The 72089-nt window shown below is 33.0% G+C and overlaps 3 protein-coding genes across 4 annotated transcripts in view; 1 reads left to right on the top strand and 2 right to left on the bottom strand.

Moving 5' to 3' along the window:
• LOC147075896 (cytochrome P450 9e2-like) overlaps positions 1–4340 on the bottom strand; it is a 14672-nt gene extending 10332 nt beyond the window's left edge. Inside the window, exons 1-4 of the mRNA XM_085942387.1 lie at positions 4267–4340; positions 2602–2765; positions 1335–1478; positions 906–1111 (exon numbers count right to left, since the gene is read on the bottom strand). Coding sequence (XP_085798513.1) covers positions 906–1111; positions 1335–1478; positions 2602–2765; positions 4267–4340 — 588 coding nt within the window. The remainder of the gene's footprint in view (positions 1–905; positions 1112–1334; positions 1479–2601; positions 2766–4266) is intronic.
• Positions 4341–16297: 11957 nt separating this feature from the next.
• On the bottom strand, positions 16298–42057 carry LOC147075897 (cytochrome P450 9e2-like). 2 transcript variants are annotated; one of them, XM_085942223.1, is made up of 11 exons: positions 41940–42057; positions 41487–41618; positions 37493–37704; positions 34576–34739; positions 31282–31425; positions 25769–25977; positions 24154–24388; positions 22644–22865; positions 21425–21522; positions 18616–18784; positions 16298–16539 (listed from the first exon to the last, which is right to left on the bottom strand). In XM_085942223.1, exons 2-11 carry the CDS (start codon positions 41496–41498, stop codon positions 16355–16357), a joined length of 1650 nt encoding a protein of 549 aa, XP_085798349.1. In that variant the 5' UTR covers positions 41499–41618; positions 41940–42057; the 3' UTR covers positions 16298–16354. The 2 variants fall into 2 exon arrangements, with proteins under 2 accessions (XP_085798349.1, XP_085798350.1); XM_085942224.1 differs by lacking the exon at positions 41487–41618 and having other exon boundaries at positions 16304–16539; positions 41940–42053.
• A 10162-nt stretch (positions 42058–52219) lies between these two features.
• On the top strand, positions 52220–54196 carry LOC147075898 (galactoside 2-alpha-L-fucosyltransferase Sec1-like). The gene has a single exon (XM_085941897.1). It carries the CDS (start codon positions 52605–52607, stop codon positions 53622–53624), a length of 1020 nt encoding a protein of 339 aa, XP_085798023.1. The 5' UTR covers positions 52220–52604; the 3' UTR covers positions 53625–54196.
• The last annotated feature ends 17893 nt before the right edge of the window (positions 54197–72089 follow it).

Consider the following 72089-nt stretch of genomic DNA (forward strand, 5'->3'; position numbering starts at 1 on the left):
TGTGGACTATTTATGTCGGATCTTAACAACCGACCTCCACTCTTCGCCAATTCCATATATTTTGTATATTTTGGGCATGTTTAATTAACATTTTTACCACGTTTTTATTAGCTCGTATTCTTGTTTGTCCAGTACAAATTTTGTCTTGTTTGTCCAAATCTTGCAATCGATTTTTAACTAACTTCCCGACTAGATAGACATTTGAAACTTTTATAATATGTCAGAACACGATGCCAATGCATTCTTTTAATACTTTTAGCCATCTTTAAGGGGGGACATGCTCAGCGTAGGTCAAAATGGAGCTTTTATTCTATTTTCAAAGCATGATCCTGGACATTCCTTAAACGTTGTAGATAATATATTTATATAATTTTGAAGCCTTATTATATTTATTTTAAATATTTGATGACTGCATAAAGTATTTTTATTACATAAAATAGTATTCTTTTAAACCTCTCGCTCTAATGTTTTAGAATATAGTCATATGTAATCCATAATGTAAATCCGTAATCCAATCCACTAGTATTGGTCGATAAGGGGGTGGTCCTAGCAACTAAATTATTAATATATACGTGCGTTACTATGGAAATCGAAATGACATTTCAGTATTCCATATTTGTTTGTTTGTTGCGAAATAGCAAAAAAATAATTTGTTGACAATTGCCTTATTTGTCCAAAATTATTAATACATGGAATTGTCAAGTTTATATGATTCAACAGAAAATTCAAAAACGTGGTGTATAAAAAGTTCTTTTTATCTTGTAATTATTTAATAATAATAATCTAACATTCTTTACATCAAATGAAAAAACAATAATTTAACAAAATTTATTCGATTATGTTGGTTTCAGCCGGTTGAGATATCGACTTCATTATTGTTTGACCACAATGAAAGAATGTCTTACCTTTGTTAGTCCTGGTGACAAGAAGAACAGTAAAATTTTTAACATTTTCGTCCCAGTAAAATTCGCTGACTCTTTGGCCATTCTGTAGAAGTAGTTTTCTCTGTCTGTATGTGAGTCAATCCTGATTCCAAAAGCGGTAGATGCAATAACGTCATTGGTATATCTTGAAAAGGCATCCTTCATATCGACAGGGATGTAACCGAGAACTGAGGAATTAATAATACGAAATATGTATATTCTTTTTATCACTATAACAGGCCTTATCCCAATGACAGCTGTAGTACAGTGAAGTGAAACACAAACTAAAGCGCTAAATATAATAGTATTATGATGCACGTCGCGTACTATCACGTGACGTCACGTAAGCTGCCGCTACGGGAAAGAAGTGAAAAAATCTTAGTATGAGATAATGGAAAAAATCGGATTTACTTTTGTTCTCCGGTTTCTCCATTTGCTTTTCGTAAAACTCCGCAATATGTTCTCCACAATCAGCCACCAATTGAAACATATTCTTCACTTTGCAGCTGGTGAAAGCTGGACTTAGAGTAGCTCGCATGTCTCGCCATTTCTGTCCTAGAAATTATTAAAAATAATTAATTATTTGTGATAGTAGTTATTCTTCCTTCCACATCCTAATAATGTAGTATAGAGCAAATAAAAGACTTTTCCATTTCTCTTGGTCATTGTCGCTTATACTAGCATTAAAAAGGAGAGATAAAATATAGTAATTGGAAAACTTGTGTTTGACCAACTTTTTGTAACACCCCTTTCAAATAATTTGAAATCATGCCCTTCTAATCAGTGGCGACGGGTGGAGGTAGGCTGTTAAGATCTAACATTAATAATGCACATTAAATTTTGTCAGTCATTCGTATTTGTTTTTATTGAACTAAGACTACAATTTACACTATTATTGATGGTAATGGTTAGTTTTTAAAATTCAATTAAACTTTGCCTAAACCAAACTATAATAATTTTGGTATATTATGGGCGATTCGACAAAAAAGTGCACACTTTTTCATTCATACTTAGGTATTTGTTTTCGTTGAATTAAAAATACATAATTTATAAAACATGTTGTTGGATAATTTTTTAAATTCATTAAGCCTTGCGTAAAGCATAGTCGATAAAAATATTATTGTATCCATAATATATAAAAAATTATGCATGGTTTAATGGCATAATTTTATACATTTTATAGATAGGTGATTATTTTTGACTATTATCTATTATGGCTTGGTTTCACAGTGTTTTACTGAATTTTGAAAAACTATCTAACACCATCGGTAAATTATAAACTTAGTTCAATAAAAACAAATACGTATGACTGGCAAAGCTTATTCTGTACTATTTATGTCAGATGATAACAGCCTACATCCACCATTCGCTACTGCCATCTATTTATATTTTGGGCATGTTTAATTAAGTGCCGATCTGACAATAAAACCAACAACTATAACCCAACTATAACAACTATAAAGTGACCGCGCGCACCTATACAGATCGTGCGATCCAACACCACAGAGTGCCCACATGATTTCGGAACTAATAGTGTGAAACCTCCTCCTCACCATCATCTTACGGTTAGTGCCCGGAGTTTCCAAGTCTACCCTACCCACCCGAACAACCTACCACAAATTGCAGTCCACTTAAATTATCACCATTTTTTTTTAAATTTCAAAGTATATTTTCATACCCTTCAATGACAGCAAATTACTTCCGAAAAGTGGATCAATTTTCTCTTCGATGGCTCCAACTTTATCGGTGAAGTGGTCGAAATCCTTTATTGTGACTTGCCTGATTAGGTCTATGTCGGTAATCATTAACATCCGACTGGTGAATTGGTACATTCCGAAGTATCTATTGAAAAAAATACATTGTAAGAAATTTATTATTATTTGTTCAGTTACAGAACTGAATTAAGGTAAAAAGAAATGGTGCAGCTAGGAATTGCAATGCCTAATGAAAATACCAATGCCGGTACTTCGGTATTTCCTATTGAAAACCGGTATTCGTAAAATAATTGAGAGATAAAACAGAAGTATCTACCAATAAAATATAATATAATATGTAGGAATCTATTTAAAATATTAATATGTTATCGCGTGTGTCATTGCTGGTCACCAAGGACGAAGAAGTGCTGTGGAAGTAAACAAAACATCGCGTAACCCGACAAAAAATACAAACCTTTTATGTTAATAATTGATTCATTTTGTTTCCACTTTCAAAACCGAATACATCGGCATGGTTTGATTTTTGAAACCGGTATTTTGAACGAAAAATACTGGGATACTGGTTTTGAATTATCGGTATTGCAATCCCTAGGTGCAGCCACTTGCCGTGATCTAATAAACAAAAATGTTGACTATCACTTTAACGATGTTAACCGTCAATTTCTTGGTGGAAAGACAATAATGTTATATTAGTAATTGAAATAAAATACAATAAAATATATTTTAGAATAATTTGTACCTACATAATAACATTATGTTTGCTTTTCATTTTGACAAGAAAGTTTTGACTCTAAACATACAGCCTCTCTTCACAAGAAGAAGCGAATAAGCTTCTAATAAGTTTGTGTATTATTCATTGAATAAAACTTTAAGCGTAAGGTTTATTACCTAACTAATTATAAAAAATGCAATACCACTGTACCTACGTATTTAATATTAAATATACATAATTTAAACATCCCTAATCTAAAAACTCACGCCCACGATGCCCCATGCGGTTTAAGCATCGGCCTATAACATCGTGGATCCCAAGTACGAATCCTGGGTCTGGCAAATACACATATTATTTTCAATTTGTGTATAAGTCAGAGTGTGTACCTAATAGGTTGAGCAAATGGCTAACATCAATTTCTCGTAAAAACTAAAATCTGTTAATACAAACCTCTACCCAAAAAAAATCGAAAAAATCAGGGCGGGACTCAAACCCGCATACTTTGGATCCCAACCAAATGAGCCAGCTGCGTCTTTTCTAATTACGATGAAATAAACTAGTATTCATACAACTGAAGTACTTCTCAAATTGTGTTAATATTGACAATCAGCATTTTGTGGTTTAAATCAATGTACCAACAATGTGTACTTATCTAGACTACTATCACACGTCAATATATCTCTAAATTTGAGTCTTGAGATACTTGCACTTGCAAATAATTAAAAAAAATAAAAAACATCATAATATTTTTTCAGCGAATAATTCAGTTAATTTTGTCTAATGGGTATGAATTTTTCTGAGGAGTTTTCAAAGTACATATAAGAATAAAGAACATTACACTCTCAAATCTTGTGAATTTTTATTTGAATAAAAAAAATGGTTTATTAAGATGAAATTAAAAATTAGAAACAATTACTTATCAGTGATTTTCTCATATGAGTCTTTCATTAATTCATAGGCATCCTTCTTCTGCAATATTGTCGACAACATATTGCCAACAAACGGCAATGCCGGCAAGCTTTTGACTCCATTCCGTCTGAAATGTCCATTTAAGTATGTCCCGTACAAGAACAGCGCCATAAACAACACCACAAAGGCCAATAGATAATAATATATTGGACCCATATCCTGCAATGAAGTAAATAAATGATTTTTTTTTAAATGGGTGTATAACTGTTATGTGTCCGGAAACTTGTACGTATGCAGTTCGCCGTAACACTATTCACAGTGAAATGTTTTATCGGAAATATATGGCCGTATATTAAAGTTTATAGCTACTAATTATGATGCAATGGCTTTCATTGAGTCTATCTTAAATTAAAATTTTATTTTTGTGAAATTATCTTCGTGTTTGAGAAAACGAAATAAATTGTATTGGTCGAATTTACTATAAAACAGTAGGCAATTGATAACGAGCATCATTCTTAATAGTAAAATTTAACACGATAAACAATCTGAAAAAACCGCTAGATTTCAATTATTATTAATAATTTTGGCCTTAAATTCTATTTCACAAAAAAGCAAAACAGATGTTAAAAATGTAAACTATTGAGGAAAAAGTTTTTTGCAATTCTTGGAACACCAATTAAGTCAACTTTGGAATGAATATTTTCATTACAATAGTGTTTTAATACTGTTTATTTTTTTCATTATTGTTAAACAGCATTAATAGAATAGAAGGACAATATCAATGTTATTTATTTTCTCAAGGTGGAGAATGTATTATCCTTTTATTGGTAATGTCAATATTGTGAAAAGTGTTCAAGGAAAACATTTTGGGTATTTATAAATATTCCACATGCCAGAGGTTGAATTTAGGTGTCGTTGTAAGATTATATTTTCCAATTTTCCCAATTTTTCAATGTATTTCTTGTAAATTTCAAGATTTTATTTATATATGAATTTTGTTTTACTTAAATATACGTATATAATACTATAATCTTTTCTGTGCAATATTTTATTTACATATTGTAAACATCAGTGGCGAATGGTAGGGGTAGGCTGTTAAGATCCGACATAAAAAGTGCGCATTAAACTTTGTCAGTCATTCGTATTTGTTTTTATTGAAATAAGACTACAATTTACAGATGATGTTGGTTAATTTTTTTTAAAAATCAATAAACTCTGCCTAAACCAAACGATGATAGTTTAGATATGCTATGGGCGATCCAACAAAAATAGTGCACACTTTTTCAGTAATACTTATTAGTTTTAGTTGAATTAAGAATAGGCACATATTACAGATGGTATTGGTTAGGTTAGTGACATGATCCGGCTCACGGCTAGCTCAATAATGCTACCGGGCCGTCACTGAGGAGACTAGTGATGAACTAGGAGGGTGGATCTCCTTTGTAGTATCACAACTTTTGAATTCCCAAATAAAACTCTCAGCTGGTGTGGTACCGAATTTATTCAGGTTCTAGAGTTCACGGTTTCACAATAAAGTTAACTGTCATTGTTCCCGTAATTAAATCTCATTAAAGTATCAGTAAACCATTTATTTGTTCACTATAGGATCTCTGTGAAATCTTTCACAAGTTTCCAAAAAGTCACACCTAACTCGGAGAATGTATACGCAGATATTCTTTGAATATTTTTATTTCATGAAATATTTTCTCGTAAGAAAAAATATAATTTGTTCTTTAGTCACATAGTATTGGGTTTATAAAAAAGAATAAAATTTATTTTATTGTTGCATATAAAATTTATTTATGTTCACAGTATGTTTACAAATATTTATTTGTGTTTACAAACTTGTTTACAAAAGGTTTGTTAATGTTTACAATTTTATTTACTAAAATTTATTTTTATAATTATGTTTACTTAATAAAGTTTCAAAATTTTATTTTATAATTCCGAAAAGATTTGTAAAATTTATTATTACAAACTGAGTTTATTAATTTGTTTTTATAAAACAATCCGATCACGTAATTTATCCCGATTACGTCACCTCGTATGATGCGTAATAAAAAATAAAGTTACTCCGCGACGTGCGTCACTACCGGCAGATACGTGGTATTCGCGCTACGTTTTGCCCGCCGAAGGGGACTTACTGGTACGTATGTATCGCGAATGTACTGAGAACCGTGTCTCGCAACTTTGCAGTGAGGACTGCTGCTTGCTGAAGATCGCCGGTGAAGAGTGTAGAAACTAATGAATTTACGGAAAAAGATGTCACCTTTTATACCCTCTGGATAGAGGTTTAACAGGAAACAGTCCGTAAGGGATAGCAGATCTATATCTCTCTCTCACGGGATAAATTTACGTATATCTCCCGTTCCTGACAACTTTCTAATAGAGATATCTTCTACTTTAGTCGGGTTAAATTTACTCTACCTTATTTTCACAAAATAAAGTTTCAATAGGGATGTTTTAAACACCCTCTAAAACAAGTTTCTCAAATGCGTCGTTACGATGACGTAAGCAAAATAGTTGATTTTATATGATTTTTCGTGTTCGAACGAAGAGGAAAGTTTTTAGCTTTCCAACGAGGTATCGGAATAGGTATTCGTGTACTAGATAAGGGGATGGCAGTCTTTAAATTTAAAACGTCAAAACGAAAGGTTGACACCCACGTGCTGGTCCTTTCCACCACTCTTGGCCTTTTTAGGCCAATAGAATTTTACTAAGTTTTAATAAAACTGTTTGGTCCCGCAGAAACTTTCTCATTCGATATTTACTTTTCGGACGAGCATTATTACGTGAAAATACTATAATATTATACTTAACATTTCCACTTAAGTATATAAATGCTTAATTCTAACAAGATGTTAACCATGAGCAGTTACTAACTTATTTAATCTTGCATGGTAACTTTTACATAGTAATTTGAATGTAACCTTGAATCTATTTTTACCTCGCGAGTCAACACAGCTGGACCGTGTTTTTAATCGAAAAGGATTCTCTCTAAAGTTCAAGGTCGTGTGATAATTCGTATTTTTAGTTACGATATTTGATTCTTTTATTACTTAGGGCGCGATTAAGATTTATTATTGTTTATGAATAGAAACCCATTTATACTAAAATTTTAAGTTTTTCCAATTGTTACTTTTACAATATTCATTATAGTCAGCGAGTTATAGCATTAACAAAATCTATAATTATAATTACGCGTCTATAGATATAGGTACGCGTTTACAGTATTTTTATAACGATAGTTATCTTTTATTTGGTATCGATAAAATTAGTATCAAAATTCTTTATTCACAATTATACAGTATATAAATTTATAAATATTAAATTTTCTTTTTCAATTTTCATACATTTCCATTATTTCTATAAAAGTTATTCAAGCATGTACTTGCTAAATTTTACGTAACCAATCTCTCCCATAACTTATTTTCTAAGTTTAATGGAGATTTCTCGGAAATTTATATCAAAATAGATCGCGTTGAAATTTCACGACGTGACATTTCGAGGGCTGTGGTCACAGTGTTCCAATTACACTTCAGCAGTCTCGATTTTCTGAGGCGAGATTTTTACGTAAAATTTTTATTACATTTACAAAGAAAAGGTTAACAACGTACATTTTACTTCCTATTACTAAACGATTACGCTACTGGTTACCTGTTCATGGTCTTTTTCGACCATTTCATTCTTACTCCTTCCATAGTTTAGAACCATGGGACTTATATATCCTGTTTATACCTTGTCGTGAGGTTGTCGCACGGCTATTGAGAAGTAGAATTGACTACAAGGCTAGATTTGTATAGTTATGTCGTTAAACCATACTCTGCCACAAACACTAACTGAAGGTCGGCGTTTCTGTTCGTGTCATTAGGTTCGCGATACATACGTACCAGTAAGTCCCCTTCGGCGGGCAAAACGTAGCGCGAATACCACGTATCTGTCGGTAGTGACGTATGCCGCTAAACGTAGCGCGAATACCACGTATCTGCCGGTAGTGACGCACGTCGCGGAGTAACTTTATTTTTTATTACGCATCATACGAGGTGACGTAATCGGGATAAATTACGTGGTCGGATTTGTTTTATAAAAACAAATTAATAAACTCAGTTTGTAATAATAAATTTTACAAATCTTTTCGGAATTATAAAATAAAATTTTGAAACTTTATTAAGTAAACATAATTATAAAAATAAATTTTAGTAAATAAAATTGTAAACATTAACAAACCTTTTGTAAACAAGTTTGTAAACACAAATAAATATTTGTAAACATACTGTGAACATAAATAAATTTTATAAGCAACAATAAAATAAATTTTATTCTTTTATAAACCCAATACTATGTGACTAAAGAACAATTTATATTTTTTCTTACGAGAAAATATTTCATGAAATAAAAATATTCAAAGAATATCTGCGTATACATTCTCCGAGTTAGGTGTGACTTTTTGGAAACTTGTGAAAGATTTCACAGGGATCCTATAGTGAACAAATAAATGGTTTACTGATACTTTAATGAAGTTTAATTACGGGAACAATGACAGTTAACTTTATTGTGAAACCGTGAACTCTAGAACCTGAATAAATTCGGTACCACACCAGCTGAGAGTTTTATTTGGGAATTCAAAAGTTGTGATACTACAAAGGAGATCCACCCTCCTAGTTCATCACTAGTCTCCTCAGTGACGGCCCGGTAGCGTTATTGAGCTAGCCGTGAGCCGGGTCATGTCATTAGGTTATATGAAACTATAATCGATAAAAAATATTTTTCTATCCATTAAATAACTAATATATATATAGTTTCATGGTATAATTATTTTAGATCTTATGATAAACGAACATTTTTTGACTATTAATTATCTACTATGGTTTATATTAGGCATGGTTTAATTGAACTTTAAAAACGAACAAACACTATCTACACATTGTTGTATTAGTTCAATGAAAACAAATATGTTTCCCTGGCAAATTTTAGTGTGCACTATTTATGTCAGATCTTGATGGCCTACCTCCCCTTTTCGCTACTGGTAAACATCGTAAACTTGTTATATTCACTTCGTTTCAATAAATAAATTTAAAATAAGCAAAACGCTCAGTTTATGCCACATTCTTACGAGGCGATTTTTGTAGCTCAAATATATTATATTGAATGACAGTTTAAAATAAATTGATAAGTGGGAACCAAATTTCTAATCCTTACTACTTTTAACCGATGCAAGACCTAGGGAATCATCATTCGTGTCAACTGGATGCCTATCAAGTTGCCTAGAGTAACCATGGTAATAACAACTTTCAATGGTACGTCAATTTCATTTATTTCACGCAAACCATCATGATTGCAACTATTGGTTCAACATACATAGATATTATGCGTACCCTCCTTTCGATTTCCTATTCAACATTCAACAGATAGTTGAACGATAAAAATCACTACGTGTGAATGCGACATTAATGTATTTAATTAAATGGCATATTTAGTTATCTTTTCTTTCAACATTATTTCATTAAACTACCAATACTTATTATTCGGTAAACTTTATCTTTCTCAAGCAGATTCCTGCACACTATCTCGTTTTTCAGTTTAACACTTCTATCTCTTTCAAGTATCTCCATGGTCTTTCTATACTCCATAAGGTTACATGTAAATTGTACGTATTACACTTCACCGTAGCACAGTTCGCTTTCTTATCCGAAAGAGATGACCGTATGATGAATAATTACAAGATAAAAAGAACTTTTTATATACAACGTTTTTAAATTTTCTGTTGAATTATTTATTATGGCCAATATGCTCAAACTTGTACTTGATATGAAGTAAATAAAAAACAAACAAATACAGAATACTGAAATGTCATTTTGGTTTCCATAGTAACGCACGTATATATTTATAATTTAGTTGCTAGGACGCCAGACCCCTAGCAACCAATAATAGTGGATTGGAATACGGATATCTTCCAAAATAACTTTTCATACAAAACAGAATTAACAGAAAATGAATTCAATTCTACAGATGGCTAAAAGTATTTAAATTTAAATGTATTGGTATCGTGTTCTGATAAATTCTAAGTTTCAAATGTCTAGCTAGTCGGGAAGTTAGTTAAAAATCGATTGCAAGATTTGTACTGGATAAACAACCACCGGACAAACAAGAATACGAACTAATAAAAACGTGGTAAAAAATACGCGTTGTTCGTGGAGCATTACAGACAATAATGTTCCAATTTTATTAGATTCAATATGAACATTAATTATTTGATATTGATTGGTTTCAAATATCTGATAATAACGCTATCACTATTTGTATTCAAGAATACAATCCTTACCTAACCTAAGCTAACCTAGCTTAATCTAACCTAATCTAACAAATAATCCAGTATATCGGCTATTTTCAAAATTTATTTTCCGCTGGCTTCCTGTAAACCGACAAGAATCATGTTTTATTTAGATATGATTTTATCTCAGTAGTATACGACCTAAAGAGGTCGGACGGTATTTAATATACAAACATATATTTCGGATACGACATTTCACGGTGAAGTGTGATACGGCGAACTGCATACGTACATTTCCGGACACGACTCCGTAAGGTGCTGGCCCTTCATCCAGGGGTTCCGTGTTCGATCCCGTTGAGGTCACAATATATTTTATGTAAGCCTGGGTGTATGTGATTCGTTCACTTATATTACTATATTAATGTTTCACTACACTACTGCCATTCATCCTCATGACTTGTAGTGCTTAATAGAATATACATGTATGTATTTTAACTATGGAATGCATATATTATGTTATATATTTGTATCATTATAATCAGTAGGTACGTGTCCCAATATATTATATTGATTTATGGTATTTAAATGATAATATAAATACTTTTTTAATCCAGCACATCTATTCTATACACAAGGCTGCTATCGGCGGCCATCGGCGGCTATCGAGGGTAGTTTATCATATTTATATATTGAGGCAGTTAATTGTTGCAATAAGTTAACCGTTTGATCTGTCAAAAGTGCTATGTTTTAACAGCACCTTTCTTGGCTGTGTTAACTTTTAGAGCGAGATAGACAGTTTTGACTAACTTTTGATAAACTTATTGTAACAATTATAACACCCAAGGTGGTCGCGCGGCTTAAGCGTTGGACTATCACGCCGTGGGTCCCAGGTTCGAATCCTGGGTCTGCCAAGTACACATATTGTTTTTCGATTTGTGTGTGAGTCAGGGTATGGACCTATTAGATTCAGCAAGTGGCTAAGATCCATTTCTCGTAAAAACAAAATCTGTTAATACAAACCTCTACTCTGTGGAGGCCCATATGGTCCTATTAGGATCGAACATAGTCGAAAAAAGAAAAGAAAAGTAAAACCGATTTTTTCATAATTTAAAAACCTCAAACATCCCATCAACCATAACTGTTAGAACCTAGAATATATTAAAATATTAATATTTTAAAGAGATTTCTACATTTATATTATATTTTATTGGTAGGGTATGGATCTAATAGGTTGAGCAAGTAGCTGACATCCAAACAATTATAATACTTCAATACATAAATATGATAAACTACCCTTGATAGCTCCCGATAGCAGCATTGCTCATAGAATATATGCACAGAACTAAATTAAATTAAATTAAAAATGAATAACTGTAAATATAACATATTCTAACAGATTAAAATGAATTTTCGTATCCTGAAAGTGAATCGTACCTACTGTAAAAATGACTTTTTTTTACTTTGTATTTGATTGTAACATCAAAATATTTATCCATTAATTTTAAATTTTAAATCAATAATATTCTTTAAGTATGTAAACACTTCTTACCGATAAACAATTTTTACTTTCGTTCGGTTAAGATAATATTACGTCAAAACAAACATGAGAAACTGTTTCACACATTTTATTTCGTTGACCATGTTCCCCAAGATTTGGGACACCACTGAGCCAAACAGCTGGTTGTCATATATTACCAAATTGGCGATAAAAATTATATAAACAATATTTTTCAGATCTATTAAACCTATGATATAATGTTCATGTGCATGAGCGAAATGCCCGAGAGATGCAGGTTCGATTCCTGCGCGGTTTTTTTCAAAAAGATTTTTTCTATTGGTTATAAAATATTTTCTCGGAAGTGTTTTCAAAATTATGTATACTTATGTTACATTGTTAAATTTTGTGAATTATTCGTTGAATAAAAAACATAGTTATGTAACTAAAAAAATATTAGCAAGTTTAAGTAAGTTATAATAAAAAATCTTGGAGTGATCCGTGACATCGGTTAGCAAATAATTAAAGCAATACCTACTTTAATTTAAAATACAAAAGCCGATCGCCAATAGTAGCTCAATTTGAAAAGCGCTTCAGGGAATGTTATAAACCATTAGTTAAAATTTGCCGCAATAAAGTATGACGCCTTTAGCATAATGGCCTACGTGCATGGGCGCGATACCCGAGAGATACAGGGTCGATCCTGCGGAGTGTCTTACTTTTTCAAAAAGTAGAGCAGTTTCAAAAAGTAGTAATAGTAAAAGATTTTTTCTATTATTTGTTATAATATATTTTCTGAGAAGTGTTTCCAAAATTATGTATGTAAGATATTATAATGGTTTCAAAAAAATCTTTTATGAACAAAATAATTCCCTTAATTAACTAAATTATTATCAATATTTACATTGCATTAAAGTCACTTTATACATAGCCTCGGTGAACCAATCCTCGACATCATATTGATTAAAGTTTCAAATTGATAGGATCTTTAAAAAAAAAACTAATATGGATACCACATGTATGGTGTAGGGACCTTCCCCAAATTTCTGCATACTAGAGTAAAATAAATAGCATCTGTGCATGCTCAAGATTAACTTCAAAGTTCCACTATAATAGTATGTGCCACGGTGTCTTTTTATGTATTTGAGAATTATATTTTTCATCAGTGTCTTTTCAAACTTTTAAATTTTAATAAAACCTTATTTAAAACACCTGTCGAAGCCATCAAATTGGTGATAATTGGTAAAAATTAGCACGATGCATACAGAGATTCTTCAAAAATATACATGCGCCCATGAATGTATATGTGAATAAAATCACATGCAATAACTGCCTATTCGGTTAATATAAATGGTTATTTTTATATGGTCATATTGACACATATTACAGACATATTGATATTATGCCGCATTTTGTCGCGAGAGGTCATTTGTCTATTCAATTTCAGTTTCAATAATTACAAGACAAAAAGAACTTTTTATATTTTACAGCGTTTTTAAATTTTCTGTTGAATCATATAAACTTGACTTGACTAGCTTAAACGATAAAAAAAATTGTACTTGATAGAAATAATACTGAAATGTCATTTTGACATATCATACTGATTTCCATAGTAACGCTCGTATATATTAATAATTTAGTTGCTAGGACCCCTGCCAACCAACAATGGTGTCGAAATAACTTTTCATACAAAATAGAATTAACTGAAAATGAATTCAATTCTACTTAAAGATGGCTAAAACTATTTAAAAAATGCATTGGCATCGTGTTCTGATATATTCTAAAAGTTTCAAATGTCTAGCTAGTCGGGAAGTTAGTTAAAAATCGATCGCAAGATTTGTACCGGACAAATAAGAATACGAGCTAAGAAAAACGTTGTAAAAATGGGTACATTTTTGAATATACACAACTTGAAAACACCTCAGATATTATACCTACTATAAAAATCATATTTGAAAAAAATACGATGCCCGACGGGATTTGAACCCGCATAACCACTAGTATCGCGCCAACTGTGCATTAACCAATTAAACTACAAGCCTCCTATTTAATTACGACAATTTAAACTAGTAAGTCGTACATGAAATGCATATCAAATTTCGTTTTTATTGACTATCGACTTTTGTGTATTAAATGAAGGAATATTAATTACCTTAATAATTACTAACCGACGCCCGGCTCTCGCCAAATATTTTAGTTATAACGGTTATACTTGAACATGCTAAAAAAATTTAATAAACCATTTTTTTATTCATCGAATACTTCACAAGATTTTGAGAATGTAACATTCCTTATATTGAACATTTATTATATAACTTGAAAATACCTCAGATAGGTATTATAGGTATACCCACTAGAGAAAATCATATTTTTGTTTAGGTACCTCACTGTGATAACGGCAATCGATACAAAATAAAATATGTATATCTATTCATTGTCACTAAGACCCGGTGTGGGTATTAATTAGTCTTTATTTACGATCAATAATTTTATTTTGTTACTTAATTTCTTGCTATCTTCAATTTTGTAATTAGCTGTAAAAACAACAGTTATTTCATTGCTGTCATATTTCCTGACCATCACACCAGTCAATTTTTGACAGGCCATGGTGGGTTCTCTGCCAAGCTCTTTGAGCTTTGTCTTGTTACCCGTTCAACATGTCCATATGGCGGATAAATACAGGATGCAAACGACATCCTGTGAGAATATCCTAAAATGTGTACGGAAAGGGAAGAGCTGCTCAAGTCATTTCAACTAGCTGTGGGCCCATCGGGCCGTCCGATCTGGTCGCCACAAAGGCCAATTATATTGCATTTTAAAAATTTGCGGCGTCTTATTGCGGACGTGAAAATCTGTTCATATAGTTTTGTTTGTCCTTAGCTTTGTTTTTTGTATCTTATATATCATTACATTCATTCTACGAGCCTTTCTCTCCCATGGCACTGTTTATTAAATTACATCTTTCAGTAAACCAAGACTGGGGCATCTGCCATCCTGGGACATTCCCAGGCGTAAAAAACTGCTGATGCTCTACATCCAAACCTAGGGCCTCGTAATACGCTCAACTAAGACCGAGTGTGGTGCGGGGCGGGATGGTTTGGAGGGTTCTATGTGTGTGTTTTTGACATGTTTACTTCAATATTTTATGAAATGAGACAGTAAAATATTACAATATAAAATTTTCTTCGTAAAATATGTTTGTTAACGATCTTTGATAGTCTAAGAATAAGGCTTCAGTGGCTGTATTTTGTGGAGCGGGGCGTGCGGTATGCATGTTAAACAAGTGTACACAAAATTCATACTGCACGCTCTGCAGTCTGCATTACAAAAGCTACTACTGAAGCCTTACGATTATACCGGGCTTATAACCGCAAATGCCATAGGTACGATAAGACTTGCATAATAGTAAATTCTTTATGACATAGTGACTAAATACTTTCCATATTTTATTATAAGCCTAGTCGCACATTGAAAATCGTCTCGACTGAGATAATAGTCATAAATCAAAACTGAGCACAACATGCAACTTTCCTATGTGCGTATAGGCAAGGCCATTCGAGGACAGTGACACACACGGAAAACCAAAATGAATGATGAAGTACGACATTTCGGGATTATACCTGCTCTGCATGTCGAGTGAAAATAGTTGCATGCGACTACAGCTGTTTTTTTTTCAAACTAAAATGACGCATTCCATCAATGTGTAGAGATCCATTTTGCAACGTGTGTTTTGTGAATAACGATGATGTTACATCGATGTATTAGACACCTTACAGACGAAACTAGATTAGATGTGCGAGCCGGCTAATACTTACCATTATTTGTTGATCGAAAATACTTACCATGTCGTCAAAAAACACATACCAATTTATAAAAATAGAAGCCTCTATTCATGCGCTTCTAATAAAGTAAATATTGTACTAAACGACTTTAGCAAATTCGTTGTGTATAACCATTCGATTTGCTAATAATTTTAATTTTTTTATATTCCTCGTGTTACTGCAAAAAGTTGGTTAGTCTCAAAATCTTGTTATGGAGTAATTGCATTTGGAAAGTTTGACATGCCATATAAAATCAGGCATAATTCTAATTTCATTGTACTTTATGTGCATGTTCTATATATCGGATGGCCTTGATTTTTTTTAACATAGATAGATACATATTTTTATATAGACACATGATCTATTGTTAACTCTAAATACCTAAATTATCGACTTACCAACGTTTGGCAGTAACCCCACAGGTTTTTTTGATGTATTAATAATACGACATAAATAAAACAGTGCAAATTTTGCTTTATTATATAACAAAATAAATACATGTAAGGTTTCATTGTATACTGTCTGAGTGAACTCTCGGCTTAAGTCCAATCCTAAAACCTTTTTCTCCATCCATACCAAGTGTATTTTTGGCTAGCTTTAGCGGGACTTGAGTTTCAGATATAACTGTGAACTCAAAGTTAAGCAGAAGATGGAACATTACAGCTTTTGTTTCCATCAGGGCAAGTCGGGAACCTTAAACAAAATAATATGAAATAAAATAAAATAATGAAGGGGTAAAAAATGTTTCTTGAAGTTAAATGTAATAATTTCGTGTGCCACTTAGTGAAATATTAAGAAGACGTGAAAACTAATGCTATATAATCAATTACTGACAAGTTACCATAAAGGCCTTCTCCTCACGAGAATACTCAAAAAAGACGAGACTGAAACTAAAATTCCAGCCAGTATCTAGCTAATGTATTTCAACGGCGGCTCGCTCACGGCAAGACTAGAATATTTCAGTTTCAAAACGTTCGCTACTCAACTTTACTGAAGAGACGCAACATGCTAGTCTCTCAGTTTCCAGTCCCCCATGAAACAGTGGTGCCATTATCAGTAGATTCGTTGAAAAATCATATTTTATTACCAAAATTGGTAGCACTTAACTGAACTGAACAAGCAATAACAATTCAAGACGTCAAAAGTTAATAATGGGCTAACCGATTTTTAATTTAAAATTTGTGGCAGAAGTTGAGAAATATTCCTGCTTGTATAATTACAGGCTGCCAGAATATTCCCGTAAAAGCTTGGAATGATGTAAAAAAGACAATGTGTTCGACAGTTTGAAGTTATGATATTATTATTTCAAGTGGGTTTCAGTAGCGCCGTGTCCGAAGCAACAGTCATTGGCCAGTTTATGAGTTCCATCAGCAACCAGTTCGTCGGATTTTAATTTCTGCGTGAGCGAAAGGCCTAATATTTTTTTTAATCTATAAACTATAAAATGAAAAATAAATGCAATGAATGTAAGAATTTACGCATCCATTATGATGTTTCAAATCATTTTTGGCATATTAAAATCTAAATTAATAGTATTTTTTATCATCATGCTGGTACAATTATTCACTGCAACTATTTAGTTTTTGACTGTAATCATAGAATTCTTTTTGAATTTTGATTGAAATTTGAAATTTGGAAAAAAATGGAAACTATTTCATTTTACTGAAGGTGTAATTTAATTAGAAATTAAATTATGTAAAGTTAATACCACATTTAAATAACACGTTAATTATATCGAATGGCCAACTGCTCCAAGCCGCGCTAGTCGCGGTGTTAGCACTAAATGAGTTAACAGATTTTTTTTCTTAAAACGTATGTCAGCCACTTGCTCGACCTATTAGGTACATACTCTGACTTATACACAAATTGAAAAACAATATGTGCACTTGCCAGACACAGGATTTGGACCAGGAACCCACGACGCTATAGGCCATGCGGTCATCGTGGGTCATCATTTTCACGTATGAAAAAATTTGCCATATTTCAATTAATAATTATATTTAAATTTAAGAAGAAAATGAATAAAAAAATAGTTCAATTTTATTTTATTTTGAAAGAGTGAGTACCTACTAAAAATAGATGATTAGTGCTTTATTTCTTCAATATTTAACATGCTTTTAAAAAATCTCTGAATATTTGATAATTAACCAAATATTGAACAAATATTTAGTTTTTATTCACATAAGTATAAATAATTACAAGATAAAAAGAACTTTTTATATACAACGTTTTTAAATTTTCTGTTGAATCATATAAACTTGACTTGATTAGCTTAAACGATCAAAAAAAAATTTACTTGATAGAAATAATACTGAAATGTCATATTCATTTCCATAGTAACGTACGTATATATTAATAATTTAGTTGCTAGGACCCCAGACCCTAGCAACCAATAATGCTGTCGAAATTACTTTTCATACAAAATAGAATTAACTGAAAATGAATTCAATTCTACTTAAAGATGGCTAAAAGTATTAAAAATGCATTGGCATCGTGTTCTGATATATTCTAAAAGTTTCAAATGTCTAGCTAGTCGGGAAGTTAATTAAAAATCGATTGCAAAATTTGTACCGGACAAATAAGAATACGAGCTAAGAAAAACGTTGCAAAAAGTAATATGTTGTTTAATTCATTTGCCATGTGAAATATACGTGTCTTTTTTGCATTTCGCTGACATATTCATGGAATGATTAGTATTATTGAAACTAGAAAAAATACTGTGAAGTATTATAAACGAAATGTTAGACTAATAAATATTAGTAATCTCACCAATGCAATTTCTAGGTCCAATCCCAAACGGCATATATGTAAACGGTTGAATATACCCTTTGTTTTCTTCAGAAAATCGTTCAGGGTCGAACTTGTGAGGGTAGGGGAAGTATTTAGCGTCGCGGTGGATAGCCATCACAGGAATCAAAAATCCTTCGCCTACATTTATCTATAAAAAATGACAATTTGATCATTACATTTTTATGTAGAGATTTATCTCTATTAAACCGTCATATGCACAGTCGTTGCAAACCGGTGCGAGTCATGGACGCTAAATATGAAAGCAGCTGAAATGGTGGACTAATTTGAGAGAAAGATCCTGATGCGGATATACGGACCCATGAATGATGGTGGGGAGTACATGGTGTGTAAAATTCCCACCTCCGCTCCCGTTATGTATATGCAGCCACGTCATACGCGGCCGGCTAACATAACCCTTACGTGTGCCAGATCAAAGAATTTAAGCCCTCATTTTGTCTCGAGCAGAGCCGCACGGGACTGGTGATGCAACCTTGCACCGAAGTGCGAATGCATGATGTTAATTTATATGGTAACTATCAGAGTGACTTTAGTTTGAAGAGTCGCAAGGGGAGTCGAGAGTGTCCCGCCCCCCGTACGCTCTGGCGAATTTAGTAAAGGCCGCAAAATTGGCCTCGGTTGCCACCACGTCCGCGTGTCCTATTGGGCCGGAATGGGGTCGGACCCGGGCAAACAACTCCGCTCGTTCGGGGCCCATAAGTGGACAGTCCCACAGTACGTGCTCTGCGTCCTGCTGGTCGTGTCCACATGAGCAACCCGACCCATGTCCTGCCAAACCAAACCCCTGCAGTTTGGCCGCAGATGGTGGGGAGTAGAGGATTGGGTACAACACGGAACTATACCGCTTATACCAAGATTCAAAACTCTCCACCTTCATAAAACTCCAGAGGCTAAACTGGGCCATGTCCAGCGCATGCCTGAGTCAGGGATACCGAAAAAGATCCTCGAAAAAAACCCAGGGGGAAAAGGCCAGTGGGAAAGCCACGCACACGATGGGGTGATAACATTACAAAAGACTGCTAAAAATCAGGAACTGGAAAATACGTGCGGAGGACCGTTTCGGCTGGAGGACGGCGGTGGAGGACGGCGGTGGAGGACGGCGGTGGAGGAGGCCAGGGCTTGACTTGAGCTGTAGCGCCATCGAAGGAGAAGAAGAACGTAGATACTTAACTAGTATACAATTAATTCAAAGGGTGCCTCTAATGACGAAAAAAAAATTATGACTCTGTGGATCCAGAAAATGGTCATAAAGTAGTGTACATAAGTTAAAAATATAAATCACAGAACATTACATAACAATTTAGGTAGTTATGAATTATGTGTCAACTATCGACCCACACAGAAATGCGTGATTAAATAATGTAGTGCATTAATAGCTTAATTGTTAAGTTATAGTGATAAGCATGACCCCCACAAGGGGGGGGGCTGACCTAGGGGCTCGGCTTTAGAAGGAGCCCGGCGTAGTGGGTCGCGTATCCGGAAATTTATACATAAACAGTTCACCGCAGGACACTTATTCGTGCACCGCAGTACGTGAAACATGATTTCGTGTAACACTTAATCAAATGACGAGTTCGTCGGTGAACATTTCACCGTGGAGTATATTTGTACGTATGCTACAATATGTGGCGAATTTTGATGTCTTTACTAGGTTAGGTTTGGTTAGGGTTAATCTAATTGGAACACTACAATTTGCAAACTATCGAAATGTACTCCACGGTGAAATGTTCAACGAAGAACTCGTCATTTGATAAAATGTTATACGAACTCATGTTTCACGTACTGCGGCACACGAATAAGTGTCCCACGATGAACTGCATACGTACAACTTACATGTAACCAGCGGGTCGAGCAGTTTAGTGATATAAACACACACCACAAATTTGGTCTAATAGTAAAAAAAAAAGTCGCTAGCGGCGCTATTATACTTGACAAATATGTGGCTATGCAATGCAATTTGATGTGATATGATGATTAATATAATTAAATAGTAATGCATGTATAGAATTGTATTAAATTTAATTATTGCTTTGTGTGTGTTTCCTGACTAATATAAAATAAATGCTATTTATTCAATATGGCGAAGGGTCGCGATCAGTACTCCAGAATATGAACGAAGTGGATTTAAATAAAAATACACGGAATATCCGTAATTTTAAATCACGGAACTCTGGGGTTCCAAGGAATACAATTTGAGGAACACTACTGTAGAACATCATACTACCCTTAAGCTTAGGGATATGACGGGGGCCCGCCAAACATCTTGGCCTGGGGGCCCGACTTAGGATGTGGGAGCCATGGTGCTAGGAACAGGATAGTTGTTGGTGCAAGTCTATTTGGTGCAAATATATATATTTTTTTAAATATAAGGAAAGTGTTTAATGTGTGACGATATTGATGTATATTTAATTCAATTTAAACCCATTAGAATTTAAATTCAAATTCCTTCAAGTACCTTCGGTCGATGGTGTTAATGTTAATTCAATTTATTTATCCACATTACTACTTCAAAATATTATTCACAACTTGACTTAGTATAGTGTTTTTGTGTTATTTTGTTGTTTCATAGCATAGCACCGAAAGTTCATTGCTCCTGTTCTAGTATTGGGCAGTCGTTAGCACCCTTCCAACCGTTAATACTAATAATAAATAACTTCTGCTCCTTGGGAGAACAAACGAATTATACTCTAGATATCTTATTAATATAGTTATCAGGTACATTGGGAGAACTGCAGTTATTATTTAAATCGAACAAAATACAAATATTTACCTGGTATTCCTTGCCGCCATTACTAGAAGGAGGCATCATGTAGGGCTTGACACAAATTCTGTCCAATACATTCACAGGCGGCCAATACCTCAGCGTCTCTAAAATATTATTATTCAACTATAAATAAATCTTATTTAATTAAAACATACGGTTGGGCCAATTATGGTGGCCGTCATTCCCTATTTCCCCACCTACCTCACATCCTTATCTATCATTGTCACAAAACCAGGAAACTAGCAATTACGGGTCATCATTCGATCGTGATTGAATAACATTCAGTTAGCTCGAGTGACATCAAGAAATCGGACGTGTGCAGGTTTGTTATAGCTTAGCCGTCGCTAACTGTCACTTGTGAATTGTTCGTAAACCGCTGTGTGTATAGAGTGATTCGTACATCGAGTACCCTTTTGTAGTTAACTCGAGTAACATCAAGAAATTGGACGCGTGCAGGCTTGTTATACCTTAGCCATCGTTAACCACAGAGTTACTCGAAACGCATCTATTTGACCTTGGTTGCGCTAAATCTGATACGGTTTGAGCGATCGTCGCATCTATCATCCATCCTGAACTTGTCATCATCATTCGTCCCAAAATCCACGAAAAACCGTGAGAGTGACATTCCGAACCGTCCGTTTACCAGTGCGTGTGTGCGTGAACACCGAACCGTCTCCAGCGCGCACCACCCCTCTCAACAAAAAAGGTCAGTGTCTGGTATCCTAGTTAAACCACCCCCCCCCCTAGATCCGTAATCTATCCACCTGCATCTTCAAATTACAGTCCACTGCAAAAGCGCCACCGACATATTTATCAGCAATGACATTATTAATGGACGACGCACTCAATACAGTAGCTAGCAAGTAAATTCGCATGTATATGTAGACGTCACGCAATTTCCATTATGCGATATCACGCATCGGGAATTTATAGCAATATTACCTTTATTGTAATAGCGTTAGAGCAGTGTTTCTAATGTCAATGTTCATTTAAGCGAACCCGTTTGAACCGAACCATTCGGCAGACCCAACAAAAAGCATCAGGAATTTATAGCAATATCACCTTTATTGTAACGGCGTTAGAACAGATTATGCCATTCGGCAGACCCGACAATAAAGTGAGTGTCATTTTCTTTTCCAGATGATTCGTCCATATTAATGTCATTGTTTATCAGGCACTTGTACTTGGCATTTCTGTAATATAGCAGTTTAGCTAACTAACTAACCTGAAACAACCATGTCCATATAAGTCATATTCTGTAGGTCAGCATAGTTTATTTTTCCTCCATTTTGTGAAGCTACTTCACTAATTTCTTCGAAGAGTCTATCTTGGATATCTGGATGAACAGCCAGCTCGTGAGCCATGAAGCAGAGAAGAGTTGAAGCTGTTTCAAAACCAGCTAACAAGAATAAAACGGCTTGTGCAGTTAATTCGTCCTCTGTCCAATCTGAAAATAATAAATTATGCATTTCACAAATCTTCACAAAACATTGATTTTTTCAACATGGTTAAGGTTTTCTTAGCAGACTATTATAGATTATGAGAAATGGTCATTAGCCATTCGCCTAACCAACTGTAGAATAAAACACAGACGACTAGTGAATTTTAAAAACGATGGGTTCTCTCCTGGAACTTGATCTGCTTTAGACATGGATGATTTATCAAGTGACCCTGAAATTATAAATTAGAATATTTTATGGAATCCACATCATGAAAAAATCTCAATTATTCAACAAACTAGCCGCTGTTGTCAGAGAAAAAATAATATTTCGCAAAATTCGAGTAAGCAAATTGAAATTAAATCATGACTATTTATTTTACCAATCTTTGTTTTTTAATTTTCGATTCAATTGTTATACACGTTTGACATTTTTATGATTATTCATCTAAATATCTGCACATATTCTGTTGAATCCGTCAATTCGCCAAATACGTGAATAATTATAATTTAACCGCGTATCGTCATATTAAACCATCTTTAAAAGATAGTTTTTTTATTTCTATTCTGACATTTAAAGTTAAAACAACATGGATAAGGCAACTTCATGAACATTGAGTACAAAGATAATAATATTTTTTGTAATTGACTGTTACGGTAAATCTAAGGCGCAATGCACACTGGAATCTGACTCGACATCAGTATAGCCATAAATGACAACTGCCAGTTTCTGCCAGCAATGTTGCATGTCTCGGGGACAATAACGTGACGCAACGCACTGTCAAAACGGATAAACGCTATTGAATATCCGACAAAGAAACAGTGATTTTTATTGTCGAAAATATTGGGTAAGTACATTATTTTTCAGTTGGAAATATACACTGTTCCAGATGTTTGAAGGATATTATATCATTAGGATAACCGCCATTAATTTCCATTCTTGCTTTCAAGTGGATTATAGCTTGAAAAGTGACACGCACCCTATATTTGGTAGCGGCGAAACTTGTAACTATACACAAGCGACATTCATGATACGTGCTCGGAAAAAATATATTGCATGCAATAACATAATAATTATGTTCTTTAAAACCAAAAATGTTTCATTCACAGATTGTATGTGCGACCCGGCTAAAATTGTCTAGAAATGTTGGCAGTTTTTGACAGCATATGCGCAAAAACTCAAGTTTGGTGAAAATGAATTTGCTTTGCGAAACAAATTGCTGCAAATTTAAACAATATGTCATGAGTTGGCCAATTTATACTACTCTTTTAATTTATGTGTGTAAAACGTACTTACTTTTTTTGTGTGATGATTTACCAGTAATTACAGATTCTTCAACAGTAGCAAATCCAGCTTCTTTCACGTCAGTTTCTTGCTGTTCGTGCTTCAGAGACCCTCGCTTGGCTTCCATGAGGAGTTGAATCAAGTCTGGTCGGTAAATTGTACCATCTTCTCTTGACTTTATTCCGCCGTTTACCAATGTTTTGAGGCTGTGTGCTAGTCTATTGTCAATTATTTTGATACCCAGAAGCTGCAAATTGAAATTTGGTAATCATTAATGTTCTTGATTCTTCATTTTTACTAGATACCTACGATACAATGAAACAATGAATGATACATGAAAAATACATGGCGTGGAAACAATAAATTATTATAGTTCTAAATCAACATTCTTCTCTTTAAATCGTAAAATTCTAATTTTTATTTGGATCCACGGGCGTAGCAAAAATATTTGACCCCCAAAAATATCATGCAAGACACCTTACCCGTCCGTATTTTTTAAAATATGCATGCTTGAAAATTTTACGACTAAAATTATCTATATGTAGGTATATATAAAAGTGAATGTTTGTTTGTCTGTCCCGTATGCGTTCCTATACCATTCATCCGATTGCGATGAAACTTTGGTGAGTTATTGTGTGCACACCTGCTAAAGTTTCTGAATTAGAAAAACCATATTCTTTTCCTTCATCCTATCTTCTTTTATTCGTATGCGTTCCTATACCATTCATCCGATTGCAATGAAACTTTGGTGAGTTGTTTTGCGCACGCCTGCAAAGATTTCTGAATTAGTACAACCATCTTCTTCTTCTTCTATTCGTATTCGTTCCTATACCATTCATCCGATAGCAATGAAACTTTGGTGTGTTGTTGTGCGCACGCCCGCGAAGGTTTCTGAATTAGTACAACCAACTTCTTTTTCTATTCGTATGCGTTTCTATAACATTCATCCGATAGCATTGAAACTTTGGTGAGTTGTTGTGCGTATGCCCGTGAAGGTTTCTGAACTAGTACAACCATCTTTTTCTTATTCTATTCTATCTTTTTCTATTCGTATGCGTTCCTATACCAAATTTGGAAAATCCGTGCTTCTCACATGGACAGCTGTATGTGGCCTACTCAAGCGTTGGAAAATCTTCTGATTTATTCGTGTATACGCCAGACGGAAAAACAAAACATACTGTGTATCCATAAGCACTTCAATAAACATAATTAAAACAGAAACATTTTCTTTCTTTGCGTGACATTGCAACACATGCCGGATACTCACTAGTAAACTATAAAAGTCTCTACTATTGTTCGACAACAAAAAATCGGCGATAACAGAAAGTCGATTTAGATTAAATTTACTCTACTTGTTTCTGAAATTTTTATGATTTCTTAAAATTATATAGGTATTTTAAATAATCATAATTACAAGATAAAAAGATTTTTTTATATACAACGTTTTTAAATTTTCTGTTGAATCATATAAACTTGACTTGACTAGCTTAAACGATCAAAAAAAATGTACTTGACATGTCATATTGATTTCCATAGTAACGCACGTATATATTAATAATTTAGTTGATAGGACCCCAGACTCCTCCAGAGTGAAAAAAATGCAATTTAAATTAATCTGTGATCTTGCCTTTGACAGTCTCGGAGCCATGAAGCACATTAATATTCTCAAAAGCTTCCATCCAGAAAATAAATTCGCAGTCTCTTTGGCCATTACGTAGAAGCTGTTATCTCTGTCTGTATGTGAGTCAACCGCGATTCCAAAAGCGGTAGATGCAATAACGTCATTGGTATATCGTGTGAAGGCATCCTTCATTTCGACAGGAATGTGACCGAGACCTGAGGAGTTAATAATACGAAATATTTGAATGGTCTCTTCTTCTACTCTCTGTTAAATGCAAAAAAAATGCAGTTCTTCGTATCACAATTCATCGTGAGCTGTTATATCGGAAACAGATGGCCATATTATTGCATTGAGATCAAACTCATGTCTCAATAGAACACTTTACGCGGGAAAGATAGAAGAAAATAGGTAGGTATTTAAATTACAAATACAATCATATCATATTAATATATTATGAAGGGTGGATTACAAAAACAACATAATATGTCTGTTTTTTTTTCATATTTGAGATTTATATGTCATTTTGTTTTTTAAAACGTTTTATTACAGCTTCTAATTAAAAGAAAAATTTATTTATTTTACATACGAGGGTGGGTCAATAAGTCCTTAGAAAAGCCGACAGGTGGCGCGACTAGTACTGTAAGCGGTTTGTTTTCATGCAGCGGCACTACCGATTCAGTATGCTGCGAAGTTTCAATCAGATTGGTCGGGTTGTTGTGTGTTTCTCGTACATTTTAAAAAAAATTTGCTTGTGGAAAATGGAAAAATGGAAAATGGAGAAAATTGAGTTTAGAGCTGTTATTAAACATTTTAATATAAAAGGGTTAACAGCAAAGGAAATAAAAAATGAGTTGGATTTAGTTCACGGCATATCTGCTCCTTCACTTGCAACTATTTATAACTGGTTAAATGAATTTAAACGTGGTCGTACATAAACAAAGGATGAACCACGCTCAGGACGTCCTGTAGAGGTGACTACACCAGAAATGATCAATAAAATCCACGATATGGTGTTAAGTGACCGAAGATTAAAGTTGAGTGAGATAATTGAGGTTACAGGGATCTCAAAAGGTAGCGTCATTTCTATTTTACATGACAAATTGGGCATGAAAAATATTTCTGCAAGATGGGTGCCGCGTTTGCTCACAGTCGACAATAAACGCAATAGGGTGGTGGCCTCTAAAGCCCTGTTGTCGCTCATGCAACGCAATCCGGATGATTTTTTTCGTCGCTTTGTGACTGTAGATGAAACATGGATACACCACTATACTCCCGAGACGAAAAAACAGTCAAAGCAGTGGATTGCGAAGGCAAACCATGTCCAAAGAAGGCGAAAACCGTGAAATCAGCTGGTAAGGTTATGGCTACTGTATTTTGGGATGCACGTGAAATTATTTTCGTTGACTATTTGTAAAAAGGAAAAACAATAACAGGGGATTATTATGCATCTTTATTGGACCAGCTAAAAAACAAAATTGAAGAAAAACGGCCTCATTTAAACAGGAAAAAAATCCTCTTTCATCAGTACAATGCCCGTGTTCACACATGTTTACGATCAATGGCTAAAATTGAAGAATTGAAGTTCGAATTGGTCGACCACCCACCGTATTCGCCAGATTTAGCCCCCCAGTGACTTTTTCCTATTCCCAAACTTTAAAAAATGGCTAAGTGGACAACGTTTTTTTTCAAATGAAGAAGTCATCGATCGGACAAATGCTTATTTTGAGGACCTTCCGAAAACTTATTTTTCTGACGGTTTAAAAAAAATTAAGAAACGTCTTACCAAGTGTATTGAGCTCCAAGGAGATTATGTTGAGAAATAAAAAAAAATACAAAAATAAAAACTGTTTTAATGCTTTTTTCTAAGGAATTATTGACCCACCCTCGTATAATGAACATAACAAATTTTTAATTCAAAGCGTTCACGACATGACATAAAATAAGTGTTAATAATTTTTAAAAATAAAAATACAGAGAATAAGTAATAAAATAAGAAAATAAATAAAATAAGTAACAAAATAAAAGTAGATGGAAGCACACAGAGTGAACTTTGATAGACCCTATCTTAAGAACTTATAAAACAACGTCCACCTAAATTCACCCTCACGTAAGTGGAATATATCAATATCCAAAGCGACTTCATTAAACATGGTTATTGCCCTCCCAATTGGCATTACTAATGGCAGGTTTGTTCTGCACCGTGGGAGAACAAACAACGGATGCCCTCGATTCCTAAGGTAATTATCAGAGACACACAAGCCAACACCACCAAGAATGGCAGAGTTCACATTTACGCCGCGTATGAGTTTGAAAAAATATGTAGCTAAATAAAGATCCTAAAAGATTCTAAATTTTAAGCTACAATATGTAAGCATCCCTAAGAGAAAATCAGTCGGATAGAGTTGTCTATATCAGTGTTCTTCAACCGGTGGTTCGCGGACCGGCGCCGGTCCGCATGAATTTATTACCGGTCCGCGAAATCTTTCACCGTGCTATCAACCGACTATATCGCTACACGATTCGGGGAATTCGCAGTAGATGAAATGCTGGAAGAATTTTTGAATGCTGCTGATATCAACCAGAAAGTCATATTCAACATCATATAAGCCAACGTTTAAAACCGTTAGCTTAAACCTTTAATAAATATTTCTCTAAAAATTAAGAACTACGTAAAGACTGACCTCAAACCTCTGGATTAATAATGCATTTTTGGCGCACTTGATTCTCGTGAGAGAGAAAATCCGATCAAGCTATCTTCTGATGTCATTCTGGTATCCAGACATAAAATGCAATCATTGTCTCAATTTTGGATATCCCTTGATAAAGAATATCCATCTCGGAATTATAACGATCAGATTATTGTTTTTTTTTTTTGATTTCCTATTTATGTGAAAAAACTTTTTCATCTATGTCAGTAATAAAAACCAAACAGAGAAATCTAATGGATGTTAATGCTTCATCTCGCAGAAATAATGCTGCAACCACGTATATCAAATATGATTACAAAGAAGCAGCAACAGATGTGGCACTAACCAAAAGTTGTAATTTTAAAACATAAGATTTAATAAATAAAATTCTATCTATACTTAATGGTTATTATTTCTGGCTAATACCGGTCCGCGAAATATTTTTCCTATGTTTACCGGGCCGCGTATGTTAAAAGGTTGAAGAACACTGTCTTTCAAAAACAGTACATAACACGAGTTAAAAGGTGTTAAAGTTTTTTTAATCCAGAAAAAAAATCATTTGACAAAAGATTCTACAAATACATCATAATAATTAAGTCAAATGACATCTGTCTATTGCAGATTTTGCTGATAGGCACTTCAAAAGTTCTAATGATTATTATTTCTCATTGAAAAATAAGCACACATTGTATAGTATCACATCAAAAGAAAAAGAAATCAAAATTCACAAGAAAGAGATTCTATTAAGTTTTTTTGCTCTCCTGTAAAATTGTTCAGCTCTGACATTTATTATGTTGTTTTTTTAATAGACCTATCATTTTTCTAAATGATTCAAACGTACGAGTATGTTAGATTGGGTAACGTTAGGTTTAAAGATTGTAACACTGAATGAAAATACCAATACCGGTGTTTTGCTATTTGCTATTGAATAAGTAAAATAATTGGAAACAAACATAAGTATCTACGAGGGTGGTCCCAGAAGTACCCGACCTAACAAAGAAAACACAAAAAATTTGGGATTTTTTTTATTTCTCTACGTAGTCTCTTTTTAGGTCGATACACTTTTTCCAGCGATGTTCAATAGCTTTGATACCCTGTTTATAGTGAGAATCATCGAGCTCCTCAAAATAGCCATCAACCGCCGACTCCACCTCTTCATTGTTGGCAAACTTTTTACCACCGAGCCATTTTTTCAAGTATGGAAACAGAAAACAATCCGAGGGGGCTAAATCTGGCGAATAGGGTGCATGAGGAGGCAATTCGAACTTTAACTCTTTGATTTTGGCCATCGCGATAACGGATGTGTGAACTGATGAAACAAAAATATCTTTTTCGCCAAATGCGGTTGTTTTTTCTTGATTTCATCGCTCAAACGCTGCAATAAGTTGCATAATACACGCCGCTGATTGATTTTCCTTTCTAAAGATAAACAATGAAAATTACCCCACGCGCATCCCAAAAAACTGACGCCATGACCTTGCCTGCAGATGGAACAGTCTTCGCCTTCTTTGGAGCCAATTCTTCCCTTTCAGTCGATTGTTTCGACTGTTCTTTCATCTCGGGTATAAAGTGATAGACCCATGTTTCATCTATGGTTATGAATAGATGCAAAAACTTTGCTTTATTGCTGTGAAACTTCGCCAAACACTCGATTGAAACATCCTCACGATGCTGTTTTTGTTCCATTGTGAGTAATCGCGGCACCCACCTTACGCACAGCTTTCTCATGTCCAAATTTTCAGTCTATATGTGATGTACAGCACTTTTTGAAATGCCTACCATGTCTGCTAGCTCGCACAATTTCAGTCGACGTTCATCCAATACCATTTTGTGGATTATCGTCACGATTTCTGGCGTGGTCACCTCATTTGGTCAACCACTGCGATGTTCGTCTTGGCAGCTCATCCGAGCTCGTTTAAACTCAGCCACCCAATATATTACAGTTGTAAACAAAGGAGCAGACACCCCCAGAGTAGAATCTAGCGCCGCTTTGATATTGGTAGAACTGAAGCCTTTCAAATGAAAGTATTGTATCACATAAATATGACCAATTTTTTCCATGTTTACAAATTCACTGAGAGCGTTCACTGTTAATGGCTGATAAATAATTACTGAACAACGTATCGTTGTCAAACTTCAAACTTAGGCTTTATAAGGTTGGTACTTTCTACCATGGTCACTATTTTTAAACAACAACTGCTATATATACGTCAGGTCGGGTACTTCTGGAACTACCGGTACCAATAAATAAAATATAGGTATTATGTATAAAAAAAAACTCTTTAAAATATTATTTCGTATAGCATTTGTCAATACTGTAGTACGGTGTAGCTAGAGATTGCAATACAATAATACAACGAATGAAAATACCAATACCGGTTTTCGGTATTTCTAATTGAATATCTACCGGTATTCGTAAAATAATTGGAAAAAAACAGAAGTATCTACCAATAAAATATAATATAAATGTAGAAATCTCTTTAAAATATTAATATTTTAATATATTCTAGGTTCTAACAGTTATGGTTGATGGGATGTTTGAGGTTTTTAAATTATGAAAAAATCGGTTTTACTTTTCTTTTCTTTTTTCGACTATGTCCGATCCTAATAGGACCATATGGGCCTCCACAGAGTAGAGGTTTGTATTAACAGATTTTGTTTTTACGAGAAATGGATCTTAGCCACTTGCTGAATCTAATAGGTCCATACCCTGACTCACACACAAATTGAAAAACAATATGTGTACTTGCCAGACCCAGGATTAGACCCTGGGACCCACGGCGTGATAGTCCAACGCTTAAGCCGCGCGGCCAGCGTGGGCGTACAACTTACTTTTATTCTCAGGTTTTTCCATTTGCATTTTATAAAACTCCGCAATGTGCTCTCCGCAATCAGCCACCAGTTGGAACATATTCCTCATTTTGGAGCTGGTGAAAGCTGGACTTAGAGTAGATCGCATATCTCGCCACTTCTGCCCTAGAAATAAAAGTTTTAATTAATTGACTGAGTATAAAACTGTCATTTTTCCAGGTGCCATGTCACCTAATGCATCTATTTTATTTTACCACGTTTTTATCAGCTCGTTTTCTTGTTTGTCCAGTACAAATCTTGCAATCGATTTTTAACTAACTTCCCGACTAGCTAGACATTTGAAACTTTTATAATATATCGGAACACGATGACAATGCATTCTTTTAATACGTTTAGCCATCTTTAAACAGAATTGAATTCATTTTCAGTTAATGACGATTTTGAAAAAAGAATTAACTCGCTTTCTTGTTTTTTGTTTGTTTTTTACTTCATATCAAGTACAAGTTTTAATAATCTTATATATTTTTTAATTAACTATTTCTTTTATTCAAACGAATAATTCACAAGATTTAAGAATATATCATTCTGATTATTGAACATTATATTATTTAGAAGAACACTAACTGAGAGAGTATATCACAACCAATAGAAAAAACTTTCTTTGAAAAAAGTAAGCCAACCGGTCGGGAATCGAACCCGGCATCTCCAACGGGTAAACGCCCCAAACTAGTCGCATTCAGCCATTATGCTACGGAAGACATACTAATGACGACAAATATTTAAGCTATTGGCTATTAAATACCTACCACTCAGCGCTCTTCGAAATCATGTTACTTCGGCAATCGATTTTTGTTTATTAAATCAAAGTAGGTAGTTATTTTACTATTACAACGATTACTAACCGACGTCTAGGAATTTCTCCAATATTTTTTAAGCAACTTCTTGTACTTGCTAATAATTTTTAATTAACTATTTCTTTTATTCAAACGAATAATTCACAAGATTTAAGAATATATCATTCTGATTATTGAACATTATATTATGATTTCGAAGAGCGCTGAGTGGTAGGTATTTAATAGCCAATAGCTTAAATATTTGTCGTCATTAGTATGTCTTCCGTAGCATAATGGCTGAATGCGACTAGTTTGGGGCGTTTACCCGTTGGAGATGCCGGGTTCGATTCCCGACCGGTTGGCTTACTTTTTTCAAAGAAAGTTTTTTCTATTGGTTGTGATATACTCTCTCAGTTAGTGTTCTTCTAAATAATATAATGTTCAATCTTATATATGTTATTCAATTAATAAATGTTTGAAAATTTCTAATAATTGCTCTCTTCATTACGCATTTGATCGTTTTCTTTCAAGTTGATGGAAAACTCATCAAAAAAATTTAAAAAAAACGTATTTATTAATACAAAGACTTGTCAAATTTATATGATTCAACTATGGACGAAGCATCTGGGGAAAAAAATTACACTCACTTTTTTGTCGGGTCTGCCGAATGGTATAATCTGTTATAACGCCATTACAATAAAGCTGATATTGCTATAAATTCCCGATACTTTTTGTCGGGTCTGCCGAATGGTTCGGTTCGAACGGATTCGATCAAATGAACATTGACACTAGAAACACTGTTCTAACGCCATTACAATAAAGGTCATATTGCTTTAAATTTCCGATGCGTGATATCGCATAATGGAAATTGCGTGACGTCTACCTATAGATGTGCGAATGTCGCTAGCGCGAATTTACTTGCTAGCTAATGACGTATTGAGTACGTTGTCCATTAACAATGTCATTGGATTCAACAAAATTTAAAAACGTGGTATATAAAAAGTTCTTTTTATCTTGTAATTTTACGTATATCCTACGATGCGATCACTCTTATACCAGTAACCCAGGTTGATCGCGAGGAATACGTTTTGGACACGGTCGCGATAAGCTGTAATTCGCGATCAATGGATGATTTTAAAAACAAAACAATGTCAAATGTGACAACACTTTATTAATAAACTAAACAATATAGACGTCATACGCATCTACATAAACAACAAACTCGAGAAAAATATTTTAAGAATCTACATAATTTGCCCAGTTTAGTCTGTCTGCACTTATCAGTGACGTCACTAGACAAAATTCCGCCCCTAGGCAGCGCCAAAATGCGGTCACATTTTTTTATACAGTACTTTTTATCATCCTTTCATGACTCAAATATCTAAGAAATGTGTTGTGTATACATTACTAACAAGATAATATGTATACCACTAAATATATTTGTAACGCCATCTCTGCTTCAATAACCAACGGTTTAAGATAGGTACCTGCATTTAAAAATACACCTGACAACTTCCAAAACTCGCGAGTGACTGGCAAACATATTTGGATAAATTTTAAATTTGGTATGAACATGTCATTGCTGTTCACCAAGAACGTGACGTCCAAGGACAACGGAAGTAAACTAGACATCACAAACCCGGAAAAAAATAAAGTCCTGTTAAAACTGTTATAGTACCTAATTTATATATTTTGTTTCCAACCAGTGAGCTGTATTTTTTAATGAAAAGATATTATTATATTATGCAGATTTCTATATATACCTAAGGATTCTCTTCGATTTGCCGCCCTTTGGGTAACTGCCGCCCCCAAGCGACGCTCAATCTGCCTACCCCCACGGACGTCACTGGCACTTATTATGTAAAATTTGTCGATAACTACTGGCAAATAATTCTGTATCTTAGAGCTGAATTGCGGAAGTCACATTTTTATCATTTTTGAGTTAAGTATGTAGATTTTAAAAAAAAATGTGTATTCACGTTCTCTTAATGCTGAAAATTTGGGAGTCCAGTGTCACATAGGTTTCAAAATATTTACTTCTAAAACGACGGTAGTCCAATTATTATAATTTAGAGCTGATAGAGTGGATGTCCAATATAAGTCATTTTTGCTTCAATCTGGTAGCATAAAGATTAATTATTACAAAAGTGCGGAAGTCCAGCATACGGAATTTTAGTCCGAACGCGAGTGAGTATTTTAACTAGATTAGATTAACTATTTTAAAACTCTTCTCCTGCAAAATATTGAATACGTATGTGACTCTCAGACTTCTCTCTTCATCTCTAAGGTACAGAATTTATTGCACGCGCGTGATTGATACACTCATCGTAACGATTCCTAGCAGGTGGCACACGTAAAAAAAGTACACGACAAAACATAATATTATTACAAAAAATCGTTCTCGCCGGGGTTGCGATTAACAAGGGTTACCTGTACAATCAATAATAAGTAGAGTTACAAATTCCACAGTATAATTGCATACCTTTCATTGCTAGTAAAACACTTCCGAAAAGTGGATCAATTTCGTCGTCCATGATTACAGCTGTATCGGTGAAATGGTCGAAATCTTTTACAGTGACTTTCTTGATTAGCTCTAAATTGGTAATAATTAACATTCGCAGAGTGAATTGGTACATTCCAAAGTATCTAGTAAAAAAAATACATTCAAATAAATATTGTTTTTGTTCAGACAAGTACAGAATCTTGTGTATAACTTGAAATCCTTTTTAGTTATATGAAATCTTATTTAGGTATGGTCCCAATATTGAAGCTCGATTTGATATAAATAAAAAGGATTTCAAGTTATACACATGTATATATTTATAAAAATCGATGTATTTTAAAATAAATACAAAAAATATTTAAACTATGAATTAGTCAAAAATCTTTACGAAAAACATAGAAAACTTAATAAACTAAATTATAATAATAAAAATGACCATAAACTATAAATGTAATAATAAGATGGGGTCCTTTGACAAATTCACATTTTATAACATTTTTTTACAATAATTGTAAGTTTATCATTGACTTAAAATAAAAAATTCTTTTTGGTTTAATGTTTTCAGATACATATTTATTAATTAATACAGTTTACATTGTATATTATCAAAAAAAATACTCAAATTGCAAGCTTCGAATTTTTTCGCTATGTACCTCTGGTAGGTAGAGTTATCGCCTTAAGGGCGGTTAGATGATGATTTTCAAAGTGTTCTACTATTAATTGTCAATACCCTTAACAAAACGCAAACAAACCTTGTACGGCTACAAAGAAATCGTGAAAGTGAAGGTTGTGCTCATTCAATTGATATGTAATATGATGTATTAGAGTATATTATGCTTTATAACCTTGCACTCCTGCTCTAGGATGAAAATGATGTAATATTCTAAAAACATTTTTTTTTGCAATATAAATTTATTTATTACTACATATTATAATAATACAAGTGAATATCATTTGATCTAATTGTATGCGAGGTAATCAGGCCTAGAGGCGTATCCCTATCAGTATAGTAAAGAGTGCAAAAAAGTGCAAAGTTATAAAACGTAGGTAAGTATACTCTACTGACAATCTCGATATAATTTAAATCAAGAAATGATACTTTTAAATTTAAATTTAAAAAATAAATCAACTCCTTACACTTAATACACCTCTTCTTCAGATCTTCGTCGCTAATAAATTCTACCACTTAAATTTCGTTGGAAAAATGTCAATTCTGTGGCTTTGGGGAAAAATTACTTAAGTCAGTTTGGTTGCAGCTGAGATAGTCGGTTTTCAAAATACTCTTGCTTAGAAGTTAATTGGTGTATCTTTTTTTTATTTCTCTTACATTATTTATGTATAATTAAGTTTTTGATATTGTGTTAAGTATATCATTGCCGGCTCAAGTAGAAAGCCGATACATTTAGGGATTGCAATACCGAACGAAAATGTCAATACCGGTTTTTCGGTATTTCTTATTGAATACCGGTATTAATACCGGTATTTCTTAAACAGAAGTAGGTGCTGATCAATAAATATAGCTATTAAAATCTTTTTAAAATATTATTTAATAGCAAAAACCTACATACCTACATTTGTTATGTTGATATTTAAAAATATTTATTGATCACAATTGTCGGACTAGTGATTTTTTACAAATAATTTCAATACATTATAATTAAAAGCCCTCAAAAGTTCATCAAGTGAAAATAATTATAGAATAATTTATCATTTTTGTCACGGGTGTTTTATATTTCGAAATAATACTCGTATTATGATAATTCAACGCGACAATTGCATATATAAATATATTTGATGAAATTAGTTTCATTGTTTTTTCACCTCTGTTGGATTCACTCAATATATTTACATTTTAGCAGCACATAACTTATATTTCATTTTCAAAAACGTATATAAGTGTGCTTTCTTAATACCGAAAATTCCGGTATTTTGGATTTTTAAAGCGGTATTTCGGTATTGATAAATGCTAGAATACTGGTTTATAAATACCGGTATTGCAATACCTAGATACATTCACAACGACTGGTCTTACTTTTTCCGCCCCTCCCGTTGTTGTCTATGGATTACCTGTCATTGCCTGTCATTGTTCTATATAGTGCTCATACTGACACGTCTGTCATATTCACACAGGGAATGGTTTGATTTGGATAGATGAGTTACATGATAATTAATACACTAGCATTAACACACCTTCTACAAATCTAATGCATGCTTCATATTTTTTGAAAATCGATATTACTACCGGTTTTTGTATGAAGGACTAGTCTGACTTTGACAGCTGATGAATAACATGAATGTATATTATTTATAAATAACACTGATAGTTAATATATTTGATCTGAGAATTTTTTATAATTCAATTTGAAACGAGAAAGGGCGAATCAATATTATGTCAAGCAATCTGGGGTCTGATTTTGACAGCTGAATAGTGGACCACTTGTTGCTTATGCAAAAAAATATGCTCAGGCTTTATTAATCTAAGGATGGCGCTGGTTATAATGTTTTGAATAAGTAGTTTTTCTTTGAGTTACAAATGATTATCTCAATTTAAGCTATTTCTACAAATTAATTTGCTTACATGTGACAAAATCTGTAATACACAAAAAATAACACAATTCTTCTTTACACACTTTGGCATTAAAATCTTAATTTCGTAAAAATGCGACTTAAGAACTTAACACAACCTTAGAGTTTTTGATGGTAATAAGTATGTATTAGGTACTTACATATTGTAATATTGGCTGACTATGCAATTATTTCTGATAACTACCTTTACCGTTTTGACACGAGACTTCTTTCTAATACGCTTGTTTCTAAAGTGTTATCCAATAACGACGTATTATTGATTATTTTTTAAATCACATTATATGAAAAATAGACAATTAAAAATAATTACTTGTCAGAAATCTTCTCGCATGAATCTGTCAAGAATTCAGAGACATGCTTCTGTCGCAATATGGTTGACAACATATTGCCGACCAACGGCCATGCTGGCAAGCTTTTGACTCCATTGCGTCTAAAATGTCCATTTAAGTATGTCCCGTACAAAAACAGCGCCAGCAACAACACCACAAAGCCCAATAGGTAACAATATATTGAATCCATATCCTGCAATAAAATAAATAAAGTATATAAAAAAAATTCTTTCCATTTTCATAATTTTCGACATCGTCGTCTACAATGTAATTATAATAAATTTGTACGGAATTCTCGTTATCATTGTAAGTGTAAATTTGTTTCTTCATTTCCACTAAAGTTCTTCACTTTTTCATGTACAAGACGTGTTCACTATTATTATTTACCTGACCTAAATAAGTAACGTCTTTAGGTAATGTGCCGCCCTTGAGCGCCGGCTAGACGCTCATTCTTTACCACAAGCTTACCTGCGCAAACCGGTTTGTAGCGGGAAGCCCGTGTGTATGGACGGGAAAACTGTAGCAAACCGAAAGGCGCTATAAAAGTGTTTTTTTGCACAAACTTTGCAAGTCGTTACCGTCTAACCAGCGCATTGAGCAGACTTTAAATGTCATCTCCTTTCATTGTTGTTACAAATTTTCTGCAAATTGGTTATGTTCCTACTTACATACCTATTTTACAACGTTTTTCTTAGCTCGTATTCTTATTTGTCCGGTACAAATCTTTCAATCGATTCTTAACTAACTTCCCGACTAGCTAGACAATTGAAACTTTTATAATATACAGAACACAATGCCAATGCATTCTTTTAATACGTTTAGCCATCTTTAAGTAGAATTGAATTCATTTTCAGATAATTCTGTTTTCAATGAAAAGTTATTTCGGACGAAATCCGTAAAAAGTACAACTATTATTGGTTGCTAAGTGGGTCCTAGCAATTAAATTATTAATATTAATATATACGTGCGTTACTATGGAAATCAATATGAGTGTCAAAATGACATTTCAGTATTATTTCTATCAAATACGAATTTTTTGATCGTTTAAGCTAGTCAAGTCAAGTTTATATGATTCAACATAAAATTTAAAAACGTTGTATATAAAAAGTTCTTTTTATCTTGTAATTATTATTATTTATTAATGGCTATCTTAAATAAACAAATACATCGTAAATCTTTAAATTGATATATACACTATCTACTAAGAATTATAACATTTCTACAAAACCTTCTCACGTAGTAATGGTTTTAGGTAGGTACGTGGAGGTCTATGTTACTGATAGAATTGGATGCACCCTTTTTCATGTGCAATAAACCGCTATTATATTATGTATTACAATGGGAATGGGTATTTCAATACAACAATAGTTATGCTGTCAATATGTTTTATATTTTTTAAACTAATAAAGGCCCACCCACATTGAGCTGCATGTCGCAGACTATCACGTGAACTCACGGCGATAAAAATGTCTATGGTTTTATCATTTTTCAAAATATTTTGACTCAATTAAAACCTTAAAAACTCACAATATAAATAGGTATAAGGAAAGTGGCATATATGAAAATATTGGGCACCTATTGACACCTAGGAACCTAGTTCACATAGAACCCAAATGAGTTGCGAACCAGTATCGAGCTGCTTTATAGCATATACCTAACCAAAGTTGGCTGATAAATTAGTACCTATAAAAAATATAAATTTTATATAAATTTTTATAAAATGTTAAAAGTGTAATTCTCTGAACCTAAATTTATTATAAATTAGAGTTAGATTCTTCATTTAAGATATCTGTAAAATAATTTGTTAGGATATGTTTCATTATATTAAATACAAATACTGTAATAATATCATTGCACAGTTGTTTGTGATGACTGGAGCCATCAATCCTTACAACATCCTCATCATGGATCTTCATATATGACCGAATTACCAAGAGCCACGTGGTTCTTTTTCCTTGGAGTATCACTATACAAAACTGAATAAACTCATTCATGAGCGTGCCAATACAATCAATGCCGTAGGGCGTAGAGTATCATGTAACTCAAAACATTGGATTTTTTTTCAGTTTTCCGTTGATTAACAATGTTTTCTAGTTATGATAGGAAAACTTTTTTACTTTTGATAAAAACTACATATTATCAATAAATGCACTTTTATTATCAATAATAATTGATAGTTATAGCAGATACTATATTATTATTTACAACGATAGTAAAATTATTATCATTGTATATTATGTAACTTAGCTTATCTTATATTTTCTATATATCAAAAATAGTCTATTTCTACATAGGTAAGTATATACTGATTTTAAAACTACCTAACAATGGCTAAGGGTGGAGGTAGGCTGTTAAGATCCGACATAAGTACACTAAACTTTGACAGTAAAATGTATTTGTTTTCATTTAACTAATACTACAATGTATAGCTGCAGATAGTGTTTGTTAGTTTTTAAATTTCAAATAAAGCCTACATAATCCATAATCCACAATAAAATAAAACCATAGTATATAATGTTCAAAAAATATTCGTTTATCTATAAAATATTAAAAATTATACCATTAAATTAAACCATACATAATTTTAGGTATTTTATAGATAGAAGAACATTTTTTATCGATTATGATTTGGTTACGCAGGGATTAATGAATTAAAAAACTAACGTACAACGTGTGTAATACGTATTCTTAATTCAACGAAAATGAGTATGTATGAAAAAGTGTCCACAATTTTGTCGGATTGCTCACAGCATACCTAAACTATTATCGTTCGGTTTAGGCAGGGTTTAATTGATTTTAAAAAAAAATAACCAACACCATCTGTAAATAGATTGTAGTCTTAGTTCAATAAAAACAATGACGTATGACAACAAAATGTAGTGTGCACTATTATTTATGTCGGGTCTTAACAGCCTACACCCACCCTTCGCCACTACAACCTAATAGTACTGTTTATTTAATTATCAATCCTGAGTGAGGAATAATATTATTGTATGTATTATATAAACAAATTTATGTAATTCAATTCATTGGAATCGATTAATCAAATTTAGTCAAGTACTTATATATTTACTAGTGGCTACAATATTTATGATAACATCATATTGGTTCGTGTATCAGGTAGATACATATCGTTTATAATACTAAATTATTATCTTAAATGAAATTGAATTATATTGTTGTGAAATTATTTCAAGATGGAGAAAATTACAGTTTATCATAGTGAGTCACTCCAACCTCGTATACATCATATTCTATACACAAGCCGGCTATTGGCGGTAGTTTATCATATTTATGTATTGAGACGATTATATTGTTTCAATAAGTTAACCGTCTAAACTCTGTCTGACTGTCAAAAAGTGCTATGTTTTAACAGCCCCTCTCTTGGCTGTGTTAACTTTTAGAGCGAGATAGACGTTGAAGTTAATTGCCTCACCAAACCATACCTGGTCTTAATCAGGCGTATCACGGAACCCTACGTTTGGTGTGAAGCATCATGTTTTTGTCTGGAAATGTCTCAGGAGCAGTTACCCAAGACTAAGGTCGCCATGCACTCAAATGTACTTTGACTGAATTTACTTCACGTTGGAAAGTTTTGACAGTTTATACGGCGAACTTATTGTGACTGTAATTATAATACCCCAATACATAAAAATGATAAACTACCGTTGATAGCCACCGATAGCCACCTTGTGTATATAATAAACCCACAAAACACATTTATGACAAAAAAACTAATGGCGCCAATGAAACTTACATTACTTAGATATACAATACCTACTACATAATAAACACAATATTTAAAAAAATATATAGATACATATTAATCACTATATTATATATTTTTTTAAATTTATACTTAATAACCATGTATTAACGAAGTTTTAAATATTTCATACATTATTAAATTTATAATGAAACGAGTGAAAAAAATATTTAACAAAAAGTACGACAATTTAATTAGTGGGATATTACCTTTGGATTCATTCAATCAATTTTCCGTAGATAGGAATGCATGTGGATATTTTTATTCCGGATAAAAATATTTTTTCTTAAATAGGTTCGTTATTTGTCCATCTTGAAAAAAATACTGTCAAGCCGAAAAATCTGGTGAAACACGACATTCGAGCATGTTAAATACTATTTGTATCATTGTAATAATAAGTACACTATTTTATTATAAATATTAATAAACATTATAATATTGTTTTATAGTACCTATTTAAATATTTTTTTTTTAATCCAGTACTGGATTAAATTTAAATCATTCACTACAAAAATAATACAATATTTAAACAGAACGTATTGGTTATTAAAATATTTTCTCGCGCCAAAACAGTGAATCGAATAATAATTGTAAAAAATATACTTTTCAAAATGGTTCCATTCAATTAAAATTTTAAATCAATAATAAATGTACACACTTACCAATAAACTAATTATACTTTCGTTTGGTTTAAACAACAGGATTATGTCAAAAACATTACACACGTAGTATTATAAGGAACTGTTTCCACGTTCCACGAGATTTGGAACACCACTGAACCAAACAGCTGGTTATCGCATGTTATCAAATTGATGTAAATAACATGTTTCAGGTATATCTAACTTTAATTTTTTTTTTTTTTTTTTTTTTTTTTTTTTCGACCATGTCCGATCCTGATAGGATCATATGGACCTCCACAGAGTGGAAGTTTGTTTTGACAGATTTTGTTTTTTATGAGAAATGGATGTCAGCCTCTTGCTCAACCTATTAGGTCCATACTCTGACACACACAAATTGAAAAACAATATGTGTACTTGCCAGACCCAGGATTCGAACCTGGGACCCACGGCTTTATAGTCCAACGCTTATGCCGCGCGGCCACCGTGGGCGTCTTTAACTTTAAATACTATTATGATATCACTAAAACAAAAAATAGCGATTATAACAACAACCAAAAATCAGAATGAAGCGATAATGTTTACTGTATAAAAAAAAAACACTTTAAATGTAGGTACCTAATCATTATTACATTTCTATAGTAGGTGACTCATTTTGATCATTAATAAAATAAATGTATTTTGATTGACTGAACTTGGCCGGGTTCTGGTGGTTAATTATGTAATTATATGTACTAGAGCGTGTATTAAAATTTATTTTATATTTATGTACAAATTTAATAACATCCCTTTAAGAATAGTTAACTATAACCAAATACCTGCTCAATCGAATGTTAGTGTACCAAAATTCTACGAAGGTCAAACGGCACCTCAGCTAGTGACGGCTTTGTTGCTTTAATCAGTCCTGCATCCTGGAAATCATTGAAAACATCACATTTTTAAATGATTTCACTATAAACATACCACAATAGCGTGAGGTTTGATAGTTTTGTCATTGTGTATCAACATAGTCAGACGGGCGCCAAGCGAAATAAAGCAATGCAATATTGTTGATATAGACACAGTCCATGATAGTCACGTAATCATAATCACACTTAACCTGCCCAATTTCTGCGCACTATAAGAAATCGTATCTGCGCATATTCTAGTTTAAATTGTTCCACAATACTACGTGCCACGTTATGTGTTGAAATATTACTATGCTTATCACCAGTATGTGTCATTTCATGTGTTTTAAGTGGTTATACCCAGTGACGTCCCCAGACAAAATGCCGCCCCTAGGCAGTTTTAAAACACTGGCACATTTTTTTTATACAGTACTTTTTATCATCTTTCATGACTCCAATATCTAAGAAATGTGTTGTATGGATACATTACCAACTAAATCTAATTAAAATGCCATCTCTGCTTCAATAGATAATATTGCGAGTCTACGGTTTCAGATAGATAGACCTGACAACTTCCAAAACTCGCGAGTGACTGGCAAACATATTTGGATAAATTTTAAATTATCTTAGTATGTACCTATCTATAATTCAAATATAATTCGCAAATCTCCACGTGTCATTGCTGCTCACCAAGAATGTGATGTCCAAGAACAACGGAAGTAAACTAGACATCGCGTACCCGACAAAAAATAAAGTCCTGTTAAAACTTTTATAGTAGGTAAGTACCTAATTAATACATCTTGTTTCCAACCACTGAGATGACTTTTTTAATGGAAAGATATTTCCGTTATTACTAAGTTTAGGTAGCTATTCCTATATATACCTAATGATTCTCCTCGATTTGCCGCCCTTTGGGAACTGCCGCCCCCAAGCGACTCTCAATCTGCTATCCCCAAGGGACGTCACTGGTTATACCTTCTGTTTGTACAATATCAGACGAAGGGAACTCAGAAATAATTGGAACTGAAATACCTAACGGGTAAGGAGAAGCAGGTAACCGATCTCGAGTAAGAATCCGTGATAAACTTGAACACGAGTCAAGAATACGTCATACGTCTAATAACTGACAACTGCTCTCGCCTTATGCATTGATGCTTATTTAATATTGGTGTATTACACACACTATTGCACGTGCATACTGCGTGTTTTGTTTTCGTGGGACACTCACACATTCAAAACCCTGCAGCGAAATGCAGCATATTGAATACAGCTTTTGTGTTTTGGGAACAGATAGCTAGTTATTAATTTTAATTTAATTTATTATTTTGAGCGACCTCTTGGAGGATGGTGGAGATTGATAAAATATTATTATTATAATCCTACTACGATCAGCTGGGAGAGGTAGTTTTTTTACAAGTCTTAAAATTATATTAAATTTTGTTTAAAACGCCTGATAAAGGTCATTAAATTATTGACAATTGATTACAATTAATACATTGACACTACAAATACAAAGATTACATTCTGCCAAAATACACATGTTGTACTTATGGATAAATTAATAAGATAACGCCTAATAGCTAAATTGGTACTCACTCATTATTTCGTGGCTTCTTTTATATTGTCATAATATTGACACATGTTACATTATTATGGTGCAATATTACAATATCTCTGCCTGTAACACATGAGCAAAAACACGCGTAAATTCGTAGGAAAAATCGAGACAGGGAGAAGACCAATTAAAAGGATTAATGTGAGAAAAAACAATGAAAACATACACGTGAACGACAATTATTCTAAATTTGAAAAATAAACTGATAAATAAAGGAATCGTTTATTTTGATCGAGTCATGAAATAAAACAAATGATGTTATGATACCTGCTCTAATAATAGTTTGACGACACAAACATGGACCCTCCAAACCAACCCGCCCCGTACCACACTCGGTCTTAATCGAGCGTGTCACGAGGTATCAGCGGTTATTTACGCCTGGAAATTTCCCAGGAGCAGATACCCAAGTCGTGGTCAAGCCACGCTCTCAAATGAGCAATAATCAATAACTAGCATTATTACCGTAATTCGCAATTCAGTGTCATGGTTTGAATAGAGTTGGGCTTGGTCTAATATCGGGCTAACAGCTGAATACGCCATGCTATACGATTAAGACTCTAATATAAGATGCTTTATTTAATATGTACTGACTAAAATTAATACTATATTATAAAACTTACCATTTATTGATAAAATACTTACCCTCCTAGTCAAAATACTTTCCAAATAATAAAAAATAAGCACACAATCGTGCGCTCAGAGTAAAATGTGTTTTACTAAACGTCTTCACTAAATCCGTTTTGTATAAACACAGAAAACCGAATTCTCCCTAAAGCTGCGGTCTTACTTTACCATTTTAATGGAGAAAGTGTGTTCTTCTTGTGAACCTATTAAAATAGGTGTGTGTTTGAGTTTATGAAGTACGTAAAACTTATATTACAATATTGCGTAAGTATATAGCTGTTTTCACCTTCTTAAATGTGATGCCTTACTTAGGTACACTAACATATAGTTTAAATTTACTTAAAGGAACCTTGTAGAAATCCCTCTATACAATTGTAATTCTAAGAAAACTAAAGAACTTTTAACACTTTTCAATTATGTAAATATTTGGTTCTGCCAAATGTAAATATTTGACAGAAAACTGTCGTATTCAAAAAATTTGGACCATACAAAGAAGGAGCCTTATAGGTAGGGATTGCAATACCGAATGAATATATCAATACCGGTATGAATACCAGTATTCATCAAAATATTATAGAAGCAAGGTACTTATCAATACCTAAATATAACTGTTAAAATCTATTTCAAACGCTATTTTATAGCAACCTGAAGTACCCACCTACATTTTTATTCTGTTGAAAGTTGTAAATATGTATAATCATAATATTTTAGAACTGCTAATTTTTACAAAGGTCCGGGTACAGAAAATTTTTTCAATAAGTTATAGAATAATTGGAAATATTTGCCATGAATGTTTTCTTTTTCTAAATATGCTAATTCACGATAATTCTATCTAAATAATATATAAGTATATATTTTGAGGGATTTTGATTTAATTTTATTTAATTTATGTTGATTTCAGTCGATATATTTTGAGTTTTGGCTGCATAAAACTTATAAACTAAATTTAATTTACAATGTAGCAATAACTAACAAAAAAAAACATTAAATTCATTTTTGAAAAATGTATACGTGTATGCTTTCTTAATATCAAAAATACCGGTATTTTTCATTTTTGAAACCGATATTTCGGTATCAATAAATAATTTAATACCGGTTTTGAAATACCGCTATTGCAATCCCTACTTATAGGTTACTTCCGTTATGACATTTTAAATTAGTTATCAAACGCAATTCGTTATCCTAGTTCTATAGGAAAACAACTCAAAATTTCAAGGTTTTGGGTTAATAATGCCTTAAAAGCTTCTGGTGTTAACAGGTTTGGAGACCACTTTGTAAAAAAATTTCCTGTGTAATAAACTGACAAGACTAATTACCTATTGGCCGCCTGAATAATGTCTTCAAAAGTGACCTCCCACTGTGCCTAAAGCGAAAAGTGTTCAACCAGTGTGTGCTTCCATATGCGTGTGAAACATGGACACTAAATACAAGAGAGATCCAGAAACTAGTAGCACAAAGTGGTATGGATAGGTGTATGCTGGGCATAACGCGAAAGGACAAAAAGATTAATGAGTTGATAAGGAAACAGACAAGGGTTTGCAATGTAATAGAGTTCCCCAAAAACCTCAAATGGAAATGGGCTAGACATAGCTTGAAGAAGGAACAATCGTTGGACAAAAATCTAGTCATCCAGTGGTAACCAAGAGGTACAAAACGTCCGCAAGGTAGACCTAGAGGCCGCTGGATCGATGAAATGATAAAGTTCTGCGGAAGTACGTGGCAACGCAACGCACATGACCGAGAGAAGTGGAATCAGCTTGGAGAGGCCTTCATTCAGCAGTGGAAAGATTCAGGATGATGATGATGATGACTTTTTACAGTGTGTATTTCAATAGAATAATAGTTATGTTGCCAGAATTTTTTCTGCTTCAATTATTCTTTAAACAATTATGTCGATACTTTCTGACCAAGCGACCGTATTTCCTTCTTCATGGAAAATCGCCACGGTTCTCAATAGTATTTGTATCCATTCCTTTGTTCGCCGCTCCTTATAATGTGCCATCCTTATGCAACGCATGACCTGCCTACCTTTACGGAACGTCAATGTACACATATGGATGTCAGGGGCGTTATTATAATACAATGGTTTAATGGATTGCAAAAAAATCGTCCCTCACTTTCCAAAATGCCGGGCGTAGTACAGTATGTACAAGTGTTGATTTCTGGTATTTTATATTACTGGACACTAGCACAGTGCATATAATAAAGTCTCAAACAGATAATATACGAACAGATCCATTTTCTTAATGTCTAAACAGTTAAATATTTTTGTATCTTAATAAAATTTGGTTACCCGCCAGTGGAGAAGAATTGAGGTAGGCTGTTAAGATTCGACATAAATGGTGTACACTAAACTCTGTCAAACCTACTTATTTGTTTTCATTGAACTAATAATATAATTTGCAAATGGTGCTGGTTAGTTTTTAAAATGCAATTAAACCCTGCCTAAACCAAACCATAATAGTTTAGGTATGCTATGGGTGACACAACAAAAATAGTGCACACTTTTTCAGTCATATTTATTTGTTTTCGTTGAATTAAGAATACATATTACAGATGGTGTTGGTTAGAAATATTGATAAAAAATATTCTTCTATCTATACACTATTATCTAAAATTATGTAATTTTAGATATTTTATAGATAAATGAATATTTTTGATTATTATCTAATATGGCGTGAATTATGCTGGGTTTAGTTAAATTTTAAAAACTGACAAACACTAACTATACATTGTAGTCTTAGGTCAGTGAAAGCAAATAGGTTTGACTTACCAAGTTTAATGTTCACTATTTACGTCAGATCTTAACAGTCTACCTCCACCCTTCGCAATGTTGCCCGGTGCTATTAAACTTTGACTGTTATTAGTGGTAGGACAAGTATTGCATTTAAAGTAAACCACTATTATGCTCTAAACTCTTCAAACATGGCGCTGATGTCTGCGAGGCTCGATAACCGGCTAAGTACGTTCCTCCACCACAAACCACGTCAGCTTACCTCAGAACCAATAACATATTATAATTTACATCTAAGCTTTTCTCGCTGGTTGTAATAATATGGAAATTGAGGAGGCAAATATATTTAGATTCAATATTTTCTCAAAGTTCACCGCCATATGCAAATTATTATGATAGAATATGTACATACGTGCAAAATGCTTTGAAGACGTAGTAAATGTTTACTGCTCATGTCGTTTAATATTTATAATAACATTTTTATATATACCTACAACCTTAAATCGAGAAGTTATAACCAGAGGGTTGAAGCGGAGCGGGCCCTATTACTTGCACCAACTCCCCTCCGGATAAAAAGTTTTAATACGTATTATATATATACAAATGTTAAAAAATAAATAGTTTTAAAGTAAGGTTTATCATTCCTCATTGTCATTTCTTCATTACTGAAGTGTCTCCAAAGTGTCAAATTAACAATGATAATGTGTTACAAATCCAAAGTAATACATAGCCTATTTAATGGTTCAACTGAAACGTGATATTGGCTTTTGTGATGAAACATAATAAAAATTGTTAATTGACATGGGATATGCGACAAATATTATCCTAAACTGTAAAAATATGTATTTTTGTGTGTGGAGCGTCTAAATATTGTAAATTTACAACACACCATTGTTTGAATTATTTACCAATTCAACATTCACAAAATTTATTTATTTATTGATATATAATTTTACTCATAAATAATAATTACATAAATATAGCCTCAAATCTTAATGAATAATCATAATAAAAATGTGAGGTAATTTATCACACGGCAATAATTCCAGTGTTTCAAAGAGTCAAATAAATATATTTTTATTGGATTTTAAGATTATAATAATAAAAAAAAACATTTAGAGCAGTGGAGCACTACAAATTTTTCGGTGCTCCGGCTCCGCTTCTGCTAAGGGTAAAACCACATTGCTCCACTGCTCCGTGATCCCGCTCCGAGCTCCGCTCCAACGCTCTGTTTATAACGATATTAGGTAAAGCACGCATTTTCGGTTTTCGGTAAACGGATTTACCTGTAAATATAGCTATATTTCATTACTTTACCTACCATTACCTACAATTTTACGGAGGTATTGATTCTCAATGCTCAAAAGTTGAAACTTTTGGTCCATGGTAAGTAATAATTATATCTCACGACCACAGGTAGTGAGCTCGCATTGAACAGGATAACATTTTAATTAAACGATATTGTTCGATCCTAAAAAGATCATATTGGACTCCACAGAGTATAGGTTGTATTAACAGTTGTTTTCCGAGAAATGGATGTTAGCCACTTACTCAAACTAATAGATCCATACTCTGGGTCTAAACACACGTTGAAAAAGAACATGTGATTTTTTGTTGCACAGTTTACAGGCACACACGTTATCAGCTCGGCTAAATTGTGGACATTAAGTCCTCACGCAATCTAACGTTGATCTTTAAGACCCTAAATTGACTAAATGAGGCCCGTCATAACCATGCGTATTCCAAGTTCACCAGAAAGACAGTGTCAGCCGTGGTATCTAAATATTAAAACATGGTCACTTGACAGGCAGATTGGAAAATCGCATAGGAGTGTCGACACTGCACATTGATGTGATCTTCGCGGCATTTAGATCAAAAAATGTTCAATGGTTAAAAAACCTTATCCGTTATCAAAAATGTATTATTTATTGAGCATGATCCTGATTCGTATGTCCACTAAACCAGTGTTTCTCAAACTTTTTCATACCACGACCCCCAAAATCAGAAAAAATCCAAGGCTGCCCCCCAAAAATTGTAATCTTTAGTAACCAACAGTACATTATTTACCATTAATTATTATTATATGTACATTTTTATTAAAAATAATACATTTCATTTACTTGCATGTAAAGCAAAAATTTAAAAAAAAATACTTAACTTCAAATTTATTACATTTATTATTTATCCAGTGATGACGTTTTAATGATTTTTTTTTCATATACTAAAATATTTCCCTGTCAGGAGCTCCAGGGCTCCCTAGGGGGGCCCGCCTCCCAGTTTGAGAAGTACTGCACTAAACAGACGATAAATTTACACTTTTCTCGTTTATTTTAAAGCCAACTCTTTTATTCATTCTTCATTACTAAGGAATCGATCGAATCTTTCGAATAGTTCTTCTACCGACATGTTCAATAACTTTTATCGGGAACTTAATCACTACAGTAAATGAACTTTTTACGTGTATGTGCTCCCAACTTGTGTTTCATAATATTGTATACTGATTGTATACATCACATAACGGGAGATGGCATTTTGCAGAGAGAGCTCGCTATCCGAATGTGAATGGCTGGAGCAACATTCAATTCGATTCGGAATGTCTGGAACACACGATTGTACTTGGTCATAACCAAATTCCGCCTATTCGACGTTTGCATTCTGACGGTGCTGCTGTACGGTAGCGAATCATGGCACCTTACGAAGACTCAGAGCAACCGTATACTGAGCTTCGAAAACAGATGTCTGCAACGGATACTGGGTGTGGTATGACTTTAGGGGCAACGAGGCGATAAGAAAACGCACAAGCAGCCTCTCATCACGCTGAGAGTGAAGAGGCGACGTTAGACCTGGCTCAGCCACGTGCTGCGGATGCCAAAAGAGAACCTCAACCCAATGACATTAATATGGACGAAGCATCTAGAAAATAAAATGACACTCACTTTGTGTCGGGTCTGCCGGATGGCGAAATTCATTCAAAATTTATGACCGTCAGGTTTCGACTCTACCGTTATTATTGTGTTACAAAATGCCAATGTGCCTAGTTAAAAATTGAAAAAAAAATCTACTTAACACTCCAAGAAAGATGGGATATCACTTTTCATGTGTTAGTATTATTTATTATTTATAAAATGCCATTTTAAGATAATGTTTATTCAATGCAATTGAATGACAGAAACCATTGGACAGTCGCCTGTGATGCGCTGGCTCACTTGCGTCTAATATCCGAGAAGTCGTAAGTAACCGAGAATCTGTTTCTAACGCAATGAGTCATGACACTAATACGCCATTACAATAAAGGTTATATTACTATAAATTCTCGAAGCTTGTATCGCATAATGGAAATGGATACGTCATATGGTCACGTGACATCTACCTATACATCTTTGAATGATTTTCATGCACAATTTCTCGTGCGCGCCGGTATGAAGTGAGTTGTCCATTTAATATGTCATTGCCTCAACCTAGCTTGCCTCTTCTTCAAGCCAACCGGATTGCGGCATCCTGAAAGGCCACTAAATACCATCTATAGAGTGTATACGGCGGAGCTACAGTATGCTGGTTTAACCTGGAACGAAGCAAGAAGACTGGCGAGCGGCAGGAATTATTGGAGACGCCGCGTGGTGTCCATATGCTCCAACTAAGGGGCAGATATGGCCAACGAAGAAGGAGATTTTATTGTACTTTTTCTTTGATTTCTATTTTAATGAAAATTTTTATTTTTTATTTATTATAATATTTTACCTGACCTAATTTCATTGTTATTATCTTTGTGCTCTGTTTTATAGTTTTTTTTTTGCTTAGGTGCATGCGGCATTTATAAATAAATAAATACCTCTAAATCTGCGAACGATACTATAATATAGTATCTAAAAAAAATCGAGAATATCAATTCTGTTCTCAGGTACACGCAACAAAATATAGTTTATAGATTGGATCTTTCACGCATAATATATGTTTGCAATCATAACAGAAATTCATAAAAGATCCAATTCTCATTGGACTCTTTTTACATTTTAAATAATTCTAAAAACTCAACCTCATAAATCACTATACAACTCATTAATGAAATGTAAATTTCAAATAAATTGTACACCATTAGCAAGATAAATAAATATTCATTCCATTGTTTGCGATAACTTTTGAAAGCTAGCAGTTTATTGTGATTTTTATTTATCCAATCTTCTATTTCCTCAAATACTTATCTCAAAACTAGTAACTTTTTTAGCAATGACGCTAACGTACCAAACAATGAATAAATTAATAATGAACTATTATTTAAAAATGCCTAACTTTTCCTAGAATTTTCCTAATATAAAACCTAGCGGTAAAACATTGAAGTTATTGCGGGATCTGTTTTACCGACAAACTTCCACCCCACCTCCACCCCTTCTAGAGTGGCGCCGTCACAATAGCTGCGGGAAAAGGGAAAACTCACCCCCGCTATCGATCGAGTGACCCGCTTGGCATTCTCAGTTTGACGTTTGTATATCAGTTAGTTTGTAATTTTTTATTTGCCGCTTCTGCCATGTGAATCCGACCGAGTCGAAACACAGCGTAAACGAAACATCCGACGTCGCGCCGAATGATTCTCCCGCACGATAATAAAACGAATAGCTGAAAATGTGAAAAAAAAAAACATAACAACATACTCACCTACACCGCACCTGTTGTGCTCGAACATAGTATATCACGCGTACATCGCAGATTATTTGTTATTCTTTGCTACGCCAAAACGACAGCCCCCGCGAGGGCTACGAATTTCAATCAATAACAAAAGGCTGAATCATTTTAATTGGGTTATTTATGACGGTGATAAAACCATTGAAGATTACCGAAGAGTGAATAATTCGGTAATGCTATATTCCAATCAGAATCAGCTGGTGATTGCCATTATTCTCGCCTCGTTTGTTATTTATGTAGTTCACGTTTTCATATTCCCGCTGTACGATGCTTCCCCGCGACCGTCGGTCGATTTCCGAGCGCTTCTCTCGCTGGAAAAATCTCTATGCAAATCGAACTTGAAGCCTCTAAAAGTGCCCGCCTCCTGGAAGACCCACTGCCCTAGAGACGGCATAGTGACAGTCGCGCAAGGGGGACGACTCGGAAACCAAATCTGGGAGTATGCATCCGTCTGGGCGCTGGCTAGGAGAACTGGACTGGAGGCGTACGTTCCGCGATGCATCTCGCGAAGCTTAGGAGACGCGTTCGAGCGGTTGTCGATACCTCCTTTGGCTTACGTTGGACATTGTCAGACTCCCAGAGGAGAAGTCGTGCGAGGATTAGACGCGTGGAATCATACAGGTCAGAGTATTTTACTGCCACGTTATGCTGCACTTCCGGAGCTTGTCCTGGCGTGGGCTCCAGATATACGGAGAGAGTTATCGTTCAAACCAGCTCTGCGGGACCGCGCGCGACGACTTTTGGCTGAAGCGGCGTCAGATTTAAACTACGTTCATAAACCCGTATTCGTGGCTGTTCATGTGCGTCGTACCGATTATAGAAATTATCTATGGCGAACTAGAACCGTTTCCTTGGCAGAACCGGCGTATTTCATACGCGCCATGAGTTACTTCGAAAAGAAATTCAGGTCCGTACTGTTCATCGTGATAAGTGACGATCCCGTGTGGTGCGAGATGAAATTAACTCAGGGTAAACGCAACGTGAAGGTTTTGAGCGACTCCGGGACCAGCGGGGGAGCAGCGAAGGATCTGGCGCTGATGGCGGCATGCAATCATTCCATCATCGACTACGGGACGTTCGGGGTGTGGGGCGCAATTTTGGCGGGAGGAGAAACGGTTTTGTACAATATTTCGCGGCACTCTTCGCTGAGAGTCGGTCAGCTGTTGCCCCACTGGCGGGTCATGGATGAATAATCAAACAAAAGTGCGGGAAATTTTTCGAACACGGCTTATCTTGACGACGACAAAATGATATCAATAATAACTTTTTCAAAATTATTCCAACGCCATCTATCTTTTCAGTAAATAGATTATTTAAAAGAACAAAACGTTTCGAAATTCAAAAAAATGTGTCAAGAAGATTATTTGTTAGGATAAACAAACCTAACCTAAACTAACCCAAACTAACAATTAATAATCCAGTTTATCGGCTATTTTCAAAATATGTTTGCCGCTGTATCCAGGATAAACGAATAGAACCGAAAAATGTCTTGCGATAATAATCTGATCAATATCTAATTTTAAAATGTTTCAAGTATGTGAAACTAAATATTATGTATTTATAGTATAAATACTTTTTAATGAGAACATGATAGTATATAATATATATCATTAATGTGTGATAGAATAATATCTTACATTTAGTGGGATTTTTCTAGATTCAAGAATTAAATGAAAAACTCTACTCTAAAGTGGGTTTGTTAGATTTTGGCTTAAATTTTCAACATTTTAAAACACTCGAATTGAATCAATCTTCAAGATAAGCTGTGTTCATTTCCAAAATTACAACTATCTTATAATATTCTATTATGAATCATCGATGTAATATTTCAAGCCCATTCTTCATCTTTTATAGACTGCCATTTAAGAGTAAATTAACAAAAACCTTATGGAAATCGGCCAAATATTTTATAAACGTTAATGAACCCAGATTGCCTAAAAAAATTACAAAAAAAACCAATATTTTTAATTTAGTATTCTTTCAAAATGTTAAATATTTCGAAAAGAAGAACCTTTCCACAACGCGTGGCTATATCCAAGTCTGAAAAATTTCGTAATTATTGTTAAAAATTTAAAAAAATCTTAATGGGCTAAATTCGAATTAAAAAAATAATGTTCTTTTTTGAAGAGAAAAAAAATTAAATGCTATATTATTATAATATATAACAAATACCATATTTATGTAACAAAAATATTTGTACAGAAACACATTTTTCTATTAGATATGTCTTCAATAATTTTTCATGTGAAGCAACATAAAATATTTTACGTACAACTACTGTTTTTACTAGAATTTAATTTTCAACACCTGGTAAATATACTACATATTTTGACAATTAAATTTTATGTTTGTCAAAATGTTATAGGTACGATTACACACAGTCTTGCGTAATCAAACTCATTTGAGATAAAAAAAAAACGGTGTGTGTACTTATGTACGCGCGTTAGAAGTTATACTTCTTTGGCGTAACAAAACAAAACTTGTGATAAACTAGATTCTTTGACTAGCTCTTAATTATCTTGTTAAATTACACACTTAAGAAAAAGGACCGCTTATTGGAACGCCGTTTGTTTATTTCTATACACCTTAACTTATATTACTAAATTATATAATGGTTTCTCGTTGTTTTTATTTTTAAAGTAACAACTGTCACTCTGACGTTTAATCGTTTGTTTACGTAAAGAATTGCAAATGGCCGACAATAATAAATTCGCTGCCTTGGCAACGGAACAATTCTAAACTATAATATTATACTGTATAATCGTCACGATTGCAGTATCATACTGTGGCGTAAAGGTAGTGCTTTCGGCTGATAACTGAACAATCGGTGGTTCGAATCCAATCGAGTGCGTTTTTTTTCGTGTGAAAAAATAAATTATGTGTTACATGTCACACGCCAAAATACACTCTGATTTCCCAAAACGCGCCAAAAGAAGTATAACTTCTAAAATATATATTTTAACCAATCAATTTGTTATAGGGATGCTTTGAATAAATAAAAAAAATACATACTAAGTTATTATCAGATTCCACCTAACTACACAAAATAATACTTATAATAATAACATGTCGGGGTGAAGAATATGTTTTATAATAATTATTAAAAAATGTTATACTTAATCAATTTGGGGAGCAAGTATTTTCCCGAAACCAACATTAAAAATAACAATATTTTTTTGGTGATAAAACCAGTGGCGTAGGTAGCTAGCAGGCCGGTAAGGGGCAATACATCTCACTTATTTTTTTATTACTTACTAACGAATAATATTCATATTACATAATTTTATAATATGACTCTTGTGTATGTATCACTTATATTGGAAATAAGATGCACAACAAATCTGCTACAATTCACATATTATTACAGACGTACGACATACAGTAATTTACTATTTATAGTAGTAAATGGATATATATTGAACTTTTCTCGCAATAAGTTGATTGTGTCGCAAACTATATGGCATGTTGCACCATCTTGTGCACCAGGTCAAAGTCATATAATTCATGTCAGGAAAATCAGTTATCATGTTTATCGTGACAGTATCTGCATTGCCATTTACGTTTTCAAAAAAAAAAATACGGTCCAATTACTACTCCAGACCAGTGACGTCCCGTGGGGGTAGGCAGATTGAGCGTCGCTTGGGAGCGGCAGTTACCCGAAGTGCGGCAAATCGGGGAGAATCATTAGGTATATATAGAAATAGATACCAAAACAATTTAGTAATATATTAATTGAGTTAGCATTTACTTGGTAGAATTCCATTTTACAAGAAATGAAAATATTATTAATATTAAATTCTACAGTTTTTTTTTTTAAAAAAGGTTTGTCGATAGCTATTTCGGTTGTAACACCATTATCAAGACTATTCAGATAGGCCGTTTGCCTTTGCTTAAATACTATACGTGTATAGATAGAGACAGAATACATTTTCTTATTCGTTCCAGCAATATTATGAATGTTTACATTATTATTAATTGTAATATTATTAATACTTTGAAAACCCTAAGTGGGTTTTTTAAAATGGATATCGAAATTTTCAAAATTTATCAAAATTACAGTGTTCGATGGTTATTTATTGACATTATTAATCAATTAAAATATTATTAGTATAATTGTCTTAATCGTGTGTTTAGATTATATTTAATAGTGGCGACGAATACATTACCAAATTTTCATTAATTATGTGATTACTTTTGGATAATTCGCGATTAATTTCCAACTGTTCAAGTAAATTTAATTTTAGACCTTTATTACATATATGCAAACATTGTGGCGTTTCATTGTTGCTGATGCTATGCGAGTTTGATATCAAATGTTTAGCAAACTGAGAATCTGTTTTACCATTCCTAAAAGACCGGAGGTGCTCTTCAAAACGAGTTTTTATTGACCTGCCAGATTGACCAATGTAGCATAGACTACATGTGCCACATGTTATTTTATAAACTCCGCTTTTCTCCAGTTTGTTGATTTTATCTTTACTATTTTTTAAGTTTAATCCTAGATTATTATTAGCTTTGAATGCTACGTTAACGCTATGTTTAATTTCTTGATAAATTTTGTCTGAAATAATGCCGTGATAACCAATGGACTTGTAATAACGATTTGAATCTTTAACGTTAGGGTATATTGTTGATCTAGCTAATTTAAGTTGTTTTGTATATAATATTTTATCTACCATTGATGTTTCATATCCATTACTTAAGGCTATTTGTTTAATGGTATGTAGTTCATCCTCAAAATCTAATTTGTTCATGGGCACGCTAACTAGCCTGTGGATCATGGCATGGTATGCCGCCAACTTATGAATCCATGGATGTTGCGATCCTTTATGTATAGTAGTTTCAGTATAGGTGGGTTTTCTATATATTTTGAAGTTATGTTTATTATTAACCCTCTGAATAGTGAGGTCTAGAAAATTAATTCTGTTTTCTATCTCTACTTCGACCGTGAATTTAATATTGCAGTGCAATGCGTTAGCCCTTTTGATGAACGAGTTAAGTTGACGGTCAGTTCCTTTCCAGCAAATCAAAATATCATCTACGTATCTATGGTAATATAATATGTCAGCTACTGAGTCTATTTTAAGTGATTCCGATTCGAATTTGTCCATAAAAAGTTCTGCGAGCAAAGGACTTAAAGGAGACCCCATAGGGACTCCGTCAAGTTGATTGTACTCCGTCAAGTTGTTGATTGTTGTTAATAACAGAAATATATTTTCATTAAAAATATCTGCTCATTGGTTGGAACCAAAATGTATTAATTACTATAAAAGGTTTAACAGGACTGTAATTTTTTGTCGGGTTCGCGATGTCTAGTTTACTTCCATTGTCCTTGGACATCGCGTCCTTGGTGATCAGCAATGACGTGTGGAGATTTGCGAATTACAATTGAATTATAGGTAGGTGCATACTTACTTAATTTAAAATGTATCCAAATATTTCTGAGAGTCATTCGCTAGTTTTGAATGTTCAGGTGTATTTTTAAATGTATCTGAAACCGTGGACTCGCAATATTGTCTATTGAAGCAGATATGGCATTTAAATTGGATTTAGTGGTATATATCTCTTTTCGTAATGTATCCATACGACACATTTATTGGATATCGGTGTCATGAAAGGATGATAAAAAATACGGTTTAAAAAATGGAACGGCATTTTGGCGCTGCCTAGGGCGGCATTTTATCTTGGGACGTCACTGCTCCAGACCATAAACCACACCAAACTGTTAATTTTTGTGGATGTAAAAGTGTTTCAAGAACAGTATGTGGTTTTTCGTTACGCCAAATGTGACAATTTTGCTTATTTGCGAAGCTATTTAACCAAAAATGAGCTCCATCGCTGAAGATGATTAAATTTTTTCATGAAATAATGGGTCTGTTTCAAGTTGCTCTGAAAGCCCTATCAGCAAAATTCTCATTCGGTTTATGTTTTTATTTTAACTGTATTTTATATACCTTCAAATTCAAATCTTTCTGAAAAACAAAAAAGTCCGTGTTCTTGAGAACGACATGTACCTAATTGGTTGTTCTGGTTTTTATCCACGTTTTGAATTACAACATCGATATTTTTAGCAGTACGTTTAAATTTATGACGGGTTGGATTTAGCATTGGATGATTCGAATTTTCCAATTAAATTACGAATAGTAAACTTTGTATGTCGATTATTTTGACCATAAATTTCACGTTGTGCCCTAAACCTAGCTCGAATAGATTCATTATTGCTATAATAAATTTTATCAATTATTACTATACGCTGTACAACAGTGTATTGATGATTTCCCAAACAATACTGAATACAAATATCAATTTTGGTGGGAATCAGAAAAAATGGCTGCTACGACGTTTTATAAATCGATAGTAGGTACCTACTAATTTGATAGCCCATTACTTGCATACAGATTTAGAAACGCGATTTTCTTGCATGATTTTTGCATAGAGATCAATACGCCTAACTACGCCACTGGCTCCAAAATGTGAATAAATAATATAAAACAATTCTTTGTCCTAACTATTTACAGTAAACTAAAGTAAATATTATAACACATTAACCTGACCCAATTAATACATATTATTTTTCTGTATGTCTCAATGTCTATATTATTCTATACAATGCATTGATTTGTTTAATAAACAACATTAAGTATATTATAATATTTAATCAAAAATGTTCTATGTCTACTTAAAATATATTTAAAAAAAAATACTTACGTGGATGTCAGGTAGGTACTTACTTAATATATTTGTCTCTGAAGTACCAAAGTGTTTACCACTGTTTACTTGTTTAAATATCTTCAATACATGTTCGAAATTTAAAAATTCGAAATTTAAAATCTGGCCTCAAATGTAACATAATTTATTATATTAGTATGAATGTGTTGTATTTATAATCACTGTGCGATTTATTTATACACTTACTGCCACGTCAGAGCATAATATAAGAGCAGGGGAGAGTTTTAGTTCCCCAGATGGCCGTGAAGACGTGTATTAACAATGTAACTATTAGTATTATCGTTACCAAAATATAAACTTTTGTCGCCATGTTATCAAAATACTCATTATCCATTCTGTTAGGAAATACGAAAAGTTATATGAAAATAATTTACACGTTGTAAATTAATTTAGAGTATTCTTTACACTTGTTTTAATGAAAATGGCGGTATTATTCTGACTTCGATAATGATTTAAAAATCGAAGTAATGAAATGATCTCCACTATTATTATTACATTTTTACAGATTACATTACAGGCGGGTAGTTTTTAATGAACCATAATATGTGGTAGTCAGAAGATTGCAAAATCTTCAAAAATAAAGTTACATATTTTTATAATCTTGCCTCCAATACTGTCAGGTCCTCGGGCCTCTGCATACATAAAATCACCACCGTCAACAATTACGGATAAAATATATATTATGTCTTTGAATACTTTCAATAATGTTTTGAACTAATCAAGAAATCGGATATACAGGGAATAGATTTTCCTATCTTCCACGGTAAATCGAGATTGAATTACTGCATACAGTACACATTTACGGAATGATTATTGAAATAAGTGAATGATGCCAAAGACACTAGTGACACGCTTTGCTTTCACCTCGAAGACACTATCAGTTTTCCCATAATAATTAAAACCAAAAATCCAATTTATTAAGTAAAATAAATACAGCAGTTTTCATTCCTCGTAGTCCAACGCACAAGGCACCGACTTCTAATCCGGGGCTCCTGTTTTGACTCTCGTTGAAGTCACAATACATCTACATTAATGTGTCGCTACATTTCAAAATCAGCTAAGTCCACATTTAGGTATTTTTTACTTTTTTGTGAATTGCTGAAGAACTACTGCTTTCTAACATTTCTGCATTATCAAAATGTGGAATTTATTCAATTTAAATATTCTATACTCAAAATAATATAAACAAACTAAACTTTCACCCTTGTGACTGTGTATTTGAGAAAACAAAAAGCTGTTTTTCTCCTATTCATCTATTATGGACTTGGCTGATTTTGAAATTTAGCGACACATTTATGTTTTTCTCAAAACGTGTGATCCTTTTACAAAACGTCTAACTTACGATACCCAAATCGGGGACTTAGCGAGAAACACATAATACTATATTATTCTAATTAGAATGCCTTTAGTGAAAGTAGAAAGAACGTGCGTAGTATTGTTACAAATTGTTTTTCTGTTCTATTTACGCTTAAATAACAATTATTATGGTTCTGCATTACGTATTAAGTGTTTATGTGATTATTTCACTGCTACTACGATACTACTATCATCAGGCTACACGGCCTGTTATAACGGTGTTCAAATGAAGGAAAATGATAGAAACGGAGAATGCTCAAAGTTAATTCATAACGTGTTAAATACATTATATTACTGAAAAAAAACTTATTTATTTTTCTCAACAAAAGGGCCCAATGAAAGTTTGAAGAACAAATACATACATAATTACACTTACATACTTAACATTGCTTCTAGTTTCCAGGAGTTTAGTCAAAAAAAAGTATAAGATTGTGATGATTTTTATTCTTTGTGCCAAAAATGAAATTTATTCTATATGACATTTGAAAAAAAATATATCTAACGAGAAAGGTGTTTATAATATCTACGTGATTTCTATTTTTTCTACTTCTTGTACTTGTATCTTGTGTCTAATTGTGATGAAAAAAAATCTATTTATTTTTTAATAAAATAATTATTGTAATTTTTTAATGAATGTCTTCGTTTTGTCCAGTCGTTTTTCACTAGATCAATAAGTTATATACATGTTATTTAATGTAATATCAACCTGTCTATACATTTGGAGTCATTTATTTCAATATTATATTATAATATAGAGAAAAACAAATTTTATAATATTATATTATTGTAACTTGTTTATATAATTATTATAAACCAACAAAATTAAATACTTACTTTTAATTTTTATAACGCATTTGGAAAATATTTAGCTTATATTTCAGAAAAATATCTTGGATCATTTACCCAAAATCAAAATATATATATATTTATATTGTTGGAAATCAAATTTGTTTAGTTTGTCTTGTATGGAAACAAAAGTAGAACTATCCATAAAAATATTTAGGATATAAGGCGTTGTTTATAATATAATACGATTTTGTCGATATATGACGTCACAAACCCAAAAATATTTATACTTTTTTTTCTGAAAATGAAATATTCAATAATTTTCAAAAAAAATTCACAGCCACACTTCGTCGGTTGGCCGTCAAGATTCAATTAGTCGAAACAATGTTGCAAATATTAGGTACGTATAAAATATGTTTCAACAGCATCCCTTCACGGAAAAGTGATCGTACGTCACTGATAGCCGCATATAAATTTATGGATAGTTCTACTTTTGATTCTAAGCAAATCAATAATTTTATTCTTCAGTTTTTATTCATTTACAAAGAAAGAAGTTTGTTATCAACCATTGTTCTAAAAACCACATAATAATTAATACTAAGCAATTACCTAGTTAATATCATTTGGTTACCAAAATCATTTCTATATATAAATTTATTTTTAATCCATTTTATCTAGAGTTCAAATTCCTCATATGACATTATAGTCTCTGTAACTTAGTTTGAGGACATATTATTATTACTATTTTTAGGTAAACACTGAATATTTTATTAATCGTTAATCATTTATTTTTAGCTTTCCATGTTTTAATTAATAATATTTAAATATATATCTCTGTTAGTACATTCTTCTGAATAATGTTATTATTAAGTAAAATACAATGCAAATCGTTGTATAATAATTGGACTTTATTTTTTATGAGAAGAGTTACACGAGGCACCTATTTTTAAAACAGATAAGTCCACATTTATGCAATGTTGATTTCTAAGTTGAAAAAAGATAGGGTATCATAATGACATATACATTTTTCCTACAACGTATACAGATTATTTAGGGTTAAATCCCAAATATACCACAAATTTTCATTTTCGACTATGAAGGTAAGCAACGTTTTAAAATCAAAAAACGTTTGGTAAGTACTTATTTATTATAAACACATTATGAAAAACTATTAAAAAATCTTAGTTTATTTTATTGTGAATAAATAAGATTAAGTACAAAATTTTCATATACTTCTGAAAGGAGTTATTTATTTTTATGGTTGATTTTTCTTATCAGTACCTGAAGCAGCCGCCATCTTCGATTCAGGACGTCGCACAGGCCATATGCCTCATTTTCAAACAAAACACTCGGTAATCCATAATTGCAGAGTAGAAAAGGAATGTATTCCAATGTGGCCATTCAAGATCCAACGGTATAATAATATATTATGTACCAGGAATATAAGGGTTAATTGGCTAATATAAATATGCATTTTGAAAAACTTAAACTAACACTTCTTAATTATTTAATATTGAAGCACACAAACATTGTTTACTACAAATATTGAATTGTGGACATATCAGTATTTGAAAATATATGCCACATATCAGGAGGTAGTTTTCAAATTTGGTCAAATCCATTTTTTGGCAAAGTGAGAATACTTTCCTGAATAGTTTGTGTTTACTAATAACAAAAATGAATGTATCGCCTGTATCATGAAAAAAATCACTTGCATTATGTATGTCATTCAGCTAGATTGTGTCAACATGGTGTCAACCTTTGCGATAACATGCTCGGTTTAAATACATTTGACGCTGTTTGAAAGTAATCCTGTTGGATTTACTAACCACTGTTGAAACTGAGTCTCATATTTAGTAAGTTTTTTAAACAATTTGATGTTGCATTTCGTGGGGTTACTGCCAAAAGTTGGTAAGTCTCGAAATCATGTTAAGGAGTAATTGCAATTTGAAGTTTGACATTCCCTCTAAAATCAGGCATAATGCTACATTCGTTGTGTTTTATATGCGTGTTCTATGTATCGGATAACCCACGATTTGACATGTTCTGAAAATTACATAATGTCAAGAATGATCTAGGATAACTAATTAAAAAAAAAATACCTCCTGATATGGTTTTTTAACAACAAAATATTTCATTTAATTCTTCAAAATCATTTATAATAAATTATATATGTAGTTAGATGTAATTAACTTTATATTAAATGTATTCTAGCTATAAGTTATGTAATTTAGTAAAACCCGTATTGTTTTTTTAGTGGTGGATTATTATTACATTGTCACTAGCCAATCATTAATTCATTAATAAAAATTAAAGTGTTCTATAGTTGTAATAATATGACATCCATAATGTATGTATGTTCGTATGTAGGCTTTGTTCAATCCATAATAATACAGTGACGATATAAAATAATCATGGCTTTCTTATAAATGCTACAGTGTCTGTATCTACTTACATTCTCGGAAGTATGCAATGTGTGCAACGAAAAACTATTAAATATATACAATCAACTGTGTCAAAAAATCATTAATAACATTACAAAAGTTGAAATGTTTACTTTGGATAAAATTCACAGCAAATTATTTTTTTAAAGTAGGTATCTAAAGTGCTATTATTACTAAAAATGTGCCAGAGAGACTTTAAAATCTCAATCAAAATTTGTATTGCAAGCTACATTTTTTTTTCTTTGGAATACCATCATATAATATAAAATGTATAGTGTAAACGTAATACATACATATTAATATATATTATTATTCGCTAAGCGGTATTTAATCAGATATAAAACTCTGCTATTTAGTCTGGTAATTTAGTTTTGTTATATTCATTCATTTTGGTATTGTTTCTAGAAAGTTTCTTAAATAATAAGGAAGTGAAATTGCTTTCAATATCTTGACAGCCGTAGGGGTTGGTCAGAACGCTGCAGCTGGTGTGGAATTTGTCAGAGATTTACTAAGCATTGCTTAAGCCCAGTTGCCCATTGACAACTGTCTCGGCTTGGATATATGGTCATAATTCAAAACCAGACGCAATGTTGTAACTCTCCTCCGTATGTACAGGCGAGACCAGCTGAAACAAATGAAAAAACAGCTCCTGCACATGACGTGTCGATGCAATATTTTTCTATTATCCACTATAAGTCGAGTGCAATTTGTTACATGTGACAAGCAGATGTTTTTGTTCAGCAAAAACGTCCCACTGATGCTGTGTGCAGCGGTGCATAACGTTACATGTATCTTATGAACGACATTGACAAATTTGATATGTTGCATTCGAGACGAGTTTCTATGTGCGACCGGGCCAATGAACACACATCAGATTCGCCCATTTTAGTAGCAAAGTAATGAAATGTTTATTTTTCATTATCTCAGAAAGGCATTTTTTTAAAAAAAAAACCTATCTAAAAACTGACCATGAACAATTGATTAGTGAATGTTTCATATCGATAGAACCAATAACAAAAAAGATAAGCGAGTGACGTGAGCGGTATCACCACTTAACTTAAACAATCATTTAACGGGATAAACAGAGTGACCCGGGCATCCCCTCGCCTTGTTACACCTATTGTATTTTGGCTGAGTGGCTGTTACTCTGCTGTCGTCAGTGTGCTTTGTACCTTATGTGTACCAATTTAAATTGGCTACTGGCTGTATGCAACGCTAAAATATTCACTGATATCCAAAATGACAGAACTATTGTCAAATGTTTGCAATGAATTCATTATCTCTATATTTAACAACCAACTTATATAACAAAATTTAAGCCATTCTTTTTATCGTTGAATTATGAAAAATGATGTAACATGTACCTACTGACCTACAAACTTATCTGGAGAATGAGATGGGGGAGCCACTGTCGAAAACTACCCAATCACGACTCATAAATGGTAAAATCTGACATTCGAATGACGTTTTTCAATATGGCATCCTATGGTAGTTCGTAGTTCCATTTTTGGCCATTCTCCAGATAAGTTTGTAGGTCTTTAAGATGAATTAAAGTTAATTTCAAATATGGAACACAATATTATGCACATTGTACAAAATTGTATTTTTAATATCAAAATGGTGATGTCAGAACAGCTGATAAATGTCAGATTATCAATGTACCGTACCTATCATGAAAATCAGAAATGCCTTGAATATTTGAAACATTTATTTTAAAGCTATCTATCTGCTAATCAATAGTAATTTCTTTTAACCATCTACAAATTTGTCATTGGTTTGATCCACTTAATAGAAAAACGTATATTAATTCTCAATTTTTAGGATAGCTGCCTATATATTTTTGAAAAGTTGTGTCTTGATGAAAAACGGTGACTGAGAAACGTCTAGTAAAAAGCTTTTAGAACCAAATTATGCGACCGAATTTTTGATAAGTAACAAGCACATTGTAATGTGCCATGTGTAATGGTTCCAGTGGCCACACGAGCCGAGTTTCTTAAGATAAGTCAAATTTCAACAAAAATTCACTATTCGTAGGTAGAAGTCTATTTTTGAAATGTGACAATCGGGTGTTCAGCGGTCTTCAGCATATTACCATTTACATATCCAGTACTTACATAAAGTAACTTCACATTATCAAGACTAAGAATAGGGTAAATAGGGTAAAATTGATTCTGTTCGCCACTATTATATATTCACCTATTTAAAATTCTGCGTATCGAAGGGTGCCACTTAACAAACTTTCACTTGCATATAGAAATACATTATGGTGCGGGTGTAGCATGCAAATGCAATATGATTTGAGGCATTTACTGGCCCATCAAAACAAACACGCAAGTGCCAAGACTAAACGTAACTACTGTAATTAAATGAATTCAAATTTTGTATGAAATTCGACTTGTCTCATGAAACTCAGCTTGTGTATCCACTAGAGGTGGGAAAACTGGTCGATTTTGAAGACCAAGAATACTCACTACCAGCATAAAAAAATACTTAATATCGAAACTTGTTCCAAAATACTTACTAGTATTTGAAATATCGGCTTTAATAGAATCGCTAAAAATACACTGAGCCGATTCCATTGGCTTTTTGAAATGTCCCATTTCTTATAAAATTTTAATTATATGACTTGTTTTTATGTTAGGTTATAATATTCTTGTTAACATAAAATAATATACCTACAATGATTTTTTTTTATTTTAAACCGTTGTTACAGCTGTCATAACAAGCCTGTGCCCTTACCACATTCCCTCGGGAATGTGCTGCCAATTACAAAATTACAAAATTCATACATAAGATTATGTCATTCGAGTGCATAGACTAATAAATTAAAATATACTTGAAAGTCTACCAACTAGCGAGCGACTCGCGATGATCTCATCGCATGCGTTCGAACAAGTTTTTTGGAACAAGTTTATTGGGCCACACGTACTGAGTATGGGTGGTTGCATCCGAGACTTGAGTACTCAAACTGCTGACAGTATTTCCAACTCACCTCTAGTATCCACGGAGCCCTTAAGAAGAAGAAATGTTTTATTTCCTAAATTTGTCTGTGATGGTCGTATTTGGAGAACTGTTAACGAGCTGCGAATCATTTTATTTACAATACTTTGCTAACATTCTAATGTCTTGGTAGCAATTTTATCGAATAAGTATAAATATTGTTATAATATTACCTAATAAATAAATCATTTTTCAATACATATAACATTTATGTTGTTCTAATTAAAAAGGTTTTTTCTTTTATCTGTTAATATTTTAGAGAAAGTCTGAAATTTAAAATGCCAAATAGGTGTCAACTATAGAAAGTTTTATTTTATTGCTTCAAGAAAATCTTATAAATCTATAACTATTATTTTTATACTTCTAGTTTGATTCATACGAAGGATATGATCGGATTGATAAATTTAACACAAAGTTACCCCATTTTAATAATACCTTATTATTATATATACCTATTTTTTTGGTATAATATATTATATATTAACTACTATATCATTATGATTTTTTATCACTGAAGTACCTAGTCGATGTGTAAATCAAATAGATTATTGTGATGTTTAAAAATAGCAGATGTTATATCAAAGCATTAGCTGTAGATAGATACCTATGAGAGTGTAATTATATTGTCTGGAGTAGATTTTGTTAGCCTCAACAAAAATAAATATTAACATTGATATTAACTAGACTAGATTCTAATTTCAACTTTCCTTCTAATTATCAACATTGACTTTCAAGCCATTGTTAACCAATAACCGCCAAATTGTGATGTGTATGTATTATTATGTTATTGCTTATAGTGTTTATTACTTTCTCTCAACATGAAATCATTGTATTGTGTTTGCAATTATAACCAAAAATATATAGCTTTTCTTGAAAAGTCTCGTTTGTTTTATTCACCAATCACTCAGCGTTCAAAATAGAAGATTTTACGAACCGGAGCGATCGATAATTTACATATTTATATAATAATTGTATGTAGGTATTATATTGAAATATACCTGGTATTTTCAGACAGTCAAATGGAGTAATAATTGTCTTTAAACTTCTGGCATGCCAGATTACGGCATAATGTTTTCAGCGCCGCTGACGAACATTGAGGTTTATGTCACGTCATAAATATTATTTTTTACTATGATTCCGAGAAGATTCATATAAACTTTTTGAAAAATATATTAGTACTTAAAGTAAATTAATTTTATTACATTTTAATAATTCATGAACCGGAGGAATAATCTTGGGGATTTCACGAACAAGAGTTGCCCTCCTGTGCATTCCGGTCCATGTCGAGTGCTTCAACCACTGAACACTTTTAACATAAAAAATATTTCTTACCACTTGCCGATGGCTTTACAAACCCTTTAAGTGTGACGAGCGAGTTTATTCGCCAAAGTTTTTTTTGTACTGCCACGCAATGTCGAAGGGTGGAGGTAGGCTGTTAAGATCTGCCATAAATAGTACACACTAAACTTTGTCAGTCATACGTATTTGTTTTCATTGAAACATTGAAATAAGACTACAATTTACAGATGATGTTGGTTAGTTTTTAAAATTCAATTAAGCCCTGCGAAACCAAGCCATTATAGATAATAGTCAAAAAATACTCGTCTAGCAACAACTATTATGCAATTAAATCATACATAACTTTGGATATTTTATAGATAGAATAAATTTTTTTATCTATTATAATTTGGTTTAAGCAGGGCTTAATGAATTTAAAAAAATGAACTGACAATATATGTGTAATATGAAGATATTTTTAATCCAACGAAAACAAATAAGTATAAATGAAAAAGTATGCACAATTTTTTCATATCGCTCAAAATTTACCAAAACTATTATGGTTTAGTTTAGGCAGGGTTTAATTGATTTTTAAAAACTAACCAATACCATATGTAAATAATTAGTCTTAGTTCAATAAAAACATATATGTATGATTAACAAAGTTTAATGTGCACTATTTATGGCGGATCTTAACAGCCTATTTCCAACCTTTGTTACTGCCGTCGGGCCATAAATGAATTAACTCGCGAAATGTTTTCGATGTCATTGCACAGTTAGTGTTCATGTATATTATAAAACCAACATTTATTATTTTAGTGTGAAATTGTTAACAAAAATATAGAGAAACGTGTCAATTTGGTATGATTTCATTTTGTCATCATTCTATGCGTTTTTCATATTCCTCACGTGACTTATTCTATTCCAAAAATAGCTGGCCTAGAGGTATCCAACTAGTAAAATTTGGCTGGCAGAAAAATGGTTATTAACTATCTCCATAATATTATAATATACTTACTTAAGTTGAGGCTACAGATCATTCAGGTCCATGACTGACTACACAATCGTTCTCCAGTTGTCTTTATCCCGAGCTCTCTTTCCCCAGTCGGTCACACTCAGACTGTTGTCCACCCATCCCTTCCGAAGACAACCCAACGAGTGAATGACTACTGGAAAACGTTATAGAGAGTCATCGTATCTAACGACGTGACCAACCGATCTGAATCATCGCGCCCTCAAAATAGTACCTACATTGGGCTTAAATTGCTTGAAGTACGGCTGTGTTAACTTTTACAGTGGGTCTATTCTATACTTATCGACCGCTAAAAGAGCAAGCAGCAAGAGAGGTGCTGTTAAAATATAGCACTTACTTACTTACTTACTATTTTAATCGTTACAATAAGCGCTAATACTTTGATACAAACTTACCCTAAGTTTGATAATATTTATCACTTTAGCGGTCGATAAGTTTAGAATAGACTCACAGGTCCTGGTATTCTTCAGAGAATTTTATTATCGAATACTATACAACTATCATAAATGTAATATAGTTGATAATTTATTCAAAAATTTATTTTCATCTTAAAAACCAGATGAAAATAAAAAATCAAAATAATAATATAAATTGTTCATTTATTTGTGTATTTAAGATGATACATCAGTGAAACGGCAAATAATTGTCAACTATAGGCGCGACGAAATTTTGGACTCGCTGCCATTCGGAGAGAGAACGTGGAGCTGGAAACACGTCAATTTGTTTCGTGATGGCGACGGGCGTATTAATTCTTAAATCGTGTAAAGATGACAGAAAACGTTACCCATTTACTTTAAAAAGAAAACATGTCAATGAATATATTATTATTGTTACTGATAGAACAATAAACAGAAAATTAAATGGACACATGTTGGATTTATATGACAAATTATATTTCGTTTGACATGCGTCATTTGCACTCGCAATCCGCGCATCGCCTAGCCACGATCTTTTTAGACCGTGCCTCAACTGAGGTATAACCTTAACCAACCCAGTATCAATTTGAAACAATACTGGTATAAATTAACTCATTTTTAGCAAACAAGAGAGTAAGTATAACAAAATTGTCGCCGTAGATGTCAAGGGAACCAAGCCACAAATTTGGCGAAAATGAGTAAAAAGCATTTTAAAATCATCAAAGATACAGTGGAATGGATTTACGCCACAAAACTCTTTTGGCTACATTTTTTGTATATTTAAATATTCAGTGGTCAAGAGATATTATAACATCAACGTAACTTCTAAGATACTATTTTTTTTAGTTATTTGTACAACATAATAAAAAGCTAACACCACAAAGTATATTCTATGTTCAAAGTTGTACCGTTACATCTTTAAAAACAAAAAAGTTAAATAAATTTATTTTACTTTTTTGTCACACAAAATCTCTGCACACCTATTTCTCAACATTATGATTTTGTGGACTGGCTCTCTTGACATCTACGGCGATGAATAAGAGTGCCTATATAATGTCATTATTCTCTGCTGAAATGCAGAATGAATAATTTGACATAAGTATTATTATACGTTGTTTAGTATGTTATTAAAATAAAAATAGTCTTTTATAATATTATTACCTACTACCTATTTAAATGAAGTAGTTTAAAAACCTCTATGAAGAGAAAAATATGAAATTGTGTAGTCAAAATGTCATGATGTTCTTTTTTCAAATATTGAAAACAAAACTTTAAATAAACAAGAGAAAATCAAATGAAAAGACAGCTCTCTTGGTTAGAAAGTCAAAATAATTTATTTCTGCTCATAAGTTAGCTTTTAAATACTAACCATGAGAAAAGTAATCATTTTGATGTGCTTCTTATTCACCATTGCATCAGGTAAATTAGCTTTAAACATTCAACAGGTATCCATTGTTAATAATAATTATATTCATACAAATCATTTAATGGGACATTCATTTAGTTTCAGGCGATGGAAAAAGGGAGGGCAATCAGAATGTAAAAACGATAAACGAGCATTTAAAATATATGGTAAGAAATAGTATCAAATACTTTCAGATTACCTACTCTTAAATACTAAACTTGTATAATATCGCATATAATGAGGTAACGCCACAAAAGAAATCGATAGTTAACGAGCAGATGAGAGATTGCCAAACCGATAAAAAAGCAATCGGCCTGATGAATAGATAACTGCTGACAAATACAGTCATACAGTGGTACCCGAGGAACACTGAATGCCATAAAGCCTGTTGAATCTATAAACCTTTTCGGCAGATTACGGGGCAGCGAAGAACTATGGAGTGGGAAAAGTGGAAGGAGCCAGGGGAGGCCTTTATCCAGCCGTGGATCAAACTCAGCAGACTCCTATGTCCTTCCACTCGCTCCTAGTTATTCGCCGCCACGGATATCTGCCGAACTTGACAAGTTCGTCGATATGGAAAATTTTATTGTGCCCTTGTCATCATTTAGTGGACCTTGAGTTGGGCAACCACTGTTTGACTATATTTGTCCAGCGTGCATGTATGACTCATTGCTATTACATCAGCCTGGTGACCACATAAACAGTAAGTAATTTATTGATAGCTATTTCCAACACTAACGATTCTCCAGCGCTTGAGCAATTCTATGCAAACAACGTCATTTTGATCAACATATTTTTATGATTATTTAGTATAATATAAACAATAAGTAACTCTACGTTGTGTATTTTACACGGAAGTTATCTACTTCTTGAGTATCACGACATAGCTAGATTTGTTCAGCTACTTATTTTAGACTTAAGTACTATTATATCACGGTGGCAAACATCTTAGCGGTGATTTACAGAACTACAAATCTCTGCTCTTTGATGTATATATTCATAACCCCAACCCCGCTTCCATATTATATTCCAGCGCTATTAAATCACAGCCATGGCATGTTGGTTCCATAATTCATAATATGTATTGTACAAATTTGGGAGAAAAGCTGACAAAAACATTATGACTTTCATCAAGATTTAATAGTGGAGCTCATTAAATCCTTCTTTCTGTCCACTGGCATAATTATTACTTACACAAATATGCATACCAA

The sequence above is a fragment of the Rhyacophila brunnea genome, unplaced genomic scaffold (assembly GCF_057557595.1).
Source record: "Rhyacophila brunnea isolate RB1 unplaced genomic scaffold, BYU_Rbru_1.0 scaffold_14, whole genome shotgun sequence".
Taxonomy (NCBI): domain Eukaryota; kingdom Metazoa; phylum Arthropoda; class Insecta; order Trichoptera; family Rhyacophilidae; genus Rhyacophila; species Rhyacophila brunnea.

Bases quoted from the DNA above. Each gene is read 5' to 3' on its own strand.
- LOC147075898 (XM_085941897.1), top strand. From the start codon at position 52,605: ATGCTATATTCCAATCAGAATCAGCTGGTGATTGCCATTATTCTCGCC.
- LOC147075897 (XM_085942223.1), bottom strand. The intron at 34,740-37,492 runs GTAATTATTTTT...TTTTTTTACTAG, and splicing joins TGCGAGAAGATTTCTGACAA to ATACTTTGGAATGTACCAAT. The intron at 24,389-25,768 runs GCAAGATCACAG...TTCAATTTGCAG, and splicing joins TGGCTCCGAGACTGTCAAAG to CTTCTGGGTATCAAAATAAT.